Below are 72,089 nucleotides of genomic sequence, written 5' to 3' on the forward strand. Positions count from 1 at the left end.
AGTAAAGAGGAAAAAGGTAATTCTTTATTAATTCATAAGAAGGAACTATTATAGAAGAAACTACAAAAAGGATGCCAAAACCACCATCGACATTTGGGTCTATTACAGAAGAAATTACAGAAAGCCCCAATTGTCGAGGGAAAGGAAAACAGATAAAAAAACATGAGCGACTGTAAAAGAATCGTCATGGAGCTTGAAAGAAGAAAAGCGGAAAGACTGATAGGAACCACCATTCAGAGGTGCAACTAAAGACGAAGAAGCCCTCTGGGCATCATCGTCCTACCCCGAGCACCTAGGCGAGAGGCAGTTCCGACAGGCCTCACCCCCATCCGAGCTCAGACGTTGATTAACGTCTGAAGAGTCAAAGATCAGACCAGAAGTCTCTTGGAACAGCTCGGCTTAAGGCAGCAGGACAGCTAAAACCCCTGATGGTCCACCACACATTCCAACGACAGGGAGGTCGGCCAGAAGAAACCAGCTTTGCACAAAACGCATTTGGCATGAATAGATCAGCCCTGGGATCTCTAGAGGAATAAGGGGGGTCTCTACAGGTTCGACCCGTATCTTACACCCAGAACTGGAAAGATATCAGCACTGCGCAGCCTAATGACTTAATCCCGGACTTTCCAGAAAGATCTCAGTCGGTTACACATCTAGAAGTGTTTAAGCCCGGTTGAACTCCACGTATCTAAAGGAGGAAACTTAGGAACTTTCACTTATCAGAGATCCGGGATAGACTCGAAGAGAAACCCTAGATACGCAAATGAGGTAACTTCTATATTGGTTTGACTGCAACCGCCTCACCACCGCCACTGATCATAGTCGGCCTAACATCGCCTATAAAAGGCCCCCCACATCGTCCTTCTCATGACACGATCTCTTCACCCAAAAGTCAGAGTTCTCATAACTCGCCCCCCAAAAGGATCAATCAATATTCATTCTTTTACTGCAACAAGCAACCTGACTGTCTTGAGCGTCAGAGCAGTTTTCGAACCCTTTGCAGGTTTTCCCCCCTTTTGGGAACAGACGAACATGAGCAAAGGATCAAGAGCTGGAGCTAGGAGTCAGGAGTTGGAGCAAGAAGCAGGGAGCAGAGCAGAGAAGCAGAGCTGAACAGAGGAATCTCACCTCTCTAAACAGAATATTCTATCATAACGGAGGTTGTCATGCATCTACTCCCTTTTTCATGCTGATTTAACCGGGAGCCAATTTTCGACATCAGCATTTGGCGCTAGAAGGAGGGGATCTCTCCAGCAAAAAATTTCAAACGATTCGACGTCTCGAATACCCTAATTCGATTTCATGAAGAAATTCATTACCAGCAGAAGCAACCTTGACTTCGTCCTCATCCATATCTCTTACCTCTAAAATAAAAAAGAAAGACATAACCTCTGGTTTCATGTTCTAAAATCTAAGTCCCTTTCCCTCTCTATAACCGCACAACAGTTTTGTCTCAAACCCTAGTTGATTAGAGAGAGAAGAAGCTCAAGACGAGTAGGTTGAAGCTTTCTCGGTCTACAAATCTTAGAAGAAAAACCTAGTTTTTCCCCAAAAAACCACCTATTTGGTTATAGTTATTTGTTAACAACTTCCATCATCCCTCTGTACTCAGTCGATCCTAGAAGAGTCTTCTATTATCATTGAAGAAGATAAAGAATAAACACTCTGTCCCAGACTCTCAATGTTTCAAGGCGACAGCTAAAGATGGTAGTGGCGGAGACAATTATGGCAGAACTATAGGTGTAAGTACCCTTTTCTTTATTGCTATTTTTACTTACATTATCATGGAGGGGCTTGGTTCCACAAAACAAGGTGAGCGTGAGACTTGGGATCACAAAACAAGGAAAACAACTTATGTAAGTCATTTGAGTAAAACAACTGTTTCTCCGAAGAAAGAAAATACTCAGACAAGAAGGGAAGTTTTCTCACACTCTCATTATGACTATATTGTTATGTTACGAGATCAAGTGAAATTTGGGTTCACTTATAACTGGCCTGCTTTTAAATTCAAATTATCAGTCAAGTTCTGAATTGCATAATGGGTCGATTATCACACTCTGATATGTTCACCACTAACTCTTTGCTTGTTACATATAAATATGCTCCGGAGCGACAATGAGGGAAAACCTGCAATAGACCGGAATTTGAAGCGGAATAACCAGCCGAACCAACAACGCTAACAGGGGAAGTTTTCTTGCTCTCACTCCTAACATAGTTATCTTGCTTTCCTTGTGTTATTTCTTATGGTCTCCTAATGATTCCGACATGTTGGCTATTGGATTATGATGTGTTCACCATTAACTCTGATTTTTCTGTTACCTGTAACTATGTTTCGGAGCAAACAAGTCGGAGAAGGACAAAACCTGCCCAATTTACTACGGGAGAAAGAAAAGAAAAAGAAGCGGAACAACCAATCTCGTCAACCTCGGCCAAAGATGGCCAACGCAGCAACTACAATAAGGGAAGTCTCTTCTCCCTTATCATAATAATGGCTTTAATAGTTGGTTCATAGCCTTTCTTAGACAACCGAGTCTCTGGACTCGGTAAACACCTTTTAGTTTCCTATAATTAAGGAAACCGAGGCACGGATAATGTGAAAACAACTTGACAGATGTTCGGAAGAATGCCTGAAAGAGATTGATCTCTCAAAACCCAATAATTGTCGAAACTCTATCATTCGATTGACCTAGTGACCAAAACGCTAAATCAAGCATGCGCCTTGACTTTAATATCTTAGTACATACTTTAATAAGTATAAATGCTTTAATTATTCTATTATAAAGTCGTCAACCGGTGAAAGCCGACACAACGTCTGGCTCGGCTGAAAACTTATAAGCTTGGATTAGAGAAACAACTCTCATGACCGAATAATCGTATTGAATATAAACATGAAATTCTCTTTAGTTTCCCTTAACGGGAGCACAGGATCAGGATTCTGTTAAGAAAGAATATGCAGGACACTCTAACAGGAAAGCAGAGTAACTTCGACAAAGTCAAGGTTGAACTCTTCAATCATAACGAAACCCTTCAGACAAAGGTCTCATGTCAGAAGTGACGGAGCAAGGACATGAAAACAGGGAGTAACTTTTACTCATATTGGTTATACTTCTCTAGTTTGATAATTAGTTCATTATTCTCACTAAAAATTAAACTAGGGGGGTATATATGCATATATATGCTGCTGCATTGAAAACATTGACAAGTAGGAACAAACCTATGCATATGAACACATAGATGAAATGCTTGGAAGAAAAACCTGAACTGCTATAAACCATGAGCATGAATAGATAACTGACTGCTAATACAAACTAAGCATGCTACATGTTATATTGTTAGTAGATAACCTGCTGAAAAGCTTAAAAGAGTACTTATACTCAAAACATGAAAGACACAATTCCTGGATATCACATGAACATACACGCTCTATGTTTGAAATATACTTGGAATATATTAGATTTACTCTGAAACAATTGAGTATCTACATATAACTCTAAGACGACTGAGTATCTATCTATAATACAAACCATGCAGTTATTGCATGAACTGAAAAGTATATCTGAATATTTTACATGTTAACTTTGCATGATATGAAACAAGTAAACACGTCAACGACATGAACTGAGTAATACACATAACACATGATATTGCGCTGCTATGTTCAAAGCTATACAATGATCTTCTTGTTGTTTGCTAATGATAAATTAACAACTCTCGAAAGTCTAGATGACTGCTTTAAAACTGTCTATGGCAGATTCAAAGGATGAAGTAGTTCAACCCGGCGAACTCGAAGAAGAAACTGAAAGTCTCAGTTGGAGGGCACATCTTACCTCAATCAAAAAATATTGAATACTTGAAGAGAGTCTCAGCGAAAGAACCCAAAAAGGGCAACTAAGGTACACATACATATCAAACTCACTTTGTGAATTTAATAACATATTCTCGTTGCAGATTAAGCCCTACTCCGGTAGGCACAGACCTCCTTGCATTGACAAGGTCACAGATTATGTCCTGCCCTGTCAGGAACAGATTCGACTTTGCTTTGACAAGATCACAGATTGAGCCCTACTCCGTTAGGCACATATCCGACATGGCTTTAATAAGGCCACAAACAAATGAAGAGTCCTAGCTAAAACTCATCTCGCTCTGAATCGGGTAGACAGCGAAAGCCACGACCAGGGGACCTAAAGGCAGCCTTGGTAGGTGAGAGCAGTGACCAAGAGCCCTAATTTAAACAGCCTTACTAAGCGAAAGCCACGATTAGGGACAGGATAGCCTCCGTAGCTACGGCGACAACCGAGGACCCTAAGGAGCAGTCCTAGTTAAACCTAACTTTGCTCGAGTAAAAACCGACCCCTCACCAAGGTCCCAAGGAGAAGTCCTAGTTACACTGCTCGGCTCAAGCCGACAAAGGAGGTAGCTCCGGTAGCTACGACTGCGACCCGAGGCCTCTGAGGAGGAGTCCTAGCTAAACTCAACCCTTTACTCGAGTGAAACGTGGTCCTTGTGGATCGCCAAGGAGAAGTCCTAGATAAAACTACTGCCTCGATGAAGGTGACCGGGGGTATAAGGAGAAGTCCTTGCAAAGCTATTCATGCTTAAAATGAGGAAGACGGCACTGGTAGCCAAAGCAACGACTAGGGGCACGGGAGGAGTCTCGGCTAAAACTAGTCGTGCTCACACTGAAGTAACTAACTCTGGTAGCCCAAGCTACGACCAGAGATCTAAGGAGAAGTCCTAGTTAAACTAGTCGAGCTCAAGCCGACGAAACCAACTCTGGTAGCGAAAGCCACGACCAGAGATCTAAACAGAAGCCCTAGTTAAACTAGTCGAGCTCAAGCCGACGAAGCCAGCTCTGGTAGCGAAAGCCACGACCAGAGGTCTAAGGAGACGTCCTAGTTAAACTAGTCGAGCTCAAGCTGACGAAACCAGCTCTGGTGGCGAAAGCCACGACCAGAAAGGAGAAGTCCTAGTGAAACTAGCCGAGCTCAAGCTGAGGAAACCAACTCTGGTAACGAAAGCCACGACTAGAGGTCTAAAGAGAAGTCCTAGCAAAACTAGTTGTGCTCAAGCCAACGAAACCAGCTCTGGTAGCGAAAGCCACGACCAGAGGCCTAAGGAGAAGTCCTAGCAAAACTAGTTGTGCTCAAGCAAACGGAACCAGCTCTTGTAGCGAAAGCAACGACCAGAGGTTTAAGGGGATTTCCTAGTGAAACTTGCCAAGCTCAAGCTGATGAAACCAATGCGAAGACAGCTCTGGTATAGACAACCAGGGGCAGAGCTAAAAACTCTAACACTATTCAAAACTTTTTACGCACGGCTAATTCGGGTTCTATTTTGCAGAGGGAATTAGTAAGCCTAGGTCATGATAGAACAGGTCTGACTTTTCTTTGTTATGCAGGAGCGGTCATTCGGAGCATGCGTAGTAAGCCTGAGAAAAATTGCATTAGTAAGTATAGGGCTAATTACATCAACTTTTTGATTACATGTTTAAGAAAACAGGAAAATACAGTTTGGCAGAAAGCTCTCATTCACAAGAGGAAGAATAAGATGAAGAAGGACCGCCAATATCCACCGAAGCCCTAATCATGACGGCCAGAAGGCGACCACCCCCACGGCGACGAACCAGAAAACCCACAGCAGAAAAAAGAGAAGGTTCAGAAGTGCTGGTAGTACCAGTCAAAGAATAAACTAGAGGATACAGTGGCCTGGAGGAACTGAGGGTTGAAAGGTGATTGTCATCCATAAGATCGCGCGGACGAAGGACTTCAACAAAACCTTCGCCATCCACTTCCATGCAGAAGCGTTCAAGGAAAAGTTCATCACGGTTTAGAACCATGTAGAAGGCAACCCTAACGTCACCACCAGGGAGAGTTCTGCTAACCATTAGAAGAGGCATGGTGAGATTTAGAAAGGTCATTCTTGCCTTGATATCTATTTATAGGGCAGAAAGATCGTGATAATGGGGCGTGATAAACGAAGAGTCGCGGCGAACAGTCATGGGGAACTAACGGACCTAAACGTGGGAAATAAAGAGAAACACAAAAGTAAAGAGGAAAAAGGTAATTCTTTATTAATTTATTAGAAGGAACTATTACAGAAGAAACTACAAAAAGGATGCCAAAACCACCATCGGCATTTGGGTCTATTACAGAAGAAATTACAGAAAGCCCCAATTGTCGAGGGAAAGGAAAACAGATCAAAAAACATGAGCGACTGTAAAAGAATCGTCATGGAGCTTGAAAGAAGAAAAGCAGAAAGACTAATAGGAACCACCATTCAGAGGTGCAGCTAAAGACGAAGAAGCCCTCTGGGCATCATCGTTTTGCCCCGAGCACCTAGGCGAGAGGCAGTTCCGACAAGCCTCACCCCCATCCGAGCTCAGACATAACAACACTGAAGTTACGTGAAGTTATCACGACCATTATGAAGAAACCCATCCTTTATCACGACCATTATGAAGAAACATTCATCAAAGCAAACGCTTGGCAGGGACTCAAACAGAGGCCTCATCCCAAGCCTTAGAGAAATAAACAAGAAGAAATAACGAAGCAACAACAGAAGGAAAGAACGACCGAGATGTTTTTCAAGCTTTTCTGTAGTAGAGAATTGGGAGGCAAGAGCAGGCTATTTATAGTGAAAGGGTAACCAAGAGACCTCTCAGAAATAGATAAGAAGCATTATAGGCGATAGACCAGACGCGCCTCGAAAACACTCAGCGACATAATATCTAGGAAGTACAAACGGCTCAAGAATCGCGGTTACCAAACAGGCTTCCGCGAATTTCAAGGAGACATGCCTCGTCCGCCAATCACGACGTTCCACGCGTCCACAAAGGGCAGAGCATGTTGCCGTGTGAAAAGATCCAAAAGATCAGCGCCGGAAGCACATGATTAGAAAATCAAATCTATGACGTCATAAAATCACGCATGAATAAATTAATTACTAGCGCAGAAGACGAAACGTGCCTTGGAATAATAAGCCACATGTTAGAACACAGCCGAATCAGCTTCAGCAAAGCTAACACTCAATCAAAGAAGATCTCCAATTAATGAACCTCAGTACCGGCAGTAAGACAGAACTCCACCAAACGGCTACGGTCCAGGTAAGGCCCAAAGAGCTTTACGATACAGCTCTGGGACAGGTAAAACTTTCGACTTCTGGCCTTCAAAGTAAAACACATGAGTTGCTTCTACTCCTTAGTCTCTCTACTTTCAACTAAGGAGTGGCGGGACTCATGATGATGCATAAAATGTCCAGACGTTGACTAACGTATGAAGAGTCAAAGATCAGACCAGAAGTCTCTTGAAACAGCTCGGCTTAAGGCAGCAGGACAGCTAAAACCCCTGATGGTCCACCGCACATTCCCACAACAGGGAGGTCGGCCAGAAGAAACCAGCTTTGCACAAAACGCCATTGGCATGGATAGATCAGCCCTGAGATCTCTAAAGGAATAAGGGGGGTCTCCACAGGTTCGGCCCATATCTTACGCCCATAACTGGGAAGAAATCCGCGCTACGCAACCTAATGACTTAATCCTGGACTTTCTAGAAAGATCTCAGTCAGTTACACATCTAGAAGTGTTTAAGCCCGGTTGAACTCCACGTATCTAAAGGAGGAAACTTCTCCTTTAGAGTCGATCACTCCAGCAAGATAACAACGAAGTATCCTTGAACTTAGGAACTTTAACTTATCAAAGATCCGGGATAGACTCGAAGAGAAACCCTAGATACGCAAAAGAGGTAACTTCTATATTGGTTTGACGGCAACCACCTCACCACCGCCACTGATCATAGTCGGCCTAACATCGCCTATAAAAGGCCCCCCACATCGTCCTTCTCAGGACACGATCTCTTCACCCAAAAAAGATCACCCAAAACTCAGAGTTCTCATAACTCGCCCCCCCCAAAAGGATCAATCAATATTCATTCTTTTACTGCAAAGAGCAACCTAATTGTCTTGAGCGTCGGAGCGATTTTCGAACCCTTGGCAGGTTTTCCCCCCTTTGGGAACAGGAACAAAGAATCAGGAGCTAAAGCTAGGAGTCAGGAGCTGGAGCAAGAAGCAGGGAGCAGAGAAGCAGAGCAAAGCAGAGAAGCAGAGCTGAACAGAGGAATCTCACCTCTCTAAACAGAATATTCTATCATAACGGAGGTTGTCATGCATCAACTCCGTTTTTCATGCTGATTTAACCGGGAGCCAATTTTTGACATCAACAGTTCCTTCTTATGAATTAATAAAGAATTATTTTTTTCTCCATTACTTTTGTGCCTTCCTTTATTTTCCACGTTTGGGTCTGCTAGTTTCCACGACTGCTCGCCGCGACTCTTCGTTGATCACACCTTATCGTCATAGCCCTTTTTACCCTATAAATAGATGTTTAAGATAGGAACATTTTTTCTAAATCTCACCATGTCTCTTTTAATGGTTAGCGGAACTCTCCCTGGTAGTGATGTTAGGGTTGCCTTCTACATGGTTCTGAATCGTTATGATTTTTCCATTGAGCACTTCTGTATGGAAGTGTCTGGCGAGGGTTTTGTTGACGTCCTTCGTCCGCGCGATCTTATCGATGACAATCACCTTTCCACCCTCAGTTCCTCCAGGCCACTTTATCCTCTGGCTTATTCTCTGACTGGTAATACCAGCACTTTTGAACCTGTTCTTTTTTCTACTGTGGGTTTTCTGGTTCGTCGCCGTGGGGGTGGTCGCCTTCTGGCCGTCATGATCAGGGCTTCGGTAGATATTGGCGGTCCGTCTTCATCTTCTTCTTCCTGTGGTGAATAAGAGCTTGCCGCCAAACTGTATTTTCTTGTTTTCTTAAATATGTAATCAAAAAGTTAATGTAATTAGCCCTATACTTACTAATGCAATTTTTCTTAAGCTTACTACGCATGCTCCGAATGATTGCTCCTGCAAAAGAAATAATTTCAGACCTATTCTAACATGCCATAAGCTTACTATTTCCCTCTGCAAAATAGAACCCGAATTAGCCCTGCGTGAAAAGCTTTAAATAAAGTTAGAGTTTTCAGCTTTGCCCCTAGTTGTCTATTCCAGTGCCGTCTTCGCATAACTGGCTTCTCCTGGGCTGCTTTTGGACCCCTGATCGTGGCTTTTGCTGCCAGAGGTTATATTACCATCTTGAGCTCGGCAAGTTTCGCTAAGATTTCTCCGTAGACCTCTGGTCGTGGCTTTCAATACCAGAGCTGGTTTCGCCAGCTTGAGCTTGACTAGTTTAATTAGGACTTCTCCTTAGACCTCTGGTCGTAGCTTTCTCTACCAGAGCTGGTTTCACCAGCTTGAGCTTCGCTAGTTTAACTTGGACTTCTCCTTAAACCTCTGTTCGTGGCTTTCGCTACCGGAGCTGGTTTCGCCAGCTTGAGCTTGGCTAGTTTAACTAGGACTTTTCCTTAGGCCTCTAGTCGTGGCTTTCGCTACCAGAGCTGGTTTCTCCAGCTTGAGCTTGGCTAGTTTAACTAGGACTTCTACTTAGGGCCCTCGGTTGTTGCCATAGCTATCGAGGTTGTCCTGTCCCTGGTCGTGGCTTTCGCTAGCAAGGCTTTTTTCGTCGGCTTGAGCTCGACTAGTTTAGCTAGGACTTCTCCTTAGATCTCTGGTCCTGGCTTGGGCTACCAGAGTTGGTTACGTCGATGTGAGCACGACTATTCATCGGGACTCATCCCGTGCCCCCGGTCGTGGCCTTAGCTACCAGGGTTGTCTTCCTCATTTAAGCATGAATAGTTTTGCAAGGACTTCTCCTTATACCCCCGGTCACCTTCATCGGGGCGGTAGTTTTATCTAGGACTTCTCCTTGGGGATCCACAGGGACCACGTTTCACTCGAGTAAAAGATTGAGTTTAACTAGGACTCCTCCTTGTGAGGCCTCGGGTCGCAGTCGTAGCTACCGGAGCTACCTCCTTTGCCGGCTTAAGTCGATCAGTGTAACTAGGACTTCTCCTTAGGACCTTGGTGAGGGGTCGGTTTTTACTCGAGCAAAGTTCAGTTGAACTAGGACTGCTCCTTAAGGCCCTCGGTTGTCGTCGTAGCTACGGAGGCTATCCTGTCCCTGATCGTGGCTTTCGCTTAACACGACTGTTTAAATTAGGGCCTTTGGTCGCTGCTCCCACCTACCAAGGCTGCCTTTAGGGCCCCTCGTCGTGGCTTTCGCTACCTGCTCGATTCAGAGCGAGATGAGTTTAATTAGGACTCCTCCTTTTATAGCATTTCATGCTAAATTTTTTTTATTTTATAAGGTAAAATATGTAGCTAGTAATGCTACTTCTTTTGCCTAATGGCTTTATTAAAAAAGGAAAGATAGTAGGGGTAGTGATGACCTTAGTTTTTCAGCTCTGCATATCTGCCTTTGGATCATCGTAGAACACTTTGTCTCCTCCAATGGTGACTGGATTCACTTCCTTTTGCTCGCAACCCTGGGCAGAAACGAGATAACATTCCCGGGCTATTCTTTGGTCTCCCCTGACCGTCCCAATGAGATTTGTTCCCGGAATTGGGAACCTCATCATAAGGTGGTTGATGGAAACTATTGCTCCTGACTCCCTTAGGAAATTTCTGCCCAATATGATGTTATAAGCGTACATCTTATCGACGATTGAGAAGTTTAGTATTATCGCCTTTGCTGATTCTCCTTCGCCGATCAGTACTGGTAGAGTTGTTATTCCGTCTGTTTCGACCTGATTGTCTCCGAATCTTGTGTTGTTCGTCTTTGGTTGTTCCTCCGAGGGTAGGTCCTCCTGCTATGGTATTGATATTCCCCATTACTTCGGCGGGCCCCTCTGAACCTTTGTTTGCTTTTCTAGAAATGGGGCCCTGCCCGTTGATTTCAGATCCCGATCTGATTCCTGCTCTGTTTATCGACTTTTTGTTTCGATATTCGTAGGCTCGTTATTCTTGATGGATGTATTAATCCAGTTCTCCTTTACTTACCATCTCCTCAATTAGATTCTTGAGGTGTCGACAGTCGTCAGTCTTGAGGCCGTAGCCTCTGTGAAAGGCACACCACGCAGTCATATCTATGGATCCGAACTCTCCTCGGTCGTCATTGGGTTTAAGTAGTTCAGCCTTTCCTTTCGCTATCAGTATCTGTAAGATTTCCACCCTTCCTTTCATTACGGGGGTGTATGTTGCAAAGTCAGCCCTGGGCCTCCTGCCTCGCTCTCGTTCCCTGGGTAACCTGTCTTTTTCCCTTTCTCTTTTTCGGGGGCACTCACTTTCGTAAGGAATATTGGCCACCTCTTTCATCCGCGAATAATTCTCCTCTGTTCTGATAAACTGTTGCAACCTCTCTATCAGATCTGCGAGGCTGCCTGGCTTTCTCCCCGAGATATATTTGATTACGTCATCCTGTCTGAGACCTCTCTGTAGGGCAACAAAAGCAACCTTTGATTCTAGCTTGAACCATGAGGTTGCGAAATCTCTGCCAGTAGCTCGCTAGCGTTTCGGTTTTTCCTTGTACCACGTTGAACAGCTCTTTGGTTCCTCTCTTGATACTTGTGCTTCCTCGGAAAGCTTCGCAAAAAGCTTGGGCAAGTTGGTCAAAAGACTTTATTGACCCAGGGGCTAGCGCTTGGTACCATGCCTGAGCTGGCCTATTAGAATGGTCGTGAATACCACACCCCATATATTTCGGTTGGGCGTGCATAGATTCATCCTCGCAACATAGTTGTTAATGAATACTCCCGGATTTTCCACGCCGTGATAGTGTTCCAGCGTGGGCCACTTGAAGTTTGCTGGTTTTTCGGATTCCCGTATTTCCCAGCAGAGAGGTGGCTGCCGAATTACTATCCTTCCCCAGAGTTTGTCCTTCTTTTTTTCTCTTGTTAGTTCCGCTACTTGGTGTATGAGCAACTCGCATAGGGTGGTGTCGTCCACACACCCCTCCCCTATCCCAACATTCTTAGGGGTATAAGGTTCGTCTGGATTTTGCACGACTTGTTCCCTCAAGATACTCTCCAGAAGCATCTGGTCGCCTGGTTGCAGAGTTAGGGTCTCAGGTGTGTATGTGTCTCCAGGTGAGAAGAGCCTTCTCGCAAACGTCGTGAGCACTTCTTTCCTTTCATTAGGTGATGCGGCCCTCCTGGCTATCTCAGCCTTGCGGAGGCTTTCCTCCAATCGTTTTGCGTCCTCGTCCCTTCGGAGGTACACAATCTTGAGTTGTTCAAGTTCTGCCGCAAGCTCATCTGCGCTCCGGGATCTATGGGATGTCCCATGTGGAGTGTGCTCGTCTGAAGACATATTTGCCTGAAGAGCTCAGGGAAGTAGTTAGTTCTGAAAATGTATTGAGTAGGATTCGAGTTACCGAATGTGAGGATTTGCTGGAGAGATCCCCTCCTTCTAGCGCCAAATGCTGATGTCGAAAATTGGCTCCCGGTTAAATCAGCATGAAAAAGGGAGTTGATGCATGACAACCTCTGTTATGATGGAATATTCTGTTTGGAGAGGTGAGATTCCTCTGTTCAGCTCTGCTCCTCTACTCTGCTCCGCTCCTTTGCTCCGCTTCTCTTCTCCCTGCATCTTGCTCCAGCTCCTGACTCCTTACTCCAGCTTCTGATTCCTTGCTCCTGTTCATCTGTTCCCGAGGGGAGAAAACCTGCAAAGGGTTCGAAAACCGCTCCGACGCTCAAGACAGTCAGGGTTCTCTTTACAGTAAAAGAATGAATATTGATTGATCCTTTTGGGGGGCGAGTTATGAGAACTCTGTTTTTGGGGGGCGATCCTTCTGGTATGAAGAGACCTTAGGTTTAGGAGAGATGATGTGTTTCTTCTTCAGAGCTCATGTCTTAGAGAAAGAGTTTGTTTTTCACTCTAGAGGTCGTGTCCTTTGAAAGACGATGTGGGGGGCCTTTAATAGGCGAAGGTAGGCCGACTGTCCTTAGTGGCGGTGGTGAGGCGGTGGCCGTCAAACCGTAATAGAAGTTACCTCTTTTGCGTATCTAGGGTTTCTCTTCGAGTCTATCCCGGATCTCTGATAAGTGAAAGTTCCTAAGTTCAAGGATACTTCGTTGATATCTTGCCAGAGTGATAGACTCTATAAGAGAAGTTTCCTCCTTTAGATACGTGGAGTCCAACCGGGCTTAAACACTTCGAGATGTGTAACCGACTGAGATCTTTCTGGAATGTCCGGGATTAAGTCATTAGGTTGCGCAGCGCTGATATCTTCCCAGTCGTAAGATATGGGCCGAACTTGTGGAGACCCCCCTTATTCCTTTAGGAATCCCAGGGCTGATCTATAATGCCAAGGGCGTTTTGCGCAGAGCTGGTTTCTTCTGGCCGACCTCCCAGTTGTGGGAATGTGTGGTGGACCATCAGGGGTTTTAGCTATCCTGCTGCCTCAAGAAGCTATTCCGAGAGACTTCTGGTCTGATCTTTGACTCTTCAGACGTTAGTCAACGTCTGGACATTTTATGCATCATCAACTACCTCGTTGAGTTCGACATTGAGGTTGTATTCTGGAAGTCTCGTCCTGGGAGGAACATGGGCCTTCTCATCAGGTCGTCTGGATGGGGGATCCAGAGGTCTCCTGTTCTTCCATTGATTCGGGCGCCTTGGTGGGTACGGGTCTCTGTTGCCTTTATATTCTGGCCTTCGATCAGGTCTCCTTGATCATTGATCGCTAGTTTGACCATCATAAGAATATCCCTTGTTTTGTTAGGTCTTTTCTTCTTCTCACCTTATCTCCAACCATGCTTTGGACAATACGTCACCAAGGGTCGTACAGTTGTACTTAGTCAGTTCTTTGTACAACTCTCCATCATGAAGGAGTCCTTTTCTGAAGGCGTCCACAGTTGTTTCGGTGTTGCAATATGGGATTGAAACCTTTTCCTGGTTGAATCTTCCCACATATTCTCTAAGAGGTTTTCCTCTTCTTTCTTGTATTCAGTATAAGTCGATAGACTGCTTTTCTATCTTCTAGCTACTGGCAAACTGCTCAACAAAGGTATCAGTCAGTTGTGCGAAAGATGAAATACAATTATTAGGAAGATTGGTATACCACTGCAAGGCTGGGCAAACGAGGCTAGAACCAAAGCTCTTACACATGCAAGCCTCTCTTAGGTCTCTCGGTATAGCAGTAATAAACATATGTTGCTTGTAAGAAGCAATATGGTCAGTTGGGTCAGACACACCATCGTACATCTTCATATTTGGGAAGGTTAACTTCCTGGGCATCTTAACTAAAGTGATGGCATCTACGAAGGGTGAGTCAGCATAACTTTGGGGCAGACTCTTCTTAAAAAGAGCCAGAACCCCAGGTATGCATGGGAGAAAGGCTTCTAGGTCGGCTAGCCTTTTTGCCAAGCTCTGCTCCTTAGAAATATCTCTAGGAGAGTAGGGGTGTGTAGGGATGTAGGTTCCATTAGTTTGTAATATGGGTACGGTAAACAAAGTAGGAATTTGCCAACAACCCTTGGTTAGAGTGGTAAGAAGTACAATCTTGCACCTTAGAGGTCAAGGGTTCGAGGCACACGCTGAACAATAAAAAAAAATAAAGGAGGAAGAGTAAAGGAGTGAGGAGCAGCCGTGATCTGCGTCATTGGGTGTTGGTTTTCATCCAGGTCTGGTCGAATGACTGGTCGGCTTGAGGGGCCGCCCTGGTTGACTATTCTGTGGTTGTCGAACGAAGGATTGGCAGGTTAGACATGTTTCCTGCTTCACGGTGGTACGACAACGGACAACTCCGTGATTTTTCCTGCAATAATTGATTCTCAGCTCTGACTAGGATGTTCTCCTCTTCCAAGGCTCTGAACTATTGCGTGTTCTCTTGCATCTGAGCTGTTAGCATTGCAAGCTGGGATGCTACGTCGAGTGGAGTGTTGGCCATCTCTTGTGCCATTGGGATAAGCTCAGTAATTAGTTGTCGAGGCCCTTCTTCTAGCGCTAAAATGTGAGGGGTCGAAATTGCAGGTCAAGGAGTCAATAGTACCGGGTCGTTGACCACAAATCAAACCTTTACCCGTTGAGATTTGTTTGCGGACACCGACGACGTCTTTGGGCTAAACCCATGAAAAGAGACAAAACACACGTGACCATAAGATCCCTGGGAGACCGAGACGGTGCCGGCCTAAGGAGGCTCCGACGATCAAGTCCGTAAGCTTGCAAGAGAAGTAATAGATACGTGGATATTATCCCTGGAATGTTACAGTTGAAGAGAATGGTCGGAGTTTAGGCGCGGCTGGTATAGTGGTTGCAGCTCGATCTCTACGGGGTAGACTGACTTATTTAGAGAGAGACTATAATAATAGTTGTGAGGTTTGTCTTGTGGATGAGGCAACCCAAGAGATGCTTGATTTGGTCGGGGGCATGTACCGTAAACAATTGGGAATCTTTAGGGACTGACCTTGTACGTGGATAATCACGTGGGTGATGTGGAGAGCTTCAAGGGTCTGACCTCGTTAAACAATCACGTGGGAAATATGTAAAAGGCCTGACTTTTAGGAGAGATAAAGTAAGCAACTCCTTGTTGATAAAGTGGTCGAACCATTGAAAAGGTAGGCAAATCCTTGATCACACGTGGTTGTCAGGAGAGAGAAAATAGATGTTTGCTTCCCCAAGGTCCTGTACTTGATCAAGTCCTGTACTTGAGAGGATCTTATACTTGAGAAGGCCTTGTACTCTCTATGGACAGTACTTGTTGAGGTCTTTGTGAGGGTAGGAAATCGTGGGTCAAGAAGTCAGCTGGACCGGGTCGTTGACCGGATATCGAACCTCCACCTGTTAATAATTTTGCGGGCACCGACGACGTCTTTGGGCTTAACCTGTGACAAAAGAGACGACAACACAGGTAACCGTGAGGTCTTAAGGGACACCGGGATGGTGCCGACCATTAGTTGAATAATGGTCGGAGCCTAGGCACGGCTGGTAGAGTGGCCGGAACTCGCTCTCTACGGATGACTGACTTGATTGGAGAGAGAGTATGACGGCCAATGAGGTCTGTCTTTAAATGAAGTAACCCTGGAGTGGTTTGCCTTGTCCAGGGGTATATGTCGTAAATAAGTGGGAAGCTTTAAGGACCTGACCTTGAAAATATTCACGTGGGTGAGATAATGAAAGCCTAACCTCCAGGAGAGATAAAGTAGCCTGCCTTCCTTGGTTGTCAGATCGAACTTGGTTGTTCGGTCGCCCAGGGGAGAAAAGGATAGGTCGCCTTTACTGGGTTGTCAGGTCGTCCAGGAGAGAAAAACGTAGGTCGACCCTTGAGAAAGCCTTGTACTGGAAGGTCTCGCACTCGATAGGGGTCCTGCACTTGGAAAGGTCCTGCTCCCGACAAGGGTCTTGTACTTGGAAGGGTCTTGCGCCCGGATGTCAGATTGTAATTGTATTTAGGTGGGAGGAAGGAGGCTCGATGGTTGCTCAGATGCTCGCTCTGTGTGAGAGTAAAATTGGTGGGGAATTGGATAGTAGTGAGTCTGTACTCGATGTGTTTGCCCGGAATCAGATGATATTGGAGCATTTGATAGTGATATCAGTGGAGTATGGGTATGTTCGACGCTCCCCAGATGATCTGTATCATCTTCTTCTTGGTCCTTTTATAGAGTCTTGGATCGACTGCTACTCGGTGATGAGTTGTCATCTTTAATGGTGGTAACGCATGGGCTGTCACCATTAATATGGATTTCGTAACCTCCTAACGGATATATCCGGGATATGGCCATCTTGAATGACTGTAACATCTCTCCAACGGATATACAACAGGAGGTCCGTTGAGCATTTAAGGGCGGACCTTTTCATTAAGGGCTGGATGTGCTTCCGTACTCGGTTCTTCTAAGAAGGCGAGGGCAGGCCTCTTTTCCCAAGGATGGAAGTGCTTAAATATTTCAGTCCGGTGAGGAGGCGAAGGCGGACCTCTTCCTCCAGGACTGGAAGTGCTTCTTTATTTTAGCGTTGCTTCGGGGTCCCTGAAGGTAAATGGGTCGGGCCCATTAGCCATTAGTTCATGGGCTTGGTCACCGAGTAAGCCCAAAAATCGCGAATTTCTTAAGGCACTCCTGGTGACGTATTTTGGCCCATACAATTTGTCCCCCACTCTCTAAGTTGACGGAGTGCGGAAACTGTGAGGGTAGGAAATCGCGGGTCAAGAAGTCAGCTGGACCGGGTCGTTGACCGGATGTCGAACCTCCACCTGTTAATAATTTTGCGGGCACCGACGACGTCTTTGGGCTTAACTTGTGACAAAAGAGACGACAACACACGTGATCGTGAGGTCTTAAGAGACACCGGGATGGTGTCGGCCGTTAGTTGGATAATGGTCGTAGCCTAGGCACGGCTGGTAGAGTGGCCGGAGCTCGCTCTCTATGGATGACTGACTTGATTCAAGAGAGAGTATGACGGCCAATGAGGTATGTCTTTAAATGAAGCAACCCTGGAGTGGTTTGCCTTGTCCAGGGGTATATGTCGTAAATAAGTGGGAAGCTTTAAGGACCTAACCTTGAAAATATTCACGTGGGTGAGATAATGAAAGCCTGTCCTCCAGGAGAGATAAAGTAGCCTGCCTTCCTTGGTTGTCAGATCGACCTTGGTTGTTCGGTCGCCCAGGGGAGAGAAGGATAGGTCGCCCTTACTAGGTTGTCAGGTCGTCCAGGAGAGAGAAACGTAGGTCGACCTTACTTGGTTGTCAGGTCGTCCAGGAGAGAGAAACGTAGGTCGACCCTTGAGAAAGCCTTGTACGGGAAGGATTCCTCACTCGACAGGGGTCCTGCACTTGGAAGGGTCCTGCTCCCGCCAAGAGTCTTGTACTTGGAAGGGTCTTGCACCCGGATGTCAGATTGTAATTGTATTTAGGTGAGAGGAAGGAGGCTCGATGGTTGCTCAGATGCTCGCTCTGTGTGAGAGTGAAATTGGTGGGGAGTTGGGTAGTAGTGAGTCTGTACTCGATGTGTTTGCCCGGAATCAAATGATATTGGAGCGTTTGATAGTGATATCAGTGGAGTATGGGTATGTTCGGCAAACCCCAGATCATCGGTATCATCTTCTTCTTGGTCCTTTTATAGAGATTTGGATCGACTGCTACTCCGTGATGAGTTGTCATCTTTAATGGTGGTAACGCATGGGTTGTCACCATTAATATGGATTTCGTTACCTCCTAACGGATATATCCGGGATATGGCCATCTTGAATGACTGTAACATCTCTCCAACGGATATACCACAGGAGGTCCGTTGAGCATTTAAGGGCGGACCTTTTCATTAAGGGCTGGATGTGCTTCCGTACTCGGTTCTGCTAAGAAGGCGAGGGCAGGCCTCTTTTCCCAAGGCTGGAAGTGCTTAAATATTTCAGTCCGGTGAGGAGGCGAGGCTCCAGGACTGGAAGTGCTTCATTATTTTGGCGTTGCTTCGGAGTCCCTGAAGGTAAATGGGTCGGGCCCATTAGCCATTAGTTCATGGGCTTGGTCACCGAGAAGCCCTTTAATCGCGAATTTCTTAGGGCACTCCTGGTGACGTATTTTGGCCCATACGGTCTTGTAGATGAATATAAGACCGTGATAATACTTGAATGAGAGGTAGGAAGCGGGATGATGCGAGAGAGCGAGACTTTATCAAAGAGCATGACTCTATGAGATAGAAAGTAGTGGGGTGTACTCGTTGATTGCCAGATACCCGATCTATTTACCAATGATCGGATGCTAGGGTGTTTAGTCAGAAGCTGGGTGATACTATTGAGTCTGTACTCGATGTGTTTGCCCAGAATTAGATGATTTATATTGTTCTCGGTTCAGTCTATTAATAGTGTCTTGGTTCGACTGCTACCCGGTGATGAGTTGTCGTCTTTAATGGTGGTAACTCATGAGTTGTCACCATGAATACAAATAGCATAACCGCTTAAGGGGTATATCCAGAATATTGTCATCTTGAATGACTGTAACGTTTCCTCAACGAATACATGGTGGGTGGTCCGCTGAGGAGGTGAGGACTTGCCTCGTTGTCTAGGGTTGGAAGTGCTTGTGTATCTTGACGTTGCTTCGGGGTGCCCGAAGCTTAATGGGTCAGGCCCATTAGTTATTAATTCATGGGTTTGGTCACCGTGTAAGCCCATTAATCGGGGATTTCTGGGGGCATTCCTGGTGATTTATTTTGGCCCATACAAAGGTTGGCGAGAGAAAGTTGGAGATAAGGTAGTTGTTTGCCAACCACGAAAAGGAGGAATGCACGTTATCACATGCAGGGATGTTTGGAAGAAATTTTTTGATTCTAACGGCATGTAGACAGAGTTAGAAAAATGATGACCAATTTTGAATCTACGAAAAACAGAGGGTCAAAAAGAAGCTGGTCATAAAATAGAGAGCTAAAGAGGAAATTACTCTTGTTTTTATTAGGGTTATTTCTCGAATGGCTCATACTTTATCAAAAATACTTAGAAGACCCCCTTTTGTCGTTACCGTCATATGGCCATTAAAATTAGAACTTTTGTTCCAAAGTTGCCTTTTCTTGTTACTTGTGCAGCAAAACTCCATGCACACAAACCAATAAGTTGTATCATCATAAAAAATCCAAAACTATGTCTTTCGATCTCAACCGTCTGATTTAATCCTAAATAACAAACTTTCTCTCTTTAGAATTTTTTAACAGCTTTGAGAACTAGATCTCAGATTCCAGTAATGGAATCTCTGAAAGAATCTTTTAAATCAGTAAGTCATAAACCTAGCTTTTTATCACAAAAAAGATCTGATGAGTTGTTGTTGTCGATGAGTAATGATAAGTTATTAGGAACAAAGTGCTTGAATCGAACATCTTGAAATCGGATGATGAGTGATTTGAGCTTTAAATTTGAACATACGTTGTTGTTGATGACAGTGGTGACGACTATGATGATGATGAGTTATTAGTAACACGGTATATTGAACATCTTAAAATCTGAGGTAGTGAACCAAATAAGATTAGAGGTATAAAAATTTTCACTCTTCTTCAGGGACGGATCCATGGGGGTGCGAGCACCCCCTAGATCCTCCCGGAAATAAAGAACTAGTAGTAGTAAAAAAATTTATATATAAGTGTATATAATATAAATGTTCTAATGTATTAATATAAGACAAAGATGTCCTTGGCTTAGCTGTTAAAGTGTGGGTCGGAATGTGGCTGAGGCCGTGTGGACATGAGTTCGAGTCCCTTACAAACATTTTAAGTATTTTTTTGATATTAATGTGTCTATACCTATATATATATATATATATATATATCTAATCGTGTGTATAGATGATATCAATTAAAGCTTGGCTTTGCAGTTAGGACGTTGCGTTCCGGGCGAGTGGGAGCTTGAGGTTTTAGTTGGAGTCCTACTAAAAGCAATTTGAAGTATTTTAACTTTTATATATTGAAATTATTAAATTAATATATCTTAAATTCCTATAAAGTTCAATTCGACTATTCTACACCCTATAAAATTCAATTTATGTACCCTAAATCCTATAAACTTCAACTCATCTGCCATAAACGGCATTAGATAGATATTCCGAGCAAACTCATATATAATACCTCACCCTTTTAAATGCTACCATAGAGCTTGCTCGGTATCTATTGGAACAAAGATTGGCGTTTCGCGGAAATGATGAATCTGAAACTTTACAAAATCCATGCAATTTCATTAAACTGCTAAAGCTTCTTGTTCGAAATTGTCCATCAATTGATGCAGTTACATTCGATAATGCTTCTGAAAATTTAAAATTGGTTGTTCCAATAAACTTCAACTCATCTGCCATAAACGACATTAGACAGACATTCCGAGCAAACTCAAATATCATACCGCACCCATTTAAATGCTACCATAGAGGTTGCTCGGTATATATTGGAATAAGGATTGGCATTTCGCCGAAATGATGAATCCGAAACTTCACAAAATCCAGGTAATTTCATTAAACTACTAAAGCTTCGTGCTCGAAGTTGTCCAGAAATTGATGCAGTTACATTTGATAATGGTGTTGAAAATTTAAAATTGGTTTCTCCTAATATTCAAAAATATATTGCTTACTCATGTGCATATGAAACTATTAGGTGGATTATTAGTGATCTTGGTGATGCTCCCTTCTCTATTTTCATTTAGTATTTTTGCTTTTCACTTTAGCATTAACTTTGCTGGTTGAAACTGCCTCCGCGGAAAGAGCTTTTTCAGCTATGAAGCTAGTTAATACACGCTTAAGAAACAAAATGAGTGATCCGTGGTTGAATGATGGTTTAGTAGTCTTTATTGCAAAAGAAGTTTTTAGTAAAATTGACAATGAGTCGGTTATACGAACATTTTTAAATATGAACTCTCGTATAGGTCAATTGCGTTTGTAATCGTTGATGTATTAATCCAATTAATGAATATAAATATTTTGTTAATTACTATGTTTGCAAAAAAAAAAAAAAAATCAGGTAAGTATAAAAATCCGCACCCCCTAAGTGAAAATCAGGGATCTGTCCCTTCTCTTCTTAATTACAATACCCTAAAAATTCTTGATATCACAAGAAATTGAAGCTATAAAATAATAGTTCATTCAAGCATAATAAGTTTCTCTCACTAAAGAATCTAAGATTGTCTTCATCAATCCTTGTGAATTTTGATTCAAGTACTCTCGAAATGATTTCTCCCACTGACAAGAGAGTGATCGAGAGGGCTTCTCACACTAGAAAACATGCTTTCTCTCTCCCTAGAAATGAATCTTAGAAGCTACTAGTTCATCTGATTTTGGGGTAATGATTTCTTAAGATTTTGGGATTTTGAACTTATATGTGGTGGGTATCCTTTTAGAGAGAGACAGAGGAGAGAAAAAAGTTTTTAGAGATGGAAATGGACTTGATGTGAAACATTTAAAGAAAATAAAATTTTGGAATTAAAGGTCTGGTTTTAACAGTCATATGACATGGTGAAAAAGAAGTCATTTGGGTATCTTTGATAACTAAAGGGCTAGCCGGAAAACTGGTCATAAACTATGGGGCATTTGGGAAATAATCCTTTTCTCATATGGTGAAAAGGGGGTCATTTGATAATGATTTTCTTTAATATTGCATATTTCCATCTCTATCTCTCTTCAATATTACAGGTTTCAGTTTACTGCATGTTATTTTTAATGTAGTTTTGTTTTTCTTTTTGGATGTTATATTTTACTTATTAATGTTGTAATGTTTCAGGTTTCATTTTACTGTATGTTATTTTTAATGTAGTTTTGTTTTTCTTTTTGGATGATATATTTTACTTGTTTAATGGTGTTTTTCTTTTGGACTTGAGTTTTTTGAGGAGAAAGAAGCTCCCACACGACGTCAGCGTCATTGTGTTTTTGCTCCTTCCCTTTTCTACCGTAACCCTAACTCTCAAACTCCAAATCACTTGCAATCCACCAAATCCATCAAAAATCAGTGCCTCTCACAACTAAATCTGAAATCTAAGAGAACAACCACAGTACACCATAACAAATTTTAAGTTTTTATCGCCATTTCCCCCATCCAATCCATCCACAAGTCCGATTTAGGGTTCCATGGTTTCTTCTGGGTGGCGGAAAACGCACAGAAGCAAACATGTTCTTCCACGGGATAGGGGAGTAAATCTGGCCTTTCTCAATCTTCACTCTGCCTTCCTAGTTGGGGAGGTAACATTAACTTGGAATATTGAACACTCCGCAATAAATTCTCACTTGGAACTCTAGGAGTATCTCATCATCCCTCTCTTACTTCTATATTAATTTACATCTTTCCTGTTATTCTAGTGTTTATTTATTATTAGATCTGGCTTAGATATCATAAATGCTTAAATTAACTACTCCCTCCGTCCCATTTTGTTTGTAGTTTTGGGGAATCCAACTTATTAAGAAGACCTTATTTATTGTTGACAAAAAAGATGCAATTTTCTAAACTACCCTCATTTAATATAGAGTATTTCATTAAATATTTCATTGGTAGAAGTGTAGAACCAATTAGAACCTTTTATTGGTACTCAAAACAAAGGGTAGTTTTGGAAGTCCCATGATTTTATTATTTGAATGAATGTTATAAAAGGAAAGTTAACAAACATTTTGGGACATCCATAAAAGGAATAACAACCAAACAAAATGGGACAGAGGGAGTAGATCATTTTATCTTTCCTTTAGTATTAGTCTCTTCTCTGCATCGTTGATCATCACTGGACTCTAATTTCTCTTCTATTTTTCACTTCTTGTTATGTTATGTATCTTGTTGTCTTTAGAAAATTTAGCTTGTGTTTGTCGGATGTGGTGGCAGATACCACTGATCGAAGCTCAATAACCAACGATTTCGGTAGCGTCTACATCTAGGAGATGGCCAACGACTTCAGGGAAGTGTCTTTCCTCTCTTATCTGTTGATTTTATTTTTATTCCTTGCTCTAAGCTAATCTAGTACTACTTCTTTGTGTATTATTAGTGTATTTCTTTTTTCTTGTCCCTGGCTCATAGCTCTTCAACTCATGATTTCATGCATGTCAACGTTAAATCTCTTTATGCCGCACTTCAGATTCATCTAAATTTTATCCTCTACCATCTCCTATTAGGTACTGTTTAGCTTACTGTCTGACTTAGTATAGCTTTCACTTTTATTGCTCAGAGAAGCTAGTATATTAATGACAGTGAACCGGTGGGACTCGGTTAGAGTCTCACCCAAGTAACAATCTTGGGAATATCTTTTAAGATATTCTTACATTTCTTGTATATCAAGTCTTTCCTTTCTGTATATCCCTTATTATGTAAAGTTTCCGTTTAATTGTAAACCCTAATAGTATAAATATAATACAAGGGATTGGTATACAACCATCCTGTTTTACGGTATTTATTGAATTGTTTCATGGTATTAGAGCCGTAAACTATTTTACATAAAGTATTGTGTTTTTTTTTTTCCGATCTCTAATATCGGTTGTCTTCTCCGATCGCTAATATCGGTTGTTTGTCTGGTTTCAAGTACTCATATTGTACTTGTTGTTTGGTATTTGGTATTATTTTTATCGGTGTTCGTATCACTTGTCTATTATTTCTCAATATGACTACTCCTGTTGAATCGACTATGTCAACTGGTTCTTCTTCATCTCCTACACCCACTATGGTATCCTTCCCGCAAATCAGTTCCATGATCAGTCTAAAGTTGTCATCCGACAACTATCTCCTATGGAAACCACAATTACTATCCCTATTGGAAAGTCAACAATTGCTGCCCTATATTGACAGCTCGGTTATTCCCCCTTCTCCAACTATTCAGACAACTGACGGGTCTCTTGCTATCAACCCTATATATGAATCTTGGAGAAAAACGGATCGACTTGTGTACTCGATTCTTTACAGCTCGTTAACTCCGGAAGCTATGACTGAAATCATGGGCATTACAAATGCAGCTGAGGTCTGGTCTCACTTGGCTCAGACTTATGCCAATCCTAGTGTTACTCGTTCTCTGCAGCTTCAAGAAGAAATTCAGAATCTACGAAAAGGTACTGCCTCTATTACTGACTTCTCTCGCACTTTTCGTACACATCTTGAATCGCTTGCAGCTATCGGAGAACCTTTATCAGACCCGAAGAAGGTTTTCTATTTTCTCAAAGGGTTGGGACCCGACTATGCCTCTCTTGCTGAATCTATACTATCTAAGAGTCGTCTCCTGACATTCAAGGAACTTCTACCTATGCTCCAGTCACAGGAAGCACTTCGGACATCGTTTCGATCCTCTCAACCAATCATTGAAGGTGCGTATTACTCTCAAACATCTCGGACTTCTAACCGCTCTCAAAATCTGAGACAACAGTCTACATATCGGTCTCAATCTCCAAATCGTGATCGACGACAACAACCAAAGTTTCGACCCCCTTTAACTGTTGATAGGAGGGACTCGGGTTCGGCCAAACCCGTAAGTCCTCCGTATCTCTGCCAATGGTGTGGACGTAACGGTCATACTGCCGACCGATGTTATGATTTGATTGGTCGCCCACAACGAGACTCCTCTCACCCTGCTACTGTTGCTCATCGTCCGTCTTCTAATGAAGCCCATGTGGTTGAGCACACGGTCTCGGAAGATGTTACAGCAGCTCTAACTGCACTTCAAGTTACCGATCCCCGAGACCGAGCCTGGTATGCGGACAGTGGTGCTTCTAACCACATGTCCTCTTCTTCTGGTATGTTCACTCATATTACTCCTTATACTGGTTAGAGTCATGTCAAAATTGGTGATGGTTCTCCTCTCTCTATCTCTCACGAAGGGACTCTCACTCTTACTACTTCCCATGGAACCATTACTTTACCTAATGCTCTTCTTGTTCCGTCGCTCAATAAAAATTTGTTGTCCATTAGTCGTTTAACTGATGACTTGGACTGTTTCATTCTCTTCTCTAAGACTGGTTTTGTGTTATTTCAGGCGAACGGAAGGACACTGGGAACCGGCAGTAGATGCGGCAATCTTTACGTATTAGACTCTTCACACCACTCTTCCTTATTCAGTTCAACCTCCATCTCTCTCAAGGCACCTCCAGAAGTTTGGCATTCACGTTTAGGGCATATCTCTTCTCGCATTTTAGAACTTTTAGAAAAACAATGTTTAATTCAGTTTTCGTCTAAGTCTAGTCCGATGACTTGTACTCCTTGTCAAATGAGTAAAAGTCATCGTCTTCAGTTTAATTTAAATGAAAAACGTGCGGATTCACCTCTTGAACTTATTCATATTGATGTATGGGGCCCCGCACCAGTTCTGTCTTCTCATGGTTTTAAATATTACATTATTTTTGTTGATGACTTCAGTAGATTTTGTTGGTTCTACCCTCTTCGTTTAAAATCTGATTTTTTATCTGTCTTCATTAGTTTCAAATCGTTAGTTGAAAATCAGTTTGCTACTACTATTAAAACTCTTCAACTCGATGGAGGAACTGAGTTTTTAACCTCTAACTTTTTAACCCTTTTAAATAAATGTGGTATTGTTCGACGTTTGTCTTGTCCCTACACTCCGGCTCAAAATGCTAGAGTTGAGCGAAAGCATCGACATATCACAGAAACTGGTCTCAGTCTCCTCTTTCATAGTAAACTTCCGTCATCCTTTTGGGTGGATGCCTTTCAGACTGCTGTTTATCTCATCAACCGCATGCCTACACCGGTTCTCCAGGATGCCTCTCCGTTCTCCACTCCATTCGGTAAGTCTCCCTTTTATTCAATGTTACGTACTTTTGGTTGTCTTTGTTTTCCTTACCTACGTCCTTATGCTTCTAACAAATTGTCGCTCGTAGTCTTCCATGTGTCTTTATAGGTTATAGCCCTCACCACAAGGGTTTCAAATGTCTTGATCGCTCTACGGGGCGTGTCTATATCTCCCGTCATTTAGTATTTGATGAGTCTGTTTTCCCGTTTCACACTGGTAATGTTTCCTCCACCTCTACAGACCTCTTAAGCTTTACTGATTTACCAGATTTGGCCTTACAACCAGATCCGACTCCACCATCTGCCTCAGTTGAGACGACATCACCATCTCAGACAGCTCACATTGACTCGTCTGTCCCTCTACCCGACTTGGCTAGGTTTGAGAATCCCAATTTAGCTCCACTACCCTTAGTTGCTGATAATTTAGGGCTGGATTCAGATACTAACCCGATCACTCCACAACCAGAATACGTTCCTCAGGGGCGTGGACCAGACCCGCCCTCTCCTCGGACACTTGGTCCGTTGTTTCCATTGTTTGTATCTTCCCCGGTTCAGTCCGGATGTGGTTCGACTTTTACTGCCTCGTCTACCAGGTCTGGCTCGGTCTCGGTGCCTTCATCTGTGCAACCCACTGCTGAGTCATCTTCGCAGGTTTTGTCCTCACCATCTCATGGCCCACGGGGATATCGGAATGTGCAACAGTTGCTGGACGAAACGTCTCCTATGGTGGATCAGTCTTATCTTGCTTCATAGGTATTATGTCGTTACCCCATTCCTCCTCGAGATTCTACTATTTTTGGTGATGTTGGTTCTTGTTTCTTTGCTGCACTTTCGGCTATTAAGGATCCACGAGGTTATCGTTTGGCTTCTTCCTCTCCTCATTGGCAGTTGGCCATGGAAGAGGAGATGGCAGCTCTTCGTAGACAGGACACTTGGACACTTGTTCCTCGCACCCCCTCTATGAATGTGGTTGGTTGTAAATGGATTTATCGGACGAAACTGAAATCTGACGGGACTATTGATCGATATAAGGCTCGCTTGGTGGCTCAGGGTTTTACCCAAAAACCGGGACTTGACTTTGATGAAACTTTTAGCCCGGTTGTCAAACCCACTACCATTCGTATCATTCTTTCACTCGCAGTTTCCAATAGTTGGCCTATGTTTCAGTTGGATGTGAAGAATGCGTTTCTTCACGGGGAATTGCAGGAGGAGGTCTATATGGCTCAGCCTCCTGGTTTTACTGACCCATCCTTCCCGGAATATGTCTGTCGCCTTAAGAAAGCTCTATATGGCCTCAAGCAGGCGCCCCGTGCTTGGTATGATCGTTTCAGCACTTATCTCACCTGTCTTGGTTTTAAGACAAGCAAGTCTGATACATCTTTGTTTATTCTATCTACCGCTGCTGGATTTGTTTACTTACTTTTGTACGTCGACGATATTATACTTACTGGTGGGAATTCTTCTGTCATCTCCGATATTAAATCCTCTCTAAATTCAGAATTTGATATGAAGAATTTGGGCTCTTTGCATTACTTTTTGGGTATTGAGGCAACTCCGAATGAGAAGGGTCTTTTACTTACACAGTCTAAGTATGCGCTGGATATTCTTAAGTTTCTCAACATGGATGGGATCAAACCGTCACCGACTCCTTTGTCTTCTGGCTGCCATCTTACTGCAAGTGGGACTCCCTTCAGTGATCCCACCTTATACCGTAAGATTGTTGGTTCTCTTCAGTATATCACGTTAACCAGACCAGATCTTGCATTCTCCGTTAACATGGCATGTCAGTTTATGCATGCCCCGACTCAGGATCACTTTCAGGCAGTGAAACGAATTCTTCGCTATCTCAAGGGCACTATTCATCTTGGTTTACAAATTTATAAGGATTCTTCTAGTACTTCTCTTTTGGCGTACTCTGATGTTGATTGGGCTGGGTGTCGTGACACTCGTCGCTCCACTACAGGTTTTTCTATTTTTCTGGGCTCAAATTTAATTGCTTGGAGTGCGAAGAAGCAGCCCACAGTCTCTCGCTCGAGCTCTGAAGCTGAATATCGAGTTGTTGCTGCTACGGCTGCTGACTTGACGTGGATAGGTTTTATTCTCATGGAACTTGGTATCTCACTAACTTCACCTGCTCGAATTTTCTGTGACAACAAAAGTACGATTCAGATGACTGCAAACCCGGTGTTTCATGGCAAATCTAAGCACATTGCTTTGGATTACCACTTCGTTAGAGAAAAGGTGGCAGATGGTTCTCTTCTTATCAAGTTTGTTCCGTCACAGGATCAGTTGGCCGACATTCTCACCAAAAGTCTTTCTCATTGGCGTTTCCTGGATCTTTGTTCCAAATTGAATCTCCGCTCCAGTCCGGCGTTCAATTTGCGGGAGGGTAATGACAGTGAACCGGTGGGACTCGGTTAGAGTCTTACCCAAGTAACAATCTTGGGAATATCTTTTGAGATATTCTTACATTTCTTGTATATCAAGTCTTTCCTTTATGTATATCCCTTATTATGTAAAGTTTCCGTTTAATTGTAAACCCTAGTAGTATAAATATAATACAAGGGATTGGTATACAACCATCCTGTTTTACGGTATCTATTGAATTGTTTCATATATATTTCCCCTCATTTTAGACCATAGAAGTTGAACTTAATATAGTGTTATCAGTGGGTAGGATTCTAGTCGTACCTAGAGCCGTGGCTAGGAATTTGAGGGCCTTGGGCGAAGATTGATTATGGACCTTTGGTATAATAAAAAAAATTACAAGCAAAAAATTGAAATATGGCCGGTTAAAGACTTCTAATGAACATGACTAACTTAAAGTGATAAAACAAAATCTTTGTATAACGTATAGTTTAGAGTCTAAGCGATTTTTGAATATGATATCTTTTGTATCATGATTTTCCCATAAATATTTATGTATTGTTAGAATAAAAAACACTTAGATCTCGTTTTCTGAAAAACACGTCAAAAGATGAAAGATATATATGCACCCAAACAACAAAATAGTTTAAAGAGAAAGTGTGACGGAGCATAAATAAGAATTAATTTAGCAATAATCCTCTCAACCTCACAATTATAAGGAAAAGGAAAAAAACGAGTGATGGGTTTCAAACCCGTGTCTCAGGTGTGGAAATGCACAAACTTGACCACTAGAGCTGATGGAGTTTCACGTTGAAGTTTTTATATATAATTTTAACGTGACTTTCATAAAAGGTGGGCCCTTGTGGGGTGGGGGCCCAGGGCGGACGCCCTGCCCGCCCACCCCCAAACACGGCTCTGGTCGTACCTACTATTAGGTGTGAGTGTAAGTTTGTGGATAAGTGATGCAGCACGTAGTAGGGAAAGATTAAAAGTATAGAGATCACTCCTCTATGATTGATTAAATCAAACAAAACTTTATTCAATAATCTATGCTCTCTTAACAATGAACATAAAAGGCCTATTTATAGGCTTTAAACCTTAAAATAATAGAAGTCTGAAATTCTAAAATATTTAGAATCTAGAAACTACTAAAATTAGGAAAACAACTAAAATTGGGAAAATGCTAAATACTAGAAAATTTTCCCTCACACAACTAATATTCTAAAACTACTAAAACTAAGAAAATATAAAATTCGGAAACTACTAAAAATAGAAAATCTTCCTCTAGATCATCCAATCACTGACTTGTCACGACCCCACTTAGCATAAAATTCTAATACTATCTTGTCAGGTGCATCATTCTCACCGGGTTGGATAGAATTCGACCTGAAATTTGAATCGTCCTCGTCGTCTGAATCATCTCCAGAGTATGGTAATAAGTCTTTGACATTAATAACACCCAAGGAGTGGACATGACTTGGCTATTTCAGATGATAAGCATTCAGATTAATTTTTTTAAGTAATTCTAGTGATCTGATATTTGTTGCTGATAACTTGTTATATTCGTCCACTTGGAATCTACTTTTTGTTAAAACACCCCAAACATACTCACCTCCTCATACTCCACGTGTTCCTCCAGGCTCACCCTATAATGAACTATATTCGGTAAAATCGCATTAGGGAATTGATTTATTTGATGTTGAACATCCTTCAGCGGTGTTAAACCGACAGATAGATCTGTATGGAAAACATTCGCGAATTCATCCAATGTTGGGGGAGCAGAATATGGAATCACGTCATCCACAATACTACTTTCCTTAACAATTATATATTCAACATCATTTGTTTAACCTCCTCAATAAACAACCCATGAGATAACAAATTTGAAGTGTCACCTTTGTTAGTTGTAGGAAGAATCTCTCTACTAGGTAGCATGATGTGTCTAAAAAGGTACACCCGCAAGTATACGGGCGTCAAGTAATAAAAACTCGGTAAAACCGGAATCGAATCCTCAGGGACTAAGTATAATCTATTCTAAAACTTGTATCTATGGAAATTTCTCTTTTTAAGATTGTTTTTAAAGTGAAATAACTAAAACAGAAATAATAAAAAGTTGATAATCGGGAAACTTATGAGAAGGGAGAATCTAGGGTTTCAGGATCCACTTCAGCAAATATGACATCTGACTTATGCAATTTAGATCTTCTTCTTTTATAACTCAAGGAAGAATAACCAACCTCGGATGATCTTTACTTTTCAGGACACTTACTTTAAACTTTCAATTTCGGTACATAAAATCACGGGTACTCTAACTATTAGATATCAAACGTAAGCATGATACATTAAAGACCTAAAGCCTAAATATGAACCATCAAACATAAGTATAACTAATGAAAGGGGTTATCGTAAAAGATACGCGAAGAAATCAAAGTATTTAAGTACTTAAAAGAGATTAAGTCAGAAAATCAAATAAAACTAAAGCTTAACCTTAACCCTAGATCGGGAAAGTTAGTTACTCATGATGGATGAGAGCATAATAATGATTAAAAAGAAGGAAAAGAATAACATTAAAAAAAGGAAAAGAATTGGAGAAGAAAACACCTTTTTTCTTGAAATTTCACTCTGTGCAGCCAAACAGACCCTAAGGGAAAATTGTTTTCTCGTCTTCTCCGAAAATACTTCTCTGTGGGAAAACTATTTTCCTTCTCTGGTTTTTCTCTCTCTCTTTACTGTTTTCTCCTTCTTTCTCTTTCTAAACTTTCTCTCTCTATCTCTAAAACAAACCAGTAACACTTATCTTTCTCTCTCTAACCGAAATAGTAAAGAAAGAAGAAGATAAAGAAATTTTAATGGAGTTTATATTAATTCAATCTCTCTCTCTACAGTATCTCTCTCTCTCTCTCTTAACTCTTTCTATCTAATCTTCTCTCTCTCACAAAGAGAAGAATCAGAAGAATAAGAATAAGAACAGAAACAGAAACTACAAATTTCCCTCTCTCTCTAGCTCTCGGCTTTAATGGTGGATGGAGAGATGTTTTCTTCATCCGACTTCCTCTTCTTTATATAGGATTGAATGAGGCGGTCCCTATCTCTCTTTCTTTCCTTTTTTCTCTTCTAATCGAGTCGGTTTAACATCGATTTCCTTTTCCCTCTCGGTTTCTATTTTTGATTTCAGTCGGTTTAGAAACAGAGAAAAGAAGAGGAAGAAGATGATGGTCGGGTAAAGCTTGGTGTACTTTTTAGCTGGACAGAATGTAACCCGCTACTTCTCTGGTCCATCCGATTTATTTCTTGGATGTGCGCCACGTGTCCTTCTTGACTCTTAGTCCATTGAGTTTGACCCAAACTTTGACTCTCTATATTTTACTCATCCGAACTCCGATTTGACTTCCGTTTTCGCTTATGGGTTCGTCTTGAACTCTACTTTCCATCCGAGCACAAATCTTGACCATGAAATCAGAATCAACAAATGACCAAAATACCCCTAGTCTGCATTTTCTCCGACTCTTATCCGTTCTGCACACATAACTCTGAAATAGATACCCGAGTAGAAAAAAAAAAGTAATTCATGAGAGTAACTGCCCTAGATAGACTAACTTGTCCAAATTAAGAGACTCAGATGGGACATGAAAATGTCCCATCAACATCCCCAAACTTAGATTTTGCTAGTCCTCGAGCAAAACAGAAAAATAAAACTAAACCTAATTCACCACTTTTGTAGGGAATCACGATTGCACTTAGCACGTGCAACAAGCCGTTAAACCCCTAAGTTACCCCTAGAGGACGAGTGTGGTCTCGTGAGGGTTTGCAGTAAATCTACCCACAAAATTCAACATTTCAAAAATCAAGAAGGGCATTAAAATACATGATCCGGACTTGTTTATCCAAGAGAGTTTTGAAGGCTAATAGAAATGCAGTCTAAGTCAATCAAACCATCCGAAAGCTAAAAATCCATTCACTAGTAATCAAGATTCTAAGTGCACGTGACCAGCCATTGTGAATATCATTTCGGTTCTGAACAGACAAGACCTCGATTACCGTCTTAATACATTTCGCCTCGACTGCTGCCTCACGGTCATACACTCAAAAATTTAAATCACTCAAAATTGGTTCACTCAATGTGTGAGTATGAGTATGAAAGAAATTAAACTCAACACATTACAAAAGCTAGACTAGAACTTTTGATGGACGACTGATCTCATAGAAAGGAAACAACCACTAATATGGGATGGAGAAGCTAACCTACTCTTCTCACCTGATCTACTTTCTAACCGTGTTTCCTAGAGGTCAATAGATGATAAAGATGAACTAGAACTCCTGAGAACTCGACTTCTTCGAATCTTCAAGAACTTTTTCAAGGGATAATTACTTAAATCAAACAAACACTTTTCCCTTCTTTTTCTTTCTTCAAGGGATAACCATTTTTTTTCTTTTTTTTTATTTTCTTCTTTTTTTTTTCTTTCAAGGGCTAGTCTCTTCAAGAACTCTTTTTTTTCATTCTTTTTTTTTTTTGACTTGACGTTGATTTTGATTTGATTTTGATTTTGATTTTGACTTGATTACTTCCTTCTTGAATTCAATTCTCTTTATTTTCACTTTCATGCCTTATTCTCAGGAATCTAACTGGTGGATGGAGTTCCTATTTTCCTCTAGTTGACACAGTTATCAAGTTTCTCAGACTACAAGAGAAAGGTTCGCATTCTTGATGACACCCCTAGTGGTTGTGAAATTTAAACTCAGGAGATCATCTGAGTTCTTTTTAGTATTGCGAGGTTGAGTAGCTCTTCATTCTACTCGGAATTAATGCAGAAGAGATCACTCAAAGCTAAAAGAAAGGCTCAAATTCTCACACGGGTTAAGTCTCCACTAGTGATTAATCAGGTTTTCTCAGAAATGTGTACTCTTCACCTATCTAACACTCACATGGCCGGTGCACAGACAATTTCAAGACTCAACTTTCATGAACAAACCCTTAGCAAGCAGACAGTCTAACCAACTAGACTTTATAACTATTACCAAGCAAAAATAACTAGATTCACAAATCAAGAAAATTTAAAAATTTGACCCTTTTTAATTTTTGAAATGAAAGGACAAAAATTCAATCCCCATCCCCAAACTTAGACCGAAGATTGTCCTCAATGTTTTGAAGACTATGCAAAAATAATAAAATGAGGGAAAGATATTACCAGATTTGAATGTCCTATATTTGGGTTGCCTCCCGAAAAGCGCTAAGTTTAACGTCTTCAGCCAGACGATGAGGATTTTGAAGAAAAGCTAATGAAAACCTACTGGATAAGGGGTTACTAACTCTCCATAAAATAATAATCGAAAAACTTGAGGATCAACCCAGAATACAAAATCACCAGTGAGGCCTAAATTCTCCTCTATGAAATAGTATGACAAAACAAGAGAGACTTTCAGGGTGAAGATACCATCCCCAAACTTAGATGATTGTAAAATCACTAAGTTTGCAAAACAACCTATAGGACTCTCCATAAGACTTGGATCTATACTCAAATTGGGAGTTTCTAAAATGGGATCATTGGGCTTTTCCATCGAACTAGCCACTACGGGTCCATGCTCCTTAGGTTTTAACTCAAGGTAAAGATTCGGACAGACCTTCTAAAATTTCTCTCATTATTGGGTCATCAGTGTCCTTAAAGAACTCTAAGGTTTCCCCTACATCGAGTGAGTCGTCACTCATTTCCCTTAGCCATATTTCATCCTCCCATTCATTTTGTTCCAACATAATATCATGGGTAAGTTGAGCAGAAGATTTAGGCACAGGAGATACTACAGACTCAACTCTTGGTTCCTCTAGAAGTGGCTCGAGTGTCATCTCAGAATCAGCAATAGAATTAAGTGGTGTCTCTGTGGCTGGCCAAACAATTGGCTCTGACTTTAGTGCAGTATCTATCTCATTACTACTACCCTCATCATCAATACCTAAACCCAACAACTCTAACAGAGTCTCTAATGGGTCCCTTACCAGAGTGGTCGGTAATGCATCCTGAACTAATAAGTCTATCAAGTTCAACTCATTAAACTCGTTTTCATCATCAGGGTGAAGTCCAGCATTAAAAATGTTCATCTCTACTGTCATATTTCCAAATGACAACTTTAGAAGACCACTTCTACAATATATGACAACATTTGATGTAGCTAAAAATGGTCGACCTAGTATCACTGGGATTTGACTATTAGAGTTATGGACAGGTTCTATGTCTAGGATAATGAAGTCAATAGGGAATATGAATTCCCCAACCTTAATCAGAACATCCTCAACAACGCCCCGTGGGTGTCTAATAGAGCGATCTGCTAACTGAAGAACCATAGAGGTTGGTTTGATTTCTCCTAATCCCAACTGTAAATACACGGAGTAGGGAAGAATGTTAACGCTGGCACCTAGATCTAGTAAAGCATGTTCTACTTTAAAATTTCCTATGGTGCAAGGTAGTGTAAGGCTTCCTGGGTCCTTGTACTTTGGTGGGATATTATCTTGAATGATTGAACTAACCTTCTCAGTGAGGAAAACTTTCTTATGCACATTCATTTTACGCTTCCTAGTACATAAGTCTTTTAGAAACTTAGCGTAAGCTGGGACTTGCTTAATTGCATCTAGTAATGGAATGTTAATGCTAACCTGTTTGAATAATTCCATTATTTCCTCAAACTGAGACTTCTTCTTTGACTCTACCAGTCGTTGAGGATACGGGGCTTTAGGGACATAGGGCTCAGGTACCACAGGTGGGTTCTCAGGTTCAGGGGCCTTCTCAGGTTCTCCCCTAGGGATGTTGGTTGGTAAGGAGGAGATTTCAGGATCTGATTCACTATTTTCAGGCACTCCTACCTTATTGTCAACTACCCTACCACTTCTAAGGGTGGTTACTGCATTAGCTTGTCCCATTGACTGTTTTCCTAGAGTACCTTTTGGATTTTGCTCAGGCTGACTAGGAAACATACCTTTTTTCCTCTGGCTGAGAGCTTCTGCAAGTTGACCTACCTGGGTTTCTAAACTAGCTATAGACTGGGTGGTCTTTTGCATAAATTCTGTTTGGGTCTTAACTAGTTTATTCACGGTCTCCTCTACAGATTCCTTATTCTGAGAAGTGTATTGGGTACTCGGTTGGCCCTGATTTTGATCATAAGGATTCCTAGGAGCATTGAAACCAGGTGGGTTCATAGAACTGCTAGGTTGACTCTGGTTTTGACCTTGATATTGATTTTTGGACCATGAGAAATTAGGGTGATTTCTCCATCCCGGATTGTAAGTGTTTGAATAAGGGTCAAACTTTTGATGATTTTCTTGCCTAAAGTTTTGATAAAGGGCATTAGCTTGTTATGTTTCAACAGAAACACAGAAGAGGGGACACTTGTCCCCTGTATGAGATGGGTCTCCACAGAAGGAGCACAGATGTGAAATGGGTTCATTTCCAACACTCATGGCTTGAGTGGGCTCTTCCCTGAATGCTTTAGGCTGACCAAGCTCTAGGGCTTCTATTCTCTTGGTTAGGGTGGACAGTTTTAGTTCTGAATCATCTACTCTATAGGCGCCACCTCGATTTGGAGTAGGATTTGTCCTAGTGGGGGGTCCTCTAGAAGTTTCCCATTGTTGGGATTTCTCAGCTAGATCTTCTAGAAACGCCATGCACTCATCAGCAGGCTTATGGGTAAAGCTACCACCACAGAATGACTCGACCATGGATGTAGTGGGATAGTTTAGTCCGTCATAAAGAATCTGGACTAACCTCATTTGATCGAACCCATGGTGAGGACATTGAAGTACAAGTTCTTTAAATCTCTCAAGATATTTATAGAGAGATTCTCCTTCTTGTTGCATTAAACTATTAAGACTTTGCCTTAAAAAAGTAGTTTTATGCTTAGGGAAGAATTTTAGAAGGAACGAACTGCTTAATTCTTCCCATGTAATAATGGAGTGAGGTTGTAAGGCATACAACCATGATTTTGCTTTCTCTTTCAAAGAGAAAAGGAACAACCTAAGTTTCAGGACTTCAGGAGACATATTTTGAAAGTTCATGGTCCCACAGATTTCTTCGAAATCCCTAATATGGTAGTAGGGATTCTCGTTCTCAACCCCACGGAAGATAGGAAGCATTTGGATTATGCTCGGCTTTAACTCGAAGTGAGTTGTAGCCTGAGGCAACCGTATACATGATGGCTGACACGTTCTAGTGGGGTTCATGTAATCCTTGAGTGTCATAGGTTGGGTTCCTTCCCGTTCTTGGTTCATATTCTCACCCATATTGTCACTCACAGAAGGTTTTTCTAGAAGACTTAAATGGGTTTCTCTACTAATGAAACGACCTCTCTGATCACGATATCTATCGGGCATAAACTAGAAACCAATGACCATGGAAACAAATAGACTATTATTTTTTTTGTTTTTGTTTTTTTTTTGAAAACCACGGAATCACTACGAAGATCCTAAGGAAACAAACACAATCAAGCTGACTCCACCAAGCAACCTAAACAGAATCTAGCAACAAGTTATTAGATATAGATTTAGTGAATGGCTTGTCAGATTTGCCTAATAATCTAGACAGCTCCTATTTCGCCACAATACTTGAACTCTGACTGTTATAAAGGTTACTCGAACAGAGTAGTCGGTAAACAAATCTCCAGGAAGACAACCAACGATGAACGTTGTGATAGCCGTCTTCCTTTGGCAAACGTTTCCTCTTCTCGAGGCGGCCTTTTTGACAAGAATTGCTCACACACTTTCCTCTGAGAATGCCTAGATAAAAATCGAGTTCCCGAGTTGTTTTTGAAGGTCCTATGAGCTCGATACCCTAGGGTTGCTGTCTAAATCAGATTTTAATTATTAACGAGGCTTAGGATCGTGAATGTTGTTTCCTAAATGGGCAAGAGAACGGTGATGAAATCCGAACTCCTATCTTGTAATTGGGTTTTGTGCCCTTACTAAAATGCTTACACTAACAGTTCGACAAAACAATGAGGCAAACAAATTCACACAATTACCCACTTACAGGAGATTCGTGGGTGATCAGAAAAATTACCTCCCTTAAGTGATTCCGATTTTTTTGTTTTTTATATGTATTAGAAAAAATTCCTTTTGAGTCCTTCTTCTTGTTGCACCTCCTCTTTTGATCCTTAGTGTTCTGCAGACAAAAATTGAGAAGCAAGTCAAAAAATTCAAAAAGTAAAAATTACTGAAAATAGAAACAAAAGTAGAACAAATTGATATTAGTCCCCGGCAGCGGCGCCAAAAACTTGATGTGTCCAAAAAGGTACACCCGCAAGTATACGGGCGTCAAGTAATAAAAACTCGGTAAAACCGGAATCGAATCCTCAGGGACTAAGTATAATCTATTCTAAAACTTGTATCTATGGAAATTTCTCTTTTTAAGATTGTTTTTAAAGTGAAATAACTAAAACAGAAATAATAAAAAGTTGATAATCGGGAAACTTATGAGAAGGGAGAATCTAGGGTTTCAGGGTCCACTTCAGCAAATATGACATCTGACTTATGCAATTTAGATCTTCTTCTTTTATAACTCAAGGAAGAATAACCAACCTCGGATGATCTTTACTTTTCAGGACACTTACATTAAAACTTTCAATTTCGGTACATAAAATCACGGGTACTCTAACTATTAGATATCAAACGTAAGCATGATACATTAAAGACCTAAAGCCTAAATATGAACCATCAAACATAAGTATAACTAATGAAAGGGGTTATCGTAAAAGATACGCGAAGAAATCAAAGTATTTAAGTACTTAAAAGAGATTAAGTCAGAAAATCAAATAAAACTAAAGCTTAACCTTAACCCTAGATCGGGAAAGTTAGTTACTCATGATGGATGAGAGCATAATAATGATTAAAAAGAAGGAAAAGAATAACATTAAAGAAAGGAAAAGAATTGGAGAAGAAAACACCTTTTTTCTTGAAATTTCACTCTGTGCAGCCAAACAGACCCTAAGGGAAAATTGTTTTCTCGTCTTCTCGAAAAATACTTATCTGTGGGAAAACTATTTTCCTTCTCTGGTTTTTCTCTCTCTCTACTGTTTTCTCCTTCTTTCTCTTTCTAAACTTTCTCTCTCTATCTCTAAAACAAACCAGTAACACTTATCTTTCTCTCTCTAACCAAAATAGTAAAGAAAGAAGAAGATAAAGAAATTTTAATGGAGTTTATATTAATTCAATCTCTCTCTCTCTACAGTATCTCTCTCTCTCTCTCTCTTAACTCTTTCTATCTAATCTTCTCTCTCTCACAAAGAGAAGAATCAGAAGAATAAGAATAAGAACAGAAACAGAAACTACAAATTTCCCTCTCTCTCTAGCTCTCGGCTTTAATGATGGATGGAGAGATGTTTTCTTCATCCGACTTCCTTTTCTTTATATAGGATTGAATGAGTCGGTCCCTATCTCTCTTTCTTTCCTTTTTTCTCTTCTAATCGAGTCGGTTTAACATCGATTTCCTTTTCCCTCTCGGTTATTTTTTATTTCAGTCGGTTTAGAAACAGAGAAAAGAAGAGGAAGAAGATGATGGTCGGGTAAAGCTTGGTGTACTTTTTAGCTGGACAGAATGTAACCCGCTACTTCTCTGGTCCATCCGATTTATTTCTTGGATGTGCGCCACGTGTCCTTCTTGACTCTTAGTCCATTGAGTTTGACCCAAACTTTGACTCTCTATATTTTACTCATCCGAACTCCGATTTGACTTCCGTTTTCGCTTATGGGTTCGTCTTGAACTCTACTTTCCATACGAGCACAAATCTTGACCATGAAATCAGAATCAACAAATGACCAAAATACCCCTAGTCTGCATTTTCTCCGACTCTTATCCGTTCTGCACACATAACTCTGAAAAAGATACCTGAGTAGAAAAAAAAAGTAATTCATGAGAGTAACTGCCCTAGATAGACTAACTTGTCCAAATTAAGAGACTCAGATGGGACATTTTCATGTCTCATCATAGCAACACAATTTTCTTCTTGTCAGATTGAAAACTATAAGTGTTCTTTCTTTGCTTCACTTGTTGTGATTTTTGATACGTTAACTTGGTGTAGTTATGTGGAAGAAAAGTTGCACGCATAAATTTCTTCATCTTCTCTGACGAAGTTACCTTTAATTTTCCTGTTCTGGACCGCACCAACTTATGTTGCTGCCACCATGCAGCAACCCTATCACGGAGCCTAGTAGCCACAAGAGGAACCTGTCTATCTTGAGGTATCCCCTTAAACTCTAGAATATCGTCAATCGTAGTTAGCTACTCGAGGAATTCTTCAGGTTGACCACGCCCTCTGAATTCCGGGACATCAATCCTCAATCCCGCTTCCCATCTCTGAGAATCGTAATTGGTCTAATTCCTTCTTCCCAAAACATCTCTAGCAAAAAGATTATCAAATCATCTTCAGTAGATTCATCGTCCCTTTCTGAGTGACAATTTGGTGAAGTCGGTTTTCTTTAATGAACAATCAAGGTATCTAACCGATATGTCAATCCTTCCATCGTTTGAGTCATCTGTTGTTGCCAATCTTTGTCTAATGGTTGAGTTATAGCTTCAACTCTTTCACTAACAATATCCATGAGATCTTCCCATACCTCTAGCAGGTTGTCTTCTCAGTGGCATTGTTAAAGATCGACGCAAGCTCTGATACCAACTGATGCAGCGTGTAGTAGGAAAGAGATAAAAGGTATAGAGATAGCTCCTCTATGATTGATTAAATCAAACAAAATTTTATTCAATAAACTAAGCTCCCTTCACAATGAACATAAAAGACCTATTTATAGGCTTCAAACCCTAAAATAATAGAAGTCTAAAATTACTAAAACTTTAAAATATCTAGAATCTAGAAACTACTAAAAACTAGGAAAACAAAGTAAATTGAGAAACTGCAAAAAACTAGAAAATCTTCCCTAAAGCAACTAATATTCTGAAACTGCTAAAACTAAGAAAATATAAAATTCGAAAACTAATACAATTAGAACATCTTCGAATAAGTCATCCGATCCATGACTTGTCGCGGTCCCACTTAGCATAAAATTCTAATGCTATTTTATTTGTTGTCTATGCTTATTCTTTATTATGGCTCCCTTGCCTAATGACATCTCCATTCTTGCATGAAATGTCAAAGGGTGTGGCGATTTCATAAATCGTAAGCATCTCTCGACCCTCATTAATGAGTATAAACGAGACATAATCTTCCTCTTTGAGACCAAATGCATGACCACCGACCTTAGAAAATTGTTCAACCTCCACAACCATTACAACCATTTCACGGTTGAGCCTATAAACAAGGCAGGTGGGCTGGCAATTTTCTGGAATCAGGCATGATCTCTTGACATTTTGCATGCAAATACGAACATAATTCATGCTAGAGGCACCCAACATCAACACAATCATTCATGATTATGGGGTTCTATGGATGCCCATATAAAACCAATAAAACGAAACCTTGGGAGGAACTTAAAAAGCATGCCCCTGAAGTGAACAATATGTGGGTGCTTATAGGAGATCTTAACTGTATCCTACACCCTACAGACAAGGTGAGAGGCAAGAAGCCAACCCGACCCAATCGATGAAAAATAAAAATGCTATTAATGAGTTGGGTCTCCAAGATATAGGTTATAATAGGCCTCCCTTCACCTGGTCTAACAAGCAGTTTAGTGGCAACTTAATCCAAGAAAGACTTGACCGAGCCTTGACTAACCATCAATGGCTCTTGGACTTCCCTGCTTCTCTTTTTACTCACCTTCCTAGTATGGGCTCCGACCACGATCCCATTCTACTCACCACCAAAACCAATTCCAACCTTGGACACAGACCTTTCAAGTTCATCCGAACTTGGATGTCCCACCCCGAGTGTGCCAGTTTTATCAATAACAACTAGATCGACGCCACGACCCAGATTCAATCCAAACTCAACTCTTTAGCTATTAAGCTTTCCAAATGGAATAAATCGGTCTTTGGGCACCTTGAGACTAAAATCAAACATCTTACCAAAACCATCCAAAGTTTTAATGATCACAATACTCACCAGAAGCCCTTCTCCCAACTAGAGGATCTCTTCCATCAACAAGAGACTCTCTGGAAAGAGAAATCTCGGAATGCTTACATCAACCTAGGTGATCGCAATACTAAATACTTTAATTCCAAAGAGATCAATAGAAGTAGGAAAAAAATATCCACTCCATCAAAAGAGAAGATAACACTTGGTCTAGTGATACGATGGAAAGCGCCAACATCTTCTCCTCCCACCTTATCAACATCTCTACCTCTGAGGGTACCACCATCTCAGAAGACCTCCTGAGTCTGTTCCATAACCAGATCAGAAACACTCAAACATAGCCCTCACTGCGAATCCTTTTGAAGAGGAAATAAAAAATGTCATCTTTTCCCTTAAGTCGGAGGCGGCCCCAGGTCCTGACGAATACCCCTATTCTTCTACGGATCCCACTGGTATACAGTCTAGGGGGATATTTTCAAAATGGTCGCCAACTCTTCCAGTCTACTCATCTCCCCCCTCTCTCTAACCACACTCACATTTGTCTTATCCCCATATCCAAAACTACTCAAACCGCGGCCGACTTCAGACCCATTAGTCTCCTCAATACCACTTACAAGATTATCACCAAAATTCTAAGGAATCGTCTGAAAAGAATGCCAACAAACCTTATAGCTCCCTTTCAAGTAGCGTATGTCCCGGCTAGACAGATAACATACAATATCATCATCAGCCAGGAATTTGTCCATTCTTTAAAATACTTCAAGGATAAAAATCTATTTCGGTCTTAAACTTGATATGTCCAAAGCTTTTGATCGCACCGAGTGGGACTTCCTTGAAAGCATTATGGCCAGGATTGGCTTTTCTAACCATTGGATTCAACTTATTCACTCCTGCCTCACTTCATCCTCAATGGTTGTTCGTAATAATAGTCGCCCAGTGCCAACTTTTGATGTTAGTAGAGGAATTAGACAAGGAGACCCCCTAACTTCTTTCTTGTTCACTATAGCCATAAAGGGTCCGAGTAGACTCCTAGAAACAGACAAGGAGCACCCTGACCAGTTCGTAGGTTTCCCCATTCCTAACTCTAACATCATTATGAAGCACCTTCTGTTTGCTGATGATTGCATCATATTTGGTCAGAACACGCTAGACAACATTTACAACCTTAATAGAAGGTTGAGAAGAACTCTTCTTCTTGACTAAATTGATAAACGTGATCTTTTTCTCTACAATCTTCTCTCTCCACTAGCTGTATATTGAGAGAGAGAGCTGTATATTTTTCTTCCAGAGAAAAATCCACACCTTTTCTGTTCTCTAATGACACTATATATAGAGAAACCCTAATTAGAATCATATTCAGATTAGGTCTTTCTATTTTCGAGTCACATAAAACATAATTACCAAAATACCCTAATAGGGTATATTGGCTATCCCCTTTAGTGTCGCCGGCCAGGGCAGCCCACTATGGGCTTTATATGGTCGGCCCACTTACCTTGGTCGGCCATCATATGCCCGACCCAAAAAGCCTTACTCCGGGCACCCCTTTTAGGCCCGAATTTCTATCTTGTTCCGAATCTCCATTTGAACATTTTCGGCCTTTTTAGTTGGATCCAATCCATCTTTAGCCTGTTCCCGTCTAGTCAAGTCTCTCCGATCAAGTTGTCGAATGGTTGTGCATGCATCCATATCATTAATCCCTTCGAGAGAGAAGAATTTTATGGATGTTCACAAAAGAATTTATGGATAATCATATCTTAAGTCATTTGAAGTGGTAGTGAACATCGGGAATGAGATATTCTCGGACGTTTTCTTTATTTCGAATTCGAGAGCGTTTCTCGGATTCTTTACCAATCGTGAAAATAACTTTCGTTTAATTCCTTCTGAAGGAATGAACGAAGGTTGGAAAACTATTTTTCTATTTGTCATATGTACTCTACATTAAGCAAAATCCTAAAATTTATTATCATTGCAAAAACACAGTTTTTGCCACATTATTCAAAATCGTCCCCGGTTGAATAATATGATTCCAAGATCCCATTCCTATGGAGTTAAGCGTACTTTGGCACTGCCCTTAACTCCACCCTCCTGGGTGAGTAACTCTTTACTGATCATACTCCCATGACTCTTAGTTGATGAATAACACTTATGTGTTAAATTCATCCTTTTGCCTCGAAATCCAAAACCCTTTTGCTGACTCGTTGAGAATAACCATTTAGACGCGTAGACCTCTTCATAGATCTACCCGTATTGTCCCGAGGTAAAAGATGGCACCCTGCTTTGGCATGACCCACCATCGGTGAACAAGGGCGCAATAAGTGTCTTAATCTGGGTAGGCATTACTCAAAATTCTTTTTGGGGACTTTTACGTAATTTATCAAGTTACGTTACTGTGAACTCTAGCATAACTAACTATGATTTATTACGTAAAGATTTATGTGGGTTTGCGTAATGATTTCTTAAATCTTAGTATTACTCCTAAAAGATCTCATCTTTTAGGTTATTTCTTGTTTGCCTAAGGTTCGTTTGGATTCATATCCTTGAACCACCATTGAGTACTCCCACTCGAATCATGATCCCATCATTCGATTCGTCAATGGTTTCTTAAAACCCTATACTCTAAGTATTATTCGGGCACATCACACTTGTGCTTAGAACAAGAAGCGCTTACCTATCTAAAGGTATACTTATCTACGCAATCACACACATATAAATATACATACATTCAGTGACAATCATATAAGATAAAGTATGTATCCTAGATTCGTTTCTAGGTTTGCTACGTTTCGTATAGCTATTTGTGGAAAATTCTGACATCTCTATGTCTGATGTGAATTCTAAGTCTATTTTCATGAAATAAGGACTAATGGCACGTCATATTTCTTCCTTAACAATTTCCAAAATCGCTTTAAGGAAAAACTCCGTTTGGATTATCGCATAATCCGGGTCAATTTCGGAAAAAATATGGTTGAAGTTGGAAGAAGAAAAGTCGAAACCTCCCACTTAAGTCAAACTTGGTCAAGGGACCCTATGACTAGTCTCGGGAAGACCAAGAGTGGTCATGGTCAAGGTCTGAGTCATGGTCGGACCCTGGCCGGCACGTGCCAGAACGTGCCTTTTCCCTCGGGTAGACGCGTCCTGGCCCTAGGCCAGGCGCGTCTCAACCCCTCAGACGCGTCCTAGACTCTCTGTCCAAGTTTATACATCTCGGACAGGAAGTCCGAGATGATCGGGATATGCCAGACGCGTCTGACCTAGGACGCATCCTAGGTCATCTCGGACTCCAAGTCCGAGATAGCTCTGGTTTCTCCAGACGCGTCTGGAAGGGATAGTGCCGGTCGCGTCTCGGATTCCCAATCCGAGACGCACTCGGATTACTCTGGTCGCGTCCAGCTGACGCGACCTCACGTGCTGGGACGCGGATCTCTCGGGATCCCAGACCGAGACAGTCTTTGACTCTCAGTCCGAGACAAACTCGGACGCGTCTTCTGTCCGAGAGGAACTCGGACGCGTCTGTCCGAGACGGTCTCGGATTCCCAGTCCGAGAAGGACTGGGACGCGTCCTGGTCAGTCCGACTCTTGGACAGCAGCTTCTCTCTTCCTATTTTTCAGTTCTACCAACTTTAGCTGATATTTTTGATGAAAATTCATCAAAAACAGTAGATTTTGAAAACTCTTTTCAAAATCCATCATCTTTTAAAACTTCTTTTCGAAAACACTTTTCGAAAACTCGAAATTTCAAAGCTCTACACATTGAAACACTTTCAATTTCTATCCGATTACGTCTATATCTAATTCAAACTAATCAATTTCATGTCTAAATCTAAATTTAAACATAAACTTATCTAATCAATCAAGTTCGAATCTAATTCGACTAGTCAGAGATGGTTTCATGCAACCTGGCTCTAATACCACTGTAGGATTTTGTGTGTATCTAATACACTATCTAGTGTTCTAAGTGGAATCTCAAACATCATATGTTAACACTAGAATACCCAGAATCATAAGCATGAACTAATCAATGAACTAGAAGAGGGATAAATACCTTGAACGCGTTTTTCCCTCGAACCTTTCCAATCGCGTGTGAAGATCGAGAGCTCCAATTGTAGCTCCTCTACTTGAGACACCGAGTATGTTAACTTGATCTCCCTTCCTTTCAGACTGCTAGGACTTAATAGAAGGTTGAGAAGAACTCTTCTTCTTGACTAGATTGATAGAACGGGAGTTTTTTCTCTACATCCTCTCTCTCCACTAGCTGTATATTGAGAGAGAGAGCTGTATATTTTTCTTCCAGAGAAAAATCCACATCTTTTCTGTTCTCTAATGACCCTATATATAGAGAAACCCTAATTAGAATCATATTCAGATTAAGTCTTTTTATTTTCGGGTCACAAAAAAGATAATTACCAAAATACCCTTTTAAGGTATTTTGGCTATCCCCTTTAGTGTGGCCGGCCAGGGCAGCGCACTATGGGCTTTAGATGGCCGGCCCACTTACCTTGGTCGGCCATCATATGGCCGGCCGAAAAAGCCTTACTCCGGGCACCCCTTTTAGGCCCGGTTCTTTCTATCTTGTTCCGAATCTCCATTGGAACCTTTTCGGCCTTTTTAGTTGGATCTAATCCATCTTTAGCCTGTTCCCGTCTAGTCAAGTCTCTCCGATCAAGTTACCACTCTTATGTGTAACCCGTTGTAGGATCCGGTCTATGTTAGCGCGAATCACCGAATTGATCCGACGATCGTAGTTGGCTTCTAGCAAAGCATTACGACCCCTAATTGGACCGGACTGGATGATCTTCACAGTATGGTCATCGTTATCCTAGCTGACAAATTGATCGCATTGCCATCTTGGTCGAAGGACATTCCTTCGGAAGGACATCTCCGTCAGACTGAACGGATATATCCTTCAAAATCCACCATCTTCTTCTCCAAAAACTCCCACCCTAAATTCAAAAGGATGATAATCCGAAATCTCAAAGTTCATCAATCCTCTTTTTTAAACAGGTATCTTGGCACTAATCTTTTCATAGGGGACAACAAAAAACAAGCTTTCTCCTACCTTATCTCCCAAATCCAGAACAAGTTGTCCAAGTGACAAACCAATCTGTTATCCCAAGCTGGCTAATGAGACATGAAAATGTCCCATCTGAGTCTCTTAATTTGGACGAATTAGTCTATCTAGGGCAGTTACTCTCATGAATTACTCATTTTTCTACTCAGGTACCTTTTTCGGAGTTATGTGTGCAAAACGGATAAAAGTCGGGAAGAATGCAGACTAGGGGTATTTTAGTCATTTGTTGATTCTGATTCCATGGTCAAGATTAGTGCTCGGATGGAAAGTAGAGTTCAAGACGAACCCGTAGGCGAAAACGGAAGTTAAATCGGAGTTCGGATGAGTAAAATAGAGCTAGTCAAAGTTCGGGTCAAAATTGGTGGACTAAAAATCAAGAAGGACACGTGGCGCGCATCCAGGAAGTAATCGGATGGATCAGAGAATGCGCGGGCCACTTTCGGGTATAACAGGAGTACGCCAAGCTATCTGCGCGATCCATGACAATCCAACGGACGCGACTTAATCAAGTCACGTGGCCTCATCCAAAGATTTGAGCCGCAACCTTCTCGTCCAGCCGCGAAGCACCATATCAGGAGCTTATAACCGAGCTTAAACAATCGGCATCTTCTTCTTCGTCCTTCTCTGTTTCTAAAAATCAAAAGTTACTAAAGTTCAAACTAAGATTGATTTCCATCCCAAGACAACAGACTCAATGATTTAAGGAAATAACCGACTTACTTAACCTATAAAAGGAGAAGAACCTGAGAGAAGAAGAATCATCCCTCACCATTAAAGCTTAAATCCGAGGTAAAGAGAGAAAGAGAGTTTGAAAGCCTTTTCTGTTTCTTCTTCTTTATTCTTCTCTTGGTGACAGAGAGAGGTTTATATTTAGAGAGAGAGAGAGAAAGCCACTGTTTGTAGAAAGAGGGAGAGAGATTGAATTAATTGAAAAACTCCATTAAAATCATCTTTCTTCTTCTTTCATTACTGTTTTGGTTAAGAGAGAGTTACTGTTACTATTTTAGAGAGAGAAGAGAAACTTTAGAGAGAGAAAGAAAGAGAAAACAGTAGAGAGAGAAAAACCAGTTAAGGAAAATAATTTTCCCACAGAGAAGTATTTTCCTAGAAGACGAGAAAACTATTTTCCTAAGGGTCTGTTTGGCTGCACAGAGTGAAATTTCAAGAAAAAAGGTGTTTTCTTCTCCAATTCTTTTCCTTTCTTTAATGTTATTCTTTTCCTTCTCTTTAATCATTATTATGCTCTCATCCATCATGAGTAACTAACTTTCCCGATCTAGGGTTAAGGTTAAGCTTTAGTTTTATGTGATTTGATGGTTCATATTTAGGCTTTAGGTCTTTAATGTATCATGCTTACGTTTGATATCTAATAGTTAGAGTACCCGTGATTTTACGTATCGAAATTGAAAGTTTTCACGTACGTGTTTTGAAAAGTCAAAATCATCCGAGGTTGGTTATTCTTCCTTGAGTTATATAAGAAAAAGATTTGAATTGCATAAGTTAGATGTCATACTTGCTAAAGTGGATCCTGAACCCCTAGATTCTCCCTTCTCATAAGTTTCCCGATTATCAACTTTTTATTATTTCTGTTGTAGTTATTTCACTTTAAAAACAATCTTAAAATGAGAAATTTCCATAGATACAAGTTTTAGAATAGATTATACTTAGTCCCTGAGGATTCGATTCCGGTTTTACCGAGTTTTTATTACTTGACGCCCGTATACTTGCGAGTGTACCCTTTTGGACACATCAAGTTTTTGGCGCCGCTGTCGGGGACTAATATCAATTTGTTCTACTCTTGTTTCTATTTTCAGTAATTTTTACTTTTTGAATTCTTTGACTTGCTTCTCAATTTTTGTCTGCAGAACACTAAGGATCAAAAGAGGAGGTGCAACAAGAAGAAGGACTCAAAAGGAATTTTTCTAATACATATAAAAAAAAAACGGAATCACTGAAGGGAGGTAATTTTTCTGATCACCCACGAATATCCTGTAAGTGGGTAATTGTGTGAATTTGTTTGCCTCATTGTTTTGCCGAACTGTTTAGTGTAAGCATTTTAGTAAGGGCACAAAACCTAATTACAAGATAGGAGTTCGGATTTCATCACCGTTCTCTTGCCCATTTAGGAAACAACATTCACGATCCTAAGCCTCGTTAATAATTAAAATCTGATTTAGACAGCAACCCTAGGGTATCGAGCTCATAGGACCTTCAAAACCAACTCGGGAACTCGATTTTTATCTAGGCATTCTCAGAGGAAAGTGTGTGAGCAATTCATGTCAAAAAGGCCGCCTCGAGAAGAGGAAACGTTTGCCAAAGGAAGACGGCTATCACAACGTTCATCGTTGGTTGTCTTCCTGGAGAATTGTTTACCGACTACTCTGATCGAGTAACCTTTATAACAGTCAGAGTTCAAGTGTTGTGGCGAAATAGGAGCTGTCTAGATTATTAGGCAAATCTGACAAGCCATTCACTAAATCAATATCTAATAACTTGTTGCTAGATTCTGTTTAGGTTGCTTGGTCGAGTCAGCTTGATTGTGTTTGTTTCCTTAGGATCTTCGTAGTGATTCCGTGGTTTTCGAAAAAAAAAAGGACCAATAGAAAGGAATCAAGTGTAGTTTTTGCAAGTGTCAATTCCCATCTTGTGATCGTGCCTGACCATCATGGCACATTTTTCTAATGGTTGGACGTACCCTGTTGATGATGATGACCTTGATCTAAAGGGACCCGTCATCAACCGAACTGATATAACCTTAAGTGAATACCAACAGTTGCGTAAAGACTGGCTTAACCGACGTAGTACGACTCTAAGAGATTATCAACGACTTAACGAGGGGAATAGGCTAGTTGAGCCTAACAGAACTGGTATGACCCTAGGAGAGTACCAACAGATGTGTAGAGACGAGCTTAACCGACCTGGTATCACATTTGGAGATTATCAACAAATGTCTAGAAACGGTTCGATTAGTGAGTGGAGTAGACGAGAACATGATCGATCTCGTATGACATTAGGAGAACACCGACAAATGTATAGAGATGGTCAGATTAGTGATGGATATGGTCCGACACCAAATATGTATGAGAGACCCTATAGTCCACACTATTTAGAGACCAATGACTTTAGAGGCAGGTATGATCCTAATATGTACGGTAGGAGTTATGATCAAGAGTCTTCATTTAATTATACTAGTGAGCCTTATTATGAGGAGACTCTCGAGGATAGATCCTAAACAGAGTCTAAGAGTCATTTTACTGAGATGATGTCGTAATTTGCGACTCAAATGCAGCAGGAGATTGAGTCCATGGCTCAGCAGGTAAAAATGCCTAAGTCACAGCCATTCGTCGACGAGGAAGGGGTTTCACCACCCCAAACTCAAGAAGGTACTAGGTACAATGACGAGGGTAATACGTCTAACCCTAGTACTAAGTTAAATGTCGATGAATTTACTGATAGTACCCAAGAATCTGAACAGATTGATGACCTTATGGTCTCTTTACCTCGATCCTTATCGTCTCATTATGATAAGACTCTACCAGACTTTGATGTTCAGGATGATGGCTCTATGGGCAAGGGTGACACAATTTTGAACTTTCTGACATTTGATACTTGTAAGGAGTCAGCCTTAGATGAAAAGCTAGGAAGGCATGATATTATGAATAACTGCAAGGCCGCAGATGTCTTTGAGGACATTGATGACGCTAGAGACATGTTGGATAGTTTGTCAGACTGTTTACCTAAGGAAACCATGGACATTGACGTGGTCCCCGAGCATATTGCCTTACCCTTAGAGTCTAGTTTGACCTTTCACATGGTCTCAGACTCGGTTGTTGATCCCTTTTGGGACACTTCAGATGTCTCCTCGAGAACGTCTATGGAAATAGTGGATATTCTATCCACTAAACTTGCAGATGACTTTCTGCCTTCGACGGATATATTGGCCCTTCATTGTTATATCGACCCTTTTGATGACTTTCTAGACGGTGGTCCTAGTATTTATTGTTACTTAGTGGACTGTGCATCCACTAAGTTTGGGGATTGCCCATTTTCTTTGATAATCTCACATGCACTCTCTGCAATTCACAAAAATGTGAGACTATCGTTTACTGAAAAATTTGTGTTCTGGGTGGACCCACAGATGTATCGGATATTGGTTTACAGTTAATCACATATCTGTAATCCAGTAGGTATAATTCTTCTATTTTTCCGAGTCATCTGTTTCGTCTGGCTGAAGACGTTAAACTTAGCGCTTTTTGGGAGGCAACTCAAATATAGGACATCCGAATCTGGTAATATCTTTCCCTCATTCCATTATTTTTGGCATAGTCTTCAGAACATTGAGGACAATGTTCGGTTTAAGTTTGGGGATGGGGATTGAACTTTCGTCTTTTATTTCAAAAATTAAAAAGGGTCAAATTTTTTATTTTCTAGATTTGTGAATCTAGTTATTTTTGCTTGTTAATAGTTATAAAGTCTAGTTGGTTAGACTGCCTGCTTGCTAAGGGTTTGTTCATGAAAGTCGAGTCTTGAAATTGTATGTGCACCAGCCATGTGAGTGTTAGATAGGTGAAGAGTAGACACTTCTGAGAAAACCTGATTAATCATTAGTGGAGACTTAACCCATGTAAGAACCTGAGCCTTTCTTTTAGCTTTGAGTGATCTCTTCTGCATTAATTCTGAGTAGAATGAAGAGCTACTCAACCTCGTAATACTAAAAAGAACTCAGATGATCTCCTGAGTTTAAATTTCACAACCACTAGGGATGTCATCAGGAATGCAAACCTTTCTCTTGTAGTCTGAGAAACTTGTAACCGTGCCAACTAGAGGAAAATAGGAACTCATCCATCAGTAGAATCTTGAGAATAAGGCATGAAAGTGAAAATAAAGAAAATTGAACTCAAGGAGAAAGTAGTCAAGTCAACATCAAAATCAAAATCAAGATCAAAGTCAAAAAAAAAAAAAAAAAAAAAAAAAAAGTGGCTATCCCTTGAAAAAAAAGAAAAAGAAGAGAAAAGTGTTTATTTGATTTCAGTAATTATCCCTTGAAAAAGTTCTTGAAGATTTGAAGAAGTCGAAGTTCTCAGGAGTTCTAGTTCATCTTTATCATCTGTTGACCTTAGGAAACACGGTTAAAAAGTAGATCAGGTGAGAAGAGTAGGTTAGCTTCCCCATCCCGTATTAGTGGTTGTTTCCTTTCTATGAGATCAGTCGTCCATCAAAAGTTCTAGTCCAGCTTTTGTAATGTGTTGAGTTTTCTTTCATACTCATACTCACACATTGAGTGAACCAATTATGAGTGATTTAAATTTTTGAGTGTATGACCGTGAGGCAGCAGTCGAGGCGAAATGTATTAAGACGGCAATCGAGGTCTTGTCTGTTCAGAACCGAAATGATATTCACAATGGCTGGTCACGTGCACTTAGAGTCTTGATTACTAGTGAATGGATTTTTAGCTTTCGGATGGTTTGATTGACTTAGATTGCATTTCTATTAGCCTTCAAAAATCTCTTGGATAAACAAGTCCAGATCATGTACACCCTTCTTGATTTTTGAAATGTTGAATTTTGTAGGTAGATTCACTGCAAATCTTCACGAGACCACACTCGTCCTCTAGGGGTAACTTAGGGGTTTAACGGCTTGTTGCACGTGCTAAGTGCAATCGTGATTCCCTACGAAAGTGGTGAATTAGGTTTAGTTTTATTTTTCTGTTTTGCTCGAGGACTAGCAAAATCTAAGTTTGGGGATGTTAATGAGACATGAAAATGTCCCATCTGAGTCTCTTAATTTGGACGAGTTAGTCTATCTAGGGCAGTTACTCTCATGAATTACTCATTTTTCTACTCAGGTACCTTTTTCGGAGTTATGTGTGCAAAACGGATAAAAGTCGGGAAGAATGCAGACTAGGGGTATTTTAGTCATTTGTTGATTCTGATTTCATGGTCAAGATTAGTGCTCGGATGGAAAGTAGAGTTCAAGACGAACCCGTAGGCGAAAACGGAAGTTAAATCGGAGTTCGGATGAGTAAAATAGAGCTAGTCAAAGTTCGGGTCAAAATTGGTGGACTAAAAATCAAGAAGGACACGTGGCGCGCATCCAGGAAGTAATCGGATGGATCAGAGAATGCGCGGGCCACTTTCGGGTATAACAGGAGTACGCCAAGCTATCTGCGCGATCCATGACAATCCAACGGACGCGACTTAATCAAGTCACGTGGCCTCATCCAAAGATTTGAGCCGCAACCTTCTCGTCCAGCCGCGAAGCACCATATCAGGAGCTTATAACCGAGCTTAAACAGTCGGCATCTTCTTCTTCGTCCTTCTCTGTTTCTAAAAATCAAAAGTTACTAAAGTTCAAACTAAGATTGATTTCCATCCCAAGACAACAGAACTCAATGATTTAAGGAAATAACCGACTTACTTAACCTATAAAAGGAGAAGAACCTGAGAGAAGAAGAATCATCCCTCACCATTAAAGCTTAAATCCGAGGTAGAGAGAGAAAGAGAGTTTGAAAGTCTTTTCTGTTTCTTCTTCTTCTTTATTCTTCTCTTAGTGACAGAGAGAGGTTTATATTTAGAGAGAGAGAAAGCCACTGTTTGTAGAAAGAGAGAGAGAGATTGAATTAATTGAAAAACTCCATTAAAATCATCTTTCTTCTTCTTTCATTACTGTTTTGGTTAAGAGAGAGTTACTGTTACTGTTTTAGAGAGAGAAGAGAAACTTTAGAGAGAGAAAGAAAGAGAAAACAGTAGAGAGAGAAAAACCAGTTAAGGAAAATAATTTTCCCACAGAGAAGTATTTTCCTAGAAGACGAGAAAACTATTTTCCTAAGGGTCTGTTTGGCTGCACAGAGTGAAATTTCAAGAAAAAAAGTGTTTTCTTCTCCAATTCTTTTCCTTTCTTTAATGTTATTCTTTTCCTTCTCTTTAATCATTATTATGCTCTCATCCATCATGAGTAACTAACTTTCCCGATCTAGGGTTAAGGTTAAGCTTTAGTTTTATGTGATTTTCTGACTTAATTACTTTTAAGTACTTAAATACTTGGATTTCTTCGCGTATCTTTTACGATAACCCCTTTCATTAGTTATACTTATGTTTGATGGTTCATATTTAGGCTTTAGGTCTTTAATGTATCACGCTTACGTTTGATATCTAATAGTTAGAGTACCCGTGATTTTACGTATCGAAATTGAAAGTTTTAACGTACGTGTTTTGAAAAGTCAAAATCATCCGAGGTTGGTTATTCTTCCTTGAGTTATATAAGAAGAAGATTTGAATTGCATAAGTTAGATGTCATACTTGCTAAAGTGGATCCTGAAACCCTAGATTCTCCCTTCTCATAAGTTTCCCGATTATCAACTTTTTATTATTTCTGTTTTAGTTATTTCACTTTAAAAACAATCTTAAAATGAGAAATTTCCATAGATATAAGTTTTAGAATAGATTATACTTAGTCCCTAAGGATTCGATTCCGGTTTTACCGAGTTTTTATTACTTGACGCCCGTATACTTGCGGGTGTACCCTTTTGGACACATCACTGGCCGATCTGTTGTTATAACCACAATAGTAGCAGTCCTTCTCTGATACCAAATGTAGTGCTTCGCCCTTCCAAAAGGCATAAGTAACTGCATTGAGACCCTTCAAAGGTCCTTCTACTGGGGGAAAACCAAAACCATGCTCACCATTAATTGGTCCTCCGTCTGCGTCTCTCACAAATTGGCAGGGCTTGGATTCCGCCTCCCTCACCTTTACAAGCAAGCTTTTTTCAGCAAACTGGCTTGGCGCATGCTTAAAAATCCTCAAGCTCTTTCGGCGAAATTGCTCAAAGACAAATACTTTCCGAAAGAGTTCAAACCCTCTTCTTCCAAACTTAATCACTCCTGGCTCTAGAAATCCATTTATAAGCACTTTGACTAGGTTACCGCTTTGATCTTCTGGGATGTTAATCAGGGCACGCATATTGATATCTTGCATGAGTACTGGATCCCTGATGATCCCCCTCTTATTCCTAACATCAGGAACTTTAGCCTGAATCAGGTGGCCCAACTCATTCATACTAACGAGTGGAATATTAGTTTAACTAACCAGTGTTTTACTAATGATATTGGTAATGCTATTCTAAGTATTCACTTGCAGGAAAACAAAGAAGATATGGTCAGGTGGCCTTTGACAAAATCAGGTAACTACACAATCAGTTCTATGTACCATAACCTGAGAATTAACGGCTATATAAACCAAAACGATGTGATACATTGGAATTCTATATAGAATATCATCTCTACACTTACAATAAATTTTTTTCTATGGAAATGATGTACGAACAGTCTACCAGTCAGAGACAAAATTAGTAAATTTATTGGAAAATCTTACATTTGTCCGTACTGCGATCAGAATGAAACTATTGATCACGCTTTACTAAATTGTTGTTATGCCAAATGTATTTGGTTTCACTTTCAGATATTGACAGGTAATATTAACAATGTCAGGGATTCGATTCTCAACTGGAAGGATCTAGATGTTGAATTAATTAACTTATATGCTAAGAATTTATGGTTTATCTGGAAGGCGAGATGTGAGAAATGTTTCTCCTTGCAGAATCAACCCCCTATGCAGGTTATTACCAGAATTAAAGCTACTCCAACTAAAATACTGAAATCAACCTCCAAAGTAGACAAGAAAAATCAGATACAGTGGATCCTGCAAACAACACCATATCTTACTATCAATGTAGATGCTTCTTTTACTAGGTTGACGGAGATGGCAGGTATTGAATGTATAATGCATGATGACAAAGCAAACTTCAAAGTAGCATTATCAGATACAACCAGAGGACAAAATCCAGAAGAATGTGAATGCTTAGCGATTCGATGTGCTATGCGTTGGGCGATCGAATTACGGATAAATCATTTCTACATTGAAAGCGATAATCTCAAAGTGATCAGGCATCTCCACGACCCGAGCAACTCCATTCAGTGGCAATCAGGCAAGCATATTGAAGGAATCCTCAACCTGAAAGAGCAATTTACCAGCATCATCTTCTCCTACACCGCAAGGCAGAATAACAAAATGGTTGACGCTTTGGCTAAGTGGAGTAGGAAACACCAGCAGAGACACATATAGCACTCCCTCCAGGACTTAACTTCGTGTTTGAGCTAGTTGTTTTATGTATCTTCTCTTCATCAAAAAAAAAAAATTCCCATCTTTATGTCTCTTGCTATACATTCTACTAATCCATCTTTGGAGTTTAGAACTCCTAAAAGTTTGTTTTTTGTTTATATGTTGAAAGTTGTTTTTTATTGGTTGTTTAAATGTAGAAACCCATGTACATAGTTTTCAATTTATTTATTTTGACTATAGATCTTTTTTCCTGATTTTATCTCATTCCCTGAAAGATATTAGTTATCCTTGAGCATCGTTCTCTTTTCACTCTTACGTTTACATGTTTTGATACTCCACCATTGTGGGTTACTTCCAGACATTGAAAGAAGGTGTCTGACTAATTAACAGACAAAAATATCTTAATCACTTTACCTAGAGGAAGCTTACATACATGTGCTTTGATTTTTGATGGGTAACTACTTGTTTATGCTCTAGAAAGAGACGGGAAGAATACTTTTTCTCAATTTAGCTATTGTTGGTGCATCTATTATTTGTTGTCAATTCTTCACCACAGCTGAAAGCACTTCTAGCTCGTAATTTTTGAAATACAAAAAAGAAAGTAACGCCTTCGGATTGATTCAACATATTAAGCCACTAAAAGAATACAAACTCATACCGGTTACCTGACGATTTCTTGTTAGAGAATCAGTTCTTTTTTCATTTATGAATTAAGAATTGAACAAATAAGAAGTTTATTATCTTCCATTTTACTGTAACAACGTTATCCCATGTCTGGTTTTCTCCCGTATTATTCCATTTTATTTCATCACTTTTGTATTTGTATTTACATGCCTAAAGTGCTCAATTTAAGTAATTGTGTGGAAGACACAAGTTATATCAAGTAACTTTTAAAAGCAAACCTTTCGTTATTTTATTTTTTTGATTAATAAACCTTTCGTTATTAGACACAACTTGTTTTACTTTGGTTTAAAACAAGATAAATCAAAATCAATCCTAAAGTCAAAATCAATTAGTAATCACCATCCTAATTCGTTGACACACATATCCGACTAAATAATATCTCGAGGTGTGAACATATGATTGGATATCAACTTTAACCCAAATTGCTCACAGGCTCAACATATGATTGGAATCAACTTTAACCCAGATTACTCGTAGGGTCAACATATGATTGGAGATCAACTTTAACCCAGTTTAGTTATTGGTTTCATTTAGGAACACAAAATGGGGGCACTATTTTTTTTTATTTAAGTAAGAAAATTACAAAATTAGTAGATTTTTATTTTCTTTTAGAAAATAGACTACAAGAATCTTATTTACAAGGCATTAAATTAACACTATAACTACTTCATTTAAACCATCAAAATCATGTATATCTGTCTTTAAAAGTCCCACTTCAATGAAATCGAACCTGAGACCTCCGTGTTGCGTAGTGAATGTCCAACCACTATACCCCAACCACTATACCTAACAGAAGCCAAAATTTTGCTCTTGCCTTTATAATTAAACTACTTAAATTCAATGGGAAATGGTTATTTTGGTAAAATAATTATTGATAATATAATAGAAAAATAAGTTGTTGTAAATTGTCGGTCTATTTGTTTCAATGTGTATCGATATTTGCATGCAACTTAATAGAATTAAGAGAAGGGGAAGAGATACAGGTAATGAGCTATACTAAAACAAAAGAGATAAACTTGACCCAAACTTTATAAGATGAATTCTTTCTAAACCTTTTCCATCTCTTACCAACTCATCTCTTACAAACTCATATAAACACTACACCATTTACACCTATTTATAGGGTGGGAGAAGTAATAGGAAGTTGACACATAACCTATGTGTTGTCACTTGCATGGTGTGTTGTCACCACCAAGATGACACTTTGCATATGGAGTTGTAGAATGGTGACACATAACCTCATGTGTTGTCACTTGCATGATGTGTTGTCACTACCAAGATGACACATTGCATATGGAACTCCCATGCAATGAAACTTCTCATATGGAACTACGACAAGATGACACCACATCAAGGGGGCATTATAGGAATGGTGGGCTGCAATAGATATGAGTTAGACAAGAGGAAGATAATCTTAAAGGCACCCAAAACATATACTAAACCAATGACCTTATGGGCATCCACATCCCTTTGCAAAGCCAATGATTATATGGGTAACCACATGCTATATAACACTCCCCCTTGGATGACCATCACTTGGAATAATTGTCTCATTAAAAACCTTGTCAGAAAAACCCAGTGGGACAAAATCTGATGAAGGAAAAGAGTACAAACAATAGATTCCGAGTGACGCTGGATACGCTAAATACTGCCTCGTTAAAACCTTGCCAGAAAAACTCATTGGGACAAAAACTGGACGAAGGAAAAAGAGTACAGTGCGTACATAGCGATACATGAACCTGCACATGATAATAGACTCCCTCGATGAATATCATATCTTGGACCGATGTAATCTTACATCATCAAGCTATTCAAGCGTCGCTTTCCGATGCCATCTACCAGTTTTCTGAACGTCGTAGTAGGCAGAGACTTGGTGAACAAGTCAGCATAATTCTCACACGATTGTATCTTCTGGATATCAATCTCGTTATTCTTCTGGAGATGATGTGAGTAAAACAACTTAGGGGATATGTGCTTAGTCCTATCGCCTTTGATGTATCCTTCTCTGATCTGAGCAATGCAAGCTGAATTATCTTCGTGAATGACTGTGGGAGAATTTGTGATTGAATCAAGACCACTTGAGCTTCTAATGTGTTCAATAATGGATCTAAGCCATACACATTCTCTTCTTGCTTCATAGAGAGCAATAACTTCTGCATGGTTGGATGAGGTAGCGGGTATACTTTGTTTACTAGACCGCCATGAGAAAGTTGTACCTTCGCTTGTGAATACATAACCTGTCTGAGAAATCCCTTTGTGCAGATCAGAAATATAATCGGCATCTGTGTATCCTTTTACTTGAGAATCACCGGATAAGTTCTTTGAATAAAACAATCCCATGTCAGTTGTTCCTCTCAGATATCTTAGAATTTGCTTTACTCCAACCCAATGCCTCTTAGTTGGTGCAGAGCTATATCTGGCGAATAGATTTACTGCAAAAGCAATGTCCGGTCTAGTGCATTGAGCTAAGTATGATAATGCAGCAATAGCACTCATATATCGTACTTCTGGACCAAGGAGTGTTTCGTCTTCTTCTTTAGGTCGAAATGGATCTTTAAGAGCATCGAGAGACCTAACAACCATGGGAGTACTAAGCGGATAAGAATTCTCCATGTTAAAGCGCTTCAGGACTTTTTCAGTGTATAATGTTTGATGAACAAGTATGCCACTTGTGCTTCTTTCAATTTGTAAGCCAAGACAGAATTTTGTTTTCCCGAGATCTTTCATCTCGAATTCTGTCTTCAAATATTCTGCTGCTTTAGAGAGCTCTTCTGGAGTTTCTATAAGGTTGATATGATCAACATATACTGCAAAAATCGCGAATCCGACATCTCCTTTCTTCATAAATAAACATGAGCAAACGAGATTATTAACATAACCTTCTTTGATCAGATATTCACTAAGACGATTGTACCACATTCGTCCAGCTTGTTTCAATCCATATAAAGCCCGATTAAGCTTTAATGAATACATGGTTCGTGGGTTGCCTCCAGGCAATTTAAATCCTTCAGGGACTTTCATATAAATATCAGTATCTAATTTTCCATATAGATACGCAGTGACCACGTCCATTAAATTCATCTCGAGTTCTTCCAGAACTGCTAAACTGATCAAATATCGAAAAGTTATTCCATCCATAACTGGAGAATATGTTTCTCCATAATCGATCCCTGGTTTCTGCAGGAAACCTTGTGCCACAAGTCTTGCTTTATAGCGAATGACTTCATTATTCTCATTCCGTTTTCTAACGAATACCCATTTGAAACCTACAGGGTTTACATCATTGGGTGTCAGGACTACAGGTCCAAAAATGTTACGTTTTGACAGTGAATTCAGCTTTGTCTGGGTTGCTTCTTTCCATTTTACCCAATCAGTCCTTTTCCGACATTCCTCAATAGAATGTGGTTCATAATCATCATTTTCAGTGATAATATCAGTGGCTACTGAAAGCGCAAATATATCATCGATGATTATGTTATCTCGATTCAACACTTTACCATTACAAGCATAATTTATAGATATCTCTTCGTTTGGAGATAACTCATGCTCTCCAAGAGCTTCTGCCTCTTCTGGGGCTTTACCCACTTCTAGGGGTCCATTTGTCGTTTGTTCTGGAACATTACTTGCTTGTGGTTGGTTTTTCCTCTTCCGGGGAACTATATCTTTAGAATCGATTGGTCGTCCACGTTTCAGACGTGCTTTGGACGATTCATTTGCTGCAATATTTTTATCGTGTCCTTTAGGGACATCTATCCTTGCTGGAACATTTGCAGCAGGTATATGTGACTTTGTCACTCTCGCTGCGTCATTAAATGCGTCAGGCATTTTATTAGCAATCTCTTGTAGATGTGTTATCCTTTGTACTTCAACTTCAGATTGATTAGTACGGGGATCAAAATGAGACAAATTTGGTGTAACCCAAGAAAGTTCTCTTTTAGTAACATTTGCTTAAGGCAAATTTACGCCCCCTAATGGCGGGAAAACTGTCTCATCAAAGTGACAATCGACGAAGCGTGCAGTGAAAGTCTCACCCGTCAGGGGTTCAAGATATCGAATAATAGATGGTGTATTAAAACCAATATATATTCCTAGTCGGCGCTGAGGCCCAAACTTTGTGCGTTGTGGGGTTGTAATAGCAACATATACAGCACATCCAAAAATACGCAAATGAGATATGTTTGGCTGCTGGCCTTGGACATATTGCAAAGGTGAGAATTGATTATTTGAAGTAGGACGTAACCTTATCAAAGTTACATCATGAAGATTTGTAGGTCCCTATGCAGTAACCGGTAATTTAGTCCTCATCAACATTGGTCTCGCAATCAGCTGGATATGCTTAATGAATGATTCAGCTAGACCATTCTGAGTATGAACATGAGCTACAGGATGTTCAACATTAATTCCAACTGAGAGACAATATGAATCAAAGGTAATCGATGTAATTTCTCCTGCTCCATCTAGACGAATTGACTTCATCGGATAATCAGGAAAGTGAGCCCGTAAACGAATTATCTGAGCTAATAACTTTGCAAACGCCTGATTCCGCGTCGAGAGCAGATTTACATGAGACCATCTAGTTGATGCATCTATTAATACCATAAAATATTTAAATGGTTCACACTGCGGGTGTATAGGGCCACATATATCACCTTGAATCCTTTCCAAAAATTTGGGAGATTCGATATGTACTTTCGTCAGGGATGGGCGAGTAATAAACTTCCCCAGTGAGCAACCAGTGCAAGTAAAATCCCTATCTATCAGAAACTTCTGATTCCGAAGAGGGTGTCCCTGAGAGTTTTGTATTATTCTACTCATCATGGTAGATCCTGGGTGTCCCAGTCGATCATGTCAAATTTTATAAGTATTTGGATCGTGCAACTTCGGGTTGACAACGACATATGATTCAACTGTTTTAATCTCTGTAAGATATAACCCGGAAGAAAGAGCTTCAAGTCTTTCTAGAACACGCTTCTGGCATGATATACTCGAGGTGATATATAAATATTCTTTATCATTCTCAGACCCAGTCTCGACGTGATACCCATTCAGACGAATGTCTTTGAAACTCAATAGATTCTTCAGGGATCTAGTCGAGTACAAAGCATCCTCAATAATTATTTTCGTACCACGGGGCAATATTATAGTAGCTCTTCCGGAGCCTTCTATAATGTTTGATGACCCAACGATAGTAATCGCATTTGCTTCACATAATTTTAAGGTCGAGAAATATTTTGTATTTCGAAGTATCGAATTTGTGGTCCCACTGTCTGCTAGACAGCTATCTTCATCACCTTTAGATATGTTTCTTCTGGAATCCATACCTTTCATAATATAATATAAGATTCAAACCACAACTATTTATAACATAAACAAAATTATTACAGATACATATAATATACTATCTAATATCTAACAGACAAAAGTTATTATAATATAGCATTATAATAGATAGAAAAGTTAATACACTAAATATTAAACATATCATCAGTTTGATTTTCTCCTTCAGGGAGATAATCTCCAACACACAATGGTGGATCAAGTTCCATGTGGTTCATCTCTGGTGCAACTTTAGATTTCAGAGATGCTTGGTATAGGTCGACCAAATGTCTCGTAGTACGACAGGTACGGGACCAATGACCTTCCATACCACAGCGGTAACAAACTTCTTCACGAGCTTTGGGAGGAGTATTATTTTTACCCTTTACTTTATCAGGCTTTCTCGCTGCGTAATTCTTTGAATTTTCTCCCTTTTCCCACTTCGGTGGTAAGGGGTTTGCTTGTTTCTCACCCATTTGTTCGTGCGGGATCAACGTTGGTGGTTTCTTCCGGAACCCCGTTTCTCTTTGTAATTTTGTTTTCCTCCATGATCTTTTGACAATATTGCATGTGCTTCAGGCACAGGTACGGACCCAGTGGGTCGAGATTCATGGTTATGAAAAACAACTGGTTGTTCTGTTCATTGACCAAAAGACAGGCCAGTAACTGGGAGAATTTAGAGAAACGTCGCTCTCGGTATTGTGACTGCAGGACAATATCCGAGGCATGGGACGTAGTCAATGTTTTATCTATCATCTGTTCATCAGTGGTAATATCTCCTCCCACTCTTAGTCTGGAAACAATTTTGCAAAGGCTGGAATTATAAGCGGAAATGGAAGAAAAATCTTGTAGTCGAAGATTTATAAAATCATTTCGAGCTTTTGGAAGGATGACCATCTTCAGGTGATCATATCTATCTTTTACGATATTCCATAAAGCCAAGGGATCTTCCACATACAAATACTCTGTGATGAGTACGTAAAGTACTCCATTTTTGGGCTTTATTTTATAGTCTTTAAGTATTAATTTTGGTGGAATAATTAAGTTACATGGTTATGTAGGAAACTCCCAAAAAGGTGAAGAAGTTACTAATACAAGAAGTTTCTAAAGATATTGAGGTAGATATATGAATTGGTAATTGTAAAGAGTGAAGTTGGTGAAGAAAATGGTTTGTTTAGGGTGTGTTATGCAGTTATGCATTCTACAGGGGGCAACTATGAATTATTAGGGACTGATCAAGAAGACTTAACTTATTCTCACGTGAAGTGTTGCTGATGGACATGGGACTTTAAAAATTGGGATGATGACATCAATAGGAAGGAAGTGTTTAAATTAATGGTGGTCCCACCCATTAAAAAAGGCTTCCTCAAGCAGTAACTCAAATCTTCCTAACCGCCTAATGCCCAGTGGGAGTCTCGGCTACCGCATGTGAAGAGTTGAGTTGGCAGACCGCCTGTAGCAGAAACCTTGAGTGCTTCCCGTCCACCAATTACCAACTTCTAGTCGGCTACATTATTTAAGTCGGCTGAGAGAGTTTTTTTATGGAAAGTTACTAATTAAATCAGTTTTGCAAATCTATAAAAGGACTGAGAACCTAAGAGTTAAAACACACCCCCACACACTAGTGAAAGAGCAAGTTTAGAGGAGCAACATTAGAGATAAATTAGCTTCTTTGGGTGCAACAATTTGGGAGATTCAAGGGCTATATTGAAGACAATTTTGGAGAAAGACGGGAGTAACGGGCTTCATCAAATATCAATTCGGTTTTATCTTCTTCACTCTTTTCCTTTACTTGTTTATTATTAATTGAACCATGTATTTAATATCCATGGGTTTCTAACTCTTCCACTAGGATAAAGGATGAAACCCTAACATGAATATTTGAATTTTAATATCGTATTTATTTTATTATCTTTTCTCATGTGCTCTAATGTTTTGAATTAGCCGTACTTCGGTTAGCCTAAGAAACTAACAACTTGGTTCCTAATTGCATGATATTTTAAGTGAAGTGGGTTATTGGTCTTAGTTAATTACAAAAAGGTTCTTTACTGTTTTATCTTCCGAAAATTGAAGATTGAGTTCTAACAATTTTTGAGTTATAGAAGAGAGATAATAATTTGAGTTAGATATTAGATTTAAATATAATTGTTAGTGGTGAATTCCAATATCCTAGATTACCAACTCATAGTTTTTCATCATAAATTTATTTTGTTTTCTAAATTTCAATTCTTAGTTTCTAAAATTATCCTAAAAATCAATTATCTACTTTCCTAGTTTATTAGTTAATCTTAGGTTTAGATTTAATTCCAAACAAATCTTCGTGGGATCGACCTCGTAATTCTTGCCATATTTACATACGGTTCGTACACTTGCGAGTTTTAATTTGATCTAATTAGCCTAGTATTTAGGTTCACTAGATTTCACATCAAGTTTTTGGCGCCGCTGCCGGGGATTTGTTTTTAGGAATTGTTTCTAAATTTTGAATTAATTTTTAAACTAGTTAGTTAGGAATTTATTTACTTTCTAAAAAGAAAAAAAAATTCACAAAAATATTTTATTTAAAATTTTTTTTTAGGAACTGTCTAAATTTTACTTTTTTGTTATTGTTTCAGATTTAGCAAGAAAAAAAAAAGAGAAAAGAAAAAATAAAAAAGGAAGCCTCGGATTCAAACTCTTGAGGAAAGAGTGGTCTGGGTCGTCTGCAAAGGTCATCGCCCGTCTAGAACGGGAGGTAATTTTTCTGATCACCCACGAATCTCCTGTAAGTGGGTAATTGTGTGAATTTATTTGCCTCATTGTTTTGCCGAACTGTTTAGTGTAAGCATTCTAGTAAGGGCACAAACCCAGTTACAAGATAGGAGTTCCGATTTCATCACCGTTCTCTTGCCCATTTAGGAAACAACATTCACGATCCTAAGCCTCGTTAATAATTAAAATCTGATTTAGACAGTGACCCTAGGGTATCGAGCTCATAGGACCTTCATAAACAACTCGGGAACTTGATTGTTATCTAGGCATTCTCAGAGGAAAGTGTGTGAGCAATTCTTGTCAAAAAGGCCGCCTCGAGAAGAAGAAACGTTTGCCGAAGGAAGACGGCTATCACAACGTTCATCGTTGGCTGTCTTCCTGGAGAATTGTTTACCGACTACTCTGATCGAGTAACCTTTGTAACAATCAAAGTTCAAGTGTTGTGGCGAAGTAGGAGCTGTCTAGATTACTAGGCAAATCTGACAAGCCATTCACTAAAACTACGTCTAATAACTTGTTGCTAGATTCTGTTTAGGTTGCTTGGTGGAGTCAGCTTGATTGTGTTTGTTTCCTTAGGATCTTCGTAGTGAATCCTTGGATTTCGAAAAAAAAATTAAAAAAGAAATAAAATAAATAAAATAAAAAATAAATCATTAATGGAAGGGTTCTATCCAGATTGCTTGAGAGAATTGGAAGAGAGATTGACAATAGTAGAGTTGCGGGAAAGACTCTCACCGTTAGAATCGTCTTATGGAGAAAATATCACAAGTCAAAATAATTTTGATCAATCCCGTTATGAAAGTCATAACGTTGATAATCATTGGAATTTTCATCAACCGCAACAAGGTTGTGTCCCTCGGTTAAGAGATGTCAATAATTATCAATGTTTTAGCAATCAGAATTATTTTGAGAGTCCGAAGACTGATGTCTACGGTGTTAAAAATTATTGGGATCATTATCAACCTCAAGGAGGTTGCAGACCACAGTTTGAGTATCCCAATAATTATTCACACATGCAGTATAATCAAGAGTTTAGTGATCCATATATGTGTCAGCCGCTTCATCAAAATTTGGAGCAAGTCAATGGGTTTTCACCCCAAATTTCATCTTCATTGCAACAAAGTCTTAGGGACTTGGTTAAGAGCACAGAAAAGTTTACTCAGTTCGCAAACGCATACTACGCAAGTAGGGCATCTAGTGAGTCAAGTTCCTCACCACATTATGAAAATGACCAACTGATTTCTAAATCGTCATCCCATATTTTACTATAACAGAGTTGTAGAGTTCTTTCTCAAGGCACAATAGAGTATAATCAATACACAGAAGAACCCCAAGAGTATAATCAAATAGAAATTAGGAAAATGACGGATAGAAATACACATGACTGGAATACAATAGATGAAGAATGTCATGACAATATAGTGTATGCCACACAATGTGATAATAATTATAGTGTTTCAAGTCCCACTCTGCACCAAATAACGGAATGTTCATCCATTCTAAAGGAGGAAAAAGAGTTGATTAGAGAGACTATAATTAGAAATCATGTGACACACCCTATTATTTTAGATGATGAAGACTCGATGTATGAGGAGGTTATTTCTCTTGATAACAGCACAGTTGGAACCGAAGTCTCACAGACCGAGGATACTGACATTGAGAGTTCTTCTCATCCTAGTCATGGTGATATCCCTTTAAGTCATAATGAAAGTCTAGCAGAAGATGAAGATGATGAATTGTGGCTTGCTAAAATCTTAAATGAGAGTGATGACTCACTAGACTTAGGTGAAACTTTAGAGTTCTTTAAGGACACTGATGACCCGATAATGAAAGAAATTTTAGAAGGTTTGTCCGTATCCATGCCTAAGCCAGAAATTAAGGATCTTGGACCTAACTTGGAGGAAATTTCAATGCAACATCCTGACGAACCTACTTTAAAATCTCAGGATGTTGCATTGAAATTTCCTCCAAGTTAGGTCCAAGATCCTTAATTTCTGGCTTAGGCATGGATACGGACAAACCTTCTAAAATTTCTTTCATTATCGGGTCATCAGTGTCCTTAAAGAACTCTAAAGTTTCACCTAAGTCTAGTGAGTCATCACTCTCATTTAAGATTTTAGCAAGCCACAATTCATCATCTTCATCTTCTGCTAGACTTTCATTATGACTTAAAGGGATATCACCATGACTAGGATGAGAAGAACTCTCAATGTCAGTATCCTCGGTCTGTGAGACTTCGGTTCCAACTGTGCTGTTATCAAGAGAAATAACCTCCTCATACATCGAGTCTTCATCATCTAAAATAATAGGGTGTGTCACATGATTTCTAATTATAGTCTCTCTAATCAACTCTTTTTCCTCCTTTAGAATGGATGAACATTCCGTTATTTGGTGCAGAGTGGGACTTGAAACACTATAATTATTATCACATTGTGTGGCATACACTATATTGTCATGACATTCTTCATCTATTGTATTCCAGTCATGTGTATTTCTATCCGTCATTTTCCTAATCTCTATTTGATTATACTCTTGGGGTTCTTCTGTGTATTGATTATACTCTATTGGGCCTTGAGAAAGAACTCTACAACTCTGTTCTAGTAAAATATGGGATGACGATTTAGAAATCAGTTGGTCATTTTCATAATGTGGTGAGGAACTTGACTCACTAGATGCCCTACTTGCGTAGTATGCGTTTGCGAACTGAGTAAACTTTTCTGTGCTCTTAACCAAGTCCCTAAGACTTTGTTGCAATGAAGATGAAATTTGGGGTGAAAACCCATTGACTTGCTCCAAATTTTGATGAAGCGGCTGACACATATATGGATCACTAAACTCTTGATTATACTGCATGTGTGAATAATTATTGGGATACTCAAACTGTGGTCTGCAACCTCCTTGAGGTTGATAATGATCCCAATAATTTTTAACACTGTAGACATCAGTCTTCGGACTCTCAAAATAATTCTGATTGCTAAAACGTTGATAATTATTGACATCTCTTAACCGAGGGACACAACCTTGTTGCGGTTGATGAAAATTCCAATGATTATCAACGTTATGACTTTCATAACGGGATTGATCAAAATTATTTTGACTTGTGATATTTTCTCCATAAGACGATTCTAACCGTGAGAGTCTTTCCCGCAACTCTACTATTGTCAATCTCTCTTCCAATTCTCTCAAGCAATCTGGATAGAACCCTTCCATTAATGATTTATTTTTTATTTTATTTATTTTATTTCTTTTTTAATTTTTTTTTCGAAATCCAAGGATTCACTACGAAGATCCTAAGGAAACAAACACAATCAAGCTGACTCCACCAAGCAACCTAAACAGAATCTAGCAACAAGTTATTAGACGTAGTTTTAGTGAATGGCTTGTCAGATTTGCCTAGTAATCTAGACAGCTCCTACTTCGCCACAACACTTGAACTTTGATTGTTATAAAGGTTACTCGATCAGAGTAGTCGGTAAACAATTCTCCAGGAAGACAGCCAACGATGAACGTTGTGATAGCCGTCTTCCTTCGGCAAACGTTTCTTCTTCTCGAGGCGGCCTTTTTGACAAGAATTGCTCACACACTTTCCTCTGAGAATGCCTAGATAACAATCAAGTTCCCGAGTTGTTTATGAAGGTCCAATGAGCTCGATACCCTAGGGTCACTGTCTAAATCAGATTTTAATTATTAACGAGGCTTAGGATCGTGAATGTTGTTTCCTAAATGGGCAAGAGAACGGTGATGAAATCGGAACTCCTATCTTGTAACTGGGTTTGTGCCCTTACTAGAATGCTTACACTAAACAGTTCGGCAAAACAATGAGGCAAATAAATTCACACAATTACCCACTTACAGGAGATTCGTGGGTGATCAGAAAAATTACCTCCCGTTCTAGACGGGCGATGACCTTTGCAGACGACCCAGACCACTCTTTCCTCAAGAGTTTGAATCCGAGGCTTCCTTTTTTATTTTTTCTTTTCTCTTTTTTTTTTCTTGCTAAATCTGAAACAATAACAAAAAAGTAAAATTTAGACAGTTCCTAAAAAAAAAATTTTAAATAAAATATTTTTGTGAATTTTTTTTTTCTTTTTAGAAAGTAAATAAATTCCTAACTAACTAGTTTAAAAATTAATTCAAAATTTAGAAACAATTCCTAAAAACAAATCCCCGGCAGCGGCGCCAAAAACTTGATGTGAAATCTAGTGAACCTAAATACTAGGCTAATTAGATCAAATTAAAACTCGCAAGTGTACGAACCGTATGTAAATATGGCAAGAATTACGAGGTCGATCCCACGAAGATTTGTTTGGAATTAAATCTAAACCTAAGATTAACTAATAAACTAGGAAAGTAGATAATTGATTTTTAGGATAATTTTAGAAACTAAGAATTGAAATTTAGAAAACAAAATAAATTTATGATGAAAAACTATGAGTTGGTAATCTAGGATATTGGAATTCACCACTAACAATTATATTTAAATCTAATATCTAACTCAAATTATTATCTCTCTTCTATAACTCAAAAATTGTTAGAACTCATTCCTCAATTTTCGGAAGATAAAACAGTAAAGAACCTTTTTGTAATTAACTAAGACCCATAACCCACTTCACTTAAAATATCATGCAATTAGGAACCAAGTTGTTAGTTTCTTAGGCTAACCGAAGTACGGCTAATTCAAAACATTAGAGCACATGAGAAAAGATAATAAAATAAATACGATATTAAAATTCAAATATTCATGTTAGGGTTTCATCCTTTATCCTAGTGGAAGAGTTAGAAACCCATTGATATTAAATACATGGTTCAATTAATAATAAACAAGTAAAGGAAAAGAGTGAAGAAGATAAAACCGAATTGATATTTGATGAAGCCCGTTACTCCCGTCTTTCTCCAAAATTGTCTTCAATATAGCCCTTGAATCTCCCAAATTGTTGCACCCAAAGAAGCTAATTTATCTCTAATGTTGCTCCTCTAAACTTGCTCTTTCACTAGTGTGTGGGGGTGTGTTTTAACTCTTAGGTTCTCAGTCCTTTTATAGATTTGCAAAACTGATTTAATTAGTAACTTTCCATAAAAAAACTCTCTCAGCCGACTTAAATAATGTAGCCGACTAGAAGTTGGTAATTGGTGGACGGGAAGCACTCAAGGTTTCTGCTACAGGCGGTCTGCCAACTCAACTCTTCACATGCGGTAGCCGAGACTCCCACTGGGCATTAGGCGGTTAGGAAGATTTGAGTTACTGCTTGAGGAAGCCTTTTTTAATGGGTGGGACCACCATTAATTTAAACACTTCCTTCCTATTGATGTCATCATCCCAATTTTTAAAGTCCCATGTCCATCAGCAACACTTCACGTGAGAATAAGTTAAGTCTTCTTGATCAGTCCCTAATAATTCATAGTTGCCCCCTGTAGAATGCATAACTGCATAACACACCCTAAACAAACCATTTTCTTCACCAACTTCACTCTTTACAATTACCAATTCATATATCTACCTCAATATCTTTAGAAACTTCTTGTATTAGTAACTTCTTCACCTTTTTGGGAGTTTCCTACATAACCATGTAACTTAATTATTCCACCAAAATTAATACTTAAAGACTATAAAATAAAGCCCAAAAATGGAGTACTTTACGTACTCATCACTCTGACTTCAGGTCATCATGTATGTGACGTCTCAAAAAGCTTAAAGCATGAGCCCGTAACATTTCATCTGCATTATTCCCTTCTTTAATAGTGCTCAGGAGATTTTTGTATTTTAGATTCAGTCTAGTTTCGAATGCCCACTCCATTTAATTCTTACCAGTTATATCTAGAACTGCAAATTCAAGTCTAGCAAGGTTAGACATTATGAAATATAAATTAAAATATTATACCTTTCACTAGACGGAGTAGCGGCTTAGTTTGTTCGATATTTCACCGATGTTGATTTCGGTAACGGAGCAGAGTAACGACTTCTTTCAGCTGGCTAGAGACTCGTGCTGATAACGTGTTGTAAATTGTCGGTCTATTTCTTCAATGTGTATCGATATTTGCATGCAACTTAATAGAATTAATAGAAGGGGAAGAGATATAGGTAATGAGCTATACTAAAACAAAAGAGATAAACTTGAACCAAACTTTATAAGATGAATTCTTTCTAAACCTTTTCCATCTCTTGCCAACTCATCTCTTACAAACTCATATAAACACTACACCATTTACACCTATTTATTGGGTGGGAGAAGTAATGGAAAGTTGACACATAACCTATGTGTTGTCACTTGCATGGTGTGTGGTTACCACCAAGATGACACTTTGCATATGGAGTTGTAGAATGGTGGCACATAACCTCATGTGTTGTCACTTGCATGATGTGTTGTCACTACCAAGATGACACATTGCATATGGAGCTCCCCTGCAATGACACTTCTCATATGGAACTACCACAAGATGACACCACATCAAGGTGGCATTATAGGAATAGTGGGCTGCAATAGATATGAGTTTGGCAAGAGGAAGATAATCTTAAAGGCACCCAAAACATATACTAAACCAATAACTTTATGGGCATCCACATCCCTTTGCATAGCCAATGATTATATGGGCAACCACATGCTATATAACACAAGTATCTTTCTTCTATTAACTAAAAGTTGTCAAAATATTGTGGATGATGATATATAAAGTTTAAAATAATACGAGTAATTAGCAACTAGGTCATTTTTCCGTTCTCAAAATATCCTTACACATTAAAACTGACGTTCTCTTTCAAAAATCCCAGAATTTTTTCTGGGGTTCTTTTTTTATGTTTTCTATTCAGTTTCTCGAATCTTCTTCATTTTATTTGGTTCTTGTCCTTTATTTTTTTTCTCTTTCTCCCTCTCAATTTCTTTACCTCCTTCCATTTAAACCTAGATTTGAAGTCGAGCTTGCAAGATTTATAATAGACTTAGGCTGCTATGAGTTTATGAGTTTACGTTTGCTAAACGAGTTTATAGATAATACTATTGGTGACATCTCCACCCTCACAGATTATTATTCAAGTTTGTGATTTAAATTTGTAGATCTTTTTAAGTTTTTCTTTGATCAATCTTTGGATATACTCATTGGATATTGAAGAACTAATTTTGAGTGATTTGCAAATCAATTTTGGGAGATCTGCATACTGAGTCTACCACCAATCCTTAATACACCACTATAACTCTATAACCACCGTACTTCCACCACCACCACAACAGCATCTCCACCACAACATCACCACTATACCTCCACCATCACCACCATGCTCCCGCACCAGCATGTTACTTCAACACCTACCACCATGTCTCCACAACCACCACCCAACCTCCACCACAACCACGATACCTCCATGCCACCACCAACATACTTACACCACCAACACCACCAACACCACCACATAATTCTTTAGTGTTCCATCATGATTTTGATAATGATTTCAAACGCATTCAATCGAAGACAATAACTAATACTTCGAGGGCGACGGAAATATCTTAACTCATTTCTCCAAAATTTGGTTATGGTCTCCAACTTTTTTGTCATAATTACAAGATTTACAGCTCTCTCAAAATACGGCTATGTACGCGTTAAATATTGGGCGGTTGCTGATGGGAGACTCCTTATATGTTCGAAACTAAGAACAGATGATAAAACATATAATCTCGTGTCTAATATGTTGTGATGGGCTGGTCCGTCCTCCT

General features: G+C 39.8%; 2 protein-coding genes across 2 annotated transcripts; both read right to left on the reverse strand.

The window, feature by feature from the left end:
* Positions 1–29,746: 29,746 nt before the first annotated feature.
* Positions 29,747–35,640, reverse strand: LOC147557039 (uncharacterized). The gene is made up of 3 exons (XM_086664274.1): positions 34,077–35,640; positions 30,070–30,194; positions 29,747–29,938 (listed from the first exon to the last, which is right to left on the reverse strand). The coding sequence occupies exons 1-3, from the start codon at positions 35,638–35,640 to the stop codon at positions 29,747–29,749; spliced, it is 1,881 nt and encodes a 626-aa protein (XP_086520400.1).
* A 156-nt stretch (positions 35,641–35,796) lies between these two features.
* On the reverse strand, positions 35,797–36,660 carry LOC147557040 (uncharacterized). The gene has a single exon (XM_086664276.1). It carries the CDS (start codon positions 36,658–36,660, stop codon positions 35,797–35,799), a length of 864 nt encoding a protein of 287 aa, XP_086520402.1.
* Positions 36,661–72,089: the final 35,429 nt, after the last annotated feature.

Source organism: Eschscholzia californica, unplaced genomic scaffold, assembly GCF_041429995.1.
Source record: "Eschscholzia californica isolate CP2 unplaced genomic scaffold, dmEscCali1.0.p SCAF_2, whole genome shotgun sequence".
Classification (NCBI taxonomy): domain Eukaryota; kingdom Viridiplantae; phylum Streptophyta; class Magnoliopsida; order Ranunculales; family Papaveraceae; genus Eschscholzia; species Eschscholzia californica.

Excerpts from the sequence above, each read along its gene's own strand:
- LOC147557039 (XM_086664274.1), bottom strand. The coding sequence starts at position 35,640 with ATGAACCCACCTGGTTTCAATGCTCCTAGGAATCCTTATGATCAAAAT. Across the intron at positions 30,195-34,076 it reads AATGAGAGAAATTTTAGAAG|ATCTATCTGTCGGTTTAACA; the intron begins GTCTGTCCGAAT and ends TTTTCCATACAG. Across the intron at positions 29,939-30,069 it reads AACACGTGGAGTATGAGGAG|CCAAGTCATGTCCACTCCTT; the intron begins GTGAGTATGTTT and ends CATCTGAAATAG.
- LOC147557040 (XM_086664276.1), bottom strand. The coding sequence starts at position 36,660 with ATGAACCCCACTAGAACGTGTCAGCCATCATGTATACGGTTGCCTCAG.